This window comes from Ischnura elegans, chromosome X (genome assembly GCF_921293095.1).
Source record: "Ischnura elegans chromosome X, ioIscEleg1.1, whole genome shotgun sequence".
Classification (NCBI taxonomy): domain Eukaryota; kingdom Metazoa; phylum Arthropoda; class Insecta; order Odonata; family Coenagrionidae; genus Ischnura; species Ischnura elegans.
In genome coordinates this window covers 433,410-505,498 of record NC_060259.1, presented here as the reverse complement: position 1 = coordinate 505,498, position 72,089 = coordinate 433,410, and the positions used below count along the sequence as shown (strand labels likewise).

Below are 72,089 nucleotides of genomic sequence, written 5' to 3'. Positions count from 1 at the left end.
TAAATTTAGTTCAAAAGATGCGTACTCTCTGTACACCTGCGGGGAATTTAACCCTGCCAGCAAATTAAGTTGCATATCAACTCTTAATGTCGTAAAGGGCAAAATTAATGTTACTCATAGCGAATTTAACGTTATAGCATTTAGCTCCATGCAGATTTGCGTATTAAGTAAATGACATACTTAATCATTTAGTTTTGTAGTAAATAAGAAACATTCCACATGAATTTTGGGGGAAGGCGCCTCCAAGAATTTTCGGAGTAACAAATAATTAGATACCGCATCCTATATTCCTTCATTTCTTTAATATCAGGCAAGGAGTACCTTCACCTCTTGAAGACTGGAAAATCAGGGTAAATTGAAGTCTTTGAGAGGGTATGGTCTCCTTTTGTTGTGAACGGACACCGGTCGTCTACGACGTAATAATTTCCTCTAACCCTGCAGTGAATGCCGGTGCATTAAGAAATGTCTCAACTTTTTTCTCATTCTCTTTTGAGTCCATTGAACTTATTTACGCACAATGGCGAGGAACTACATACTCATGCGCCAGATTTTACCTTCTAGGTGGATTGAAATCCGTTTTCGTGACTGTGACAATGCCGAACAGTCGAAGACCATCGACACTCATTAGCTTGGGTGCCACCAGTAGCCACTGACCCAACGCCGCGGGGGCTCTCCCTTCGGTCTTTTTTTGCAGTTATAATAGGGACGGGAAACATAAAAACGCACAATGAGAAGGCGCCCGCTTCCTTTCAAATGTTTCCCTCACGTTCACAGTTTTCCCCACCCTCAAGAACTCCCACAAATGGTGCCTTGACCTTCGAGTATCCCCAGGCCTATTCGAGACTCAAATCACCGATGGCGGCGCTGCAGGCGCTGACAATATGGCCGACGCAGCGAGGTTAGGGTTCTGATAATAGCATAGGCGTAGTAGGAGCACAACTCTGTGGTATTAAGTATCGTCGAGGCATCCCGCTGTATCAATTGAAATATGTCGAGGAAGATTTTTTTTGGTTATGAAGAGGTATATAGATACCTAGGGGCAACAAAGAATGGCGGCCGTGCCACGCAGGGAGAGTATATTTTAAATTAGGGAATTGTTAATTTCCGTTGGTTGCCTAAGCCAGCAAGGCGGTGAATTGAAAGTATTGGCTTTGGAAAGTATTGGCTGTTGGTAACGCATAACATATATTACTTACAACGTTATCACAATACTAACAAAATAACACTGGACGGCATGATTATCGGCCCTGACACCATTCCTGCTGCTTCTACTGTAAAATGACCTCCTAAATCCGAATATGAACTCCGTTTTTTCCCATCACCCACCATTTTCGGGGAGCTCCCCCTCCATTTTTTACCACTTTTCAGTCATTTGGAGGAATTAAAACGATTACTTTAGCATTTAAATTTTTTCTAAGGGTTTTGAGGGGTGCAAATATGGCAAGGAGGTAGATTCGGGGGGAATAAGTCTCCGTAAATTGTGTGAAAACGCATTAAGAATTATCAATTTTGCCATTTTTTCGCAAATTTTCACGTATTTTTTAAATTTTCCAGCTGCCATTTCACGTCTTCCTCCACCGAATGATAAAAATATATATAAAACAAGAAACAGCAGCAATAATAAAAATATTTTGCTGCATAGCAACAATGGTTAAAATTTGTATCAATACCTCGGAAGGTTCACTTTACTACGCTGGCCCTCACAATGCCTCGCCCGCTTAGCCTTGGACGGCAATACTCTTAGCTTTCGCAGCCAAAAAGGAAAAGTAATACTTCCTTATTCCACGAAAAATATAAGACTAAGATTTTATATTCTCATTTCAGTTAAAAAGTATTCTTTCTCCATAAGAATGGAGTTGCACAAAGTATCAGCCTCTCTAATCAATTGTGTGTACTGAAGTTGTCGTAATCTTCCCTCGGTATCTCTAGCAATCGCAGAGTCAACATTTTTCGCTGTTTCGGACAAGGATGATCCTTTTTTTCCAAGTAGTTAAAATTGTGCGAAACAGTAGAAGTTCAGTGTGGAGGTTTTCGGGGTTACATATAGATTCATCTCTGCAGACAAATCTGATCGCAAATCAATCTACAGAATCTACGCGGTAGTAACCCCGAAAACCTCCACGCTGAATCCTCACCACACCGCGAAAGCCTACACAAGGATTACAGTAGAAGTTGTTTCACTCCGGCTTTTTCCAAGTGAATGTCAGTATATGGGCTTGAGTTGTGATCATTACCGAGATTAAATGTGTAAAAATCATCCTCATCGCTTCTACTATGTTTGCGGTGAATTGAGTTAAGCATCGCAACAATTACCTCTTCTTATAATTTTTAAAACTGCTTATAAATTTTACTTTGGCGGTCAAGTTGGCGGTCAGGACTAGAATTAAGCTCCAAGTGTTTGTTGCACCACTTGTTACAGTAATTTAAACAAATATTTGGTCAAACCACTGTAGCATATGGCACATAGTTTCGCGTAAATGAATGACAATCCCTTAGAATAGGGCATAAAAATCTTTTCCTGTCAGTCAGCACTGAAATTACTTTTTATGGAAGGTAAAGGCTTGTTTTTTTCTGTAATTAAATGCATTATTGATAGAACTGATGATGCCATGTGACCCAAAAAATGGAGACTGTTTATGGATTCGTCAAAGACAAGCTTTAAAGTGGACCTGTTGGCCAATGGGAATGAGTTACCTTCTGTCCTGTCTGCATACTCTGCTGATATGAAGGAGACGTACAGATATTTCTGTTGAATCCTTGAAAGAATTATCGTGATTATAATTGGTAAGTTTGCGCTGATCTGAAAGTTGTCGCTCTACTCATGGGACTGCAATCAGGCTTCACGAAATAGTGCTGCTTTCTTTGTGAATACAACAGCCGCGCCCGTGAAAATTCATTACATAGTACGGAATTGGCCTCGGCGAGAAAGCTTTACTCATGGTTATAAAAATGTTGCTTATGTTTCCCTGGTTTCGACAGAAAATATTCACTTGCCACCATTGCACATCAAATTAAGACAGATGAAATACTTTGTGAAGGCAATCGAAAAGACAGGAGCTGAATTTCAATTTCTAACTTAATTTCCTCGTCTTACAATTAGTGAGGCTAAAACCAAGGAAGGAATTCGTGGACCCCCAGATTAGGAAACTTTTCAAAGATTCGACGTACATGAAACACCTGAATTATAAATAAAATCGAGCTTGGCTTGGATTCTGAAACGTGTGTTAGCTGTGAGAATGAGCTCAGAAACGTGTGAACTGCTGTCAGCGTATTAGGCCACGGGGTTTAACGTGTCACTAAAAATGCATTTCCTTCATTCACACCTGGATATTTTCATAGAATATTTAGGAGCAGTTTCAGATTAACACAGGGAAAGGTTCTATAAAGACATCATCAAATTTGTGAGGAGATTTTCAGGGAAATTGAATGCGGGTATGTTGATATATTAGGCCTACTGCTGTTTTTGCATGAGAAACTTCTACTTCACTTCACACTGGTTATTTTTTTCTTTGTTGATGCGCGTGTGGTATTGAGGGCACCAGCATGGTAGCGTACCTTCTCAACTGTTGGCACACATTTTCATTATTTTTTCTATGCCGTGTACCTAAATATTTTTATTATTGCTGATATAATCTGTTGATATGTATATTTTTCCATCATTGTAGGATATTTGGGGTAGGGGAAAATAAAATAGGAGCTGAAAAATGAAGAAAATAAGTAAAAAATGGCGAAAAAAGGAAAGGTTCATCATTTTAATGGGTTTTTTAAATCATTAACGGAAATCAATCCCCCCAAATCTACAACCTTACCATTAATTATCATGTTTTAGAACTTTTCACCTCTAAAAAACCTAATAAGAAATATAAATTCTAATATAATCATTTTCATTCCTCCAAGACATATGAAAGTGATGAAAATTAGAGTGGGGGCTTTCCCCTGAAAATGGTAGGTGATGGATGAAAGCGGATGTCATGTTCGGATTCAGGAGGTCATTTTGCATAATAATTAGCAGGAATGGTATCAGGTCTCAAAAAATTGTTTTTGCCGTCGAGTATAATTACAGAAAACACAATATACCCAACAATGCCAAAGATTTCTCAACGTGGTTTCCCACCGTCGGGGTTTACCGTCAAGGGGAATGATGAATTGCAGTGATCAAATCAATTAAAAGACCTCAAACACATTTATATAAATGCATAAAATACATTACTAACGAAGTTATCGAAGCTTAACACTAACAATTTATCCAGAGAAAACTGACTACTTACCCTACCTACCCTACAATGCCTATGATTTCGCAACGTGTTTCTATATTACCAACGTTGTGTAGTTGAGTGACGAATTGTAGCAATTAAACCAAACTAAAAGCCTCAAGCACAATATCAATGGATAAAATATATTGCTTACGACGTAATGATAGCTTCATGTCAACAAAATAACTACAGAAATCAGAGAATACCGAACAATTCCAATGCTTGATCAACGTGGCTTACTGCGGTAAATGCCTAGCCACAAAAAGGTTCCCTCGAAGCTCTACTTTCGAATTCGGCCGATAGTTGGCGTCTCCCTTGTCTGGATTCTCGAATAGAAAATATTCCTTTTAGCTTGAGGAAAAACCCAATCGTTTACCCTCACCCCGTGAAGGAATAGACAAAACCCTACCTTTAGCACAAGCCACTCTTTTTTTCTCTTTCTGGAAGAATTTACCAACATTCCGTTATTTTAAAGGTGCCATTAACCAAATAAAGTTAAGATACCCGAATTTCTCATGAGTGATTTTATTCAAACACTTCCGATCACTTTCAAATAATGTATTCCGATTATCGAGTTTATAACTGTTTATCGAGTCCTGAACTATGAACCTCGTGGAAGTCTCTTCCTTGCGCAACTCCAAATGATACCCAGCCATCAAAAATCCTTAAGTTTTCCGTTTTAATTTAAAATGCATACAATGCAAGGCAAAAATTCACCCAAAAACTGTCCGCAATAAAAATAATTGAAACAATGAAATCCCATTCAGAAGTGAAATAGGGCACAAATTTTTCTAATTTTTTAGCGAAAAATGGTGAAAACATTGATACTCAAAATAATTATGAATCAATCATCTATTCAATAGATAAAATAATAACAAAAATGGCGATCTATAGTATTTTATTTTTCACAGTTGTGATTTTCATTGAAAAAATGGTGAAAACAGCATTTGTTTGCACAGATAGCGCATCTGATGAATGTCAAAAAGTTGCACCCTTGTTCTTCAACTATAATTTCACATCTATCCTTCATAATATTACTATCGAAACAATAGTCAACAGGTGTAATATGCACTTCTGGTCTTTCATTCGTGTATCCCGCTCGAAACCAGGAATAGCGAATGAAATTTTTAAACAAAGGAGCAGAGAATTGTGAGTGAGTCAGAGATTGAAGTTTCAAAATATTATTTCTTTGAAATAAATTTAAGTCTATTTGGTCCAGCAACACACGGTCGGAGAATTTTCTCACGAAATTCTTCCACATACGGAAAAAATACACATCCAACGGCTGTATGATGCCTGTAGTTTTGGGCGGTATTTGCTGCATTTCAAAGTGAAATGATCCTGTCTTCATGGAAAGAATTCCTTCCCTATCATTAAAGGCACTCCACGAGTCCACCAAGAGAATTGTATCCTTTTTTAAAGTTGGAAACAGCACTTTACCAAAATACTCTTCGAGCAAAATGGTTTTCGTCAACAAACCGGAATTAGAAGCTACGACGTGAAGATTTGGAGCTTCAAACACAGAAACATTTTTTGGAAAAATTCCACCTTTCTCCTGCAGGCAAATAAATAAAGGAGACAGAAGTTCACCATCCATCGAGATCGTCGGCTGTATGGTATAGGAATGGGTCGTCGCTCCTAGGGACTGCACCGTTGACTCCACCGTTTTCACTCCTCGGAAATGCAAGGTTCGTCCCGAGTGTAATACTTTTTTAAACCCACTCTGGTCAGTATTTAATAGAAAATAATTTGGCTTCTGGGCCAATAATAGCCGGATATCGTTTACAAAAGCATGTGCCTTTTCGGATGTCTTTTGCCAGTCAAAGTTCTGTTTCCGAGAAACAACTTTGGTAACTTTCCTAGACACTATATTATATGATTTTTTAAACTTCCACAACCATCCTGATGAAGCAGAAAAATTTTCTAAGGGATTAGTCATTTTGCCATTATCCTCATACGCCCACCTTCGTAAGTCACTGTCGTGCACTATCAGGAAATCTTCTTTTGCTCTTCTAAATCTTTCTATTAAGCATGAAGAAATTGCGTTTAATTTCTCCCTCCGAGAGCCAGCCTGATTAATTTGCTCCTCAAACCGGACAAGCTGTTTTCTTGAGGTCACGAACCTAAAACGGTGCCTCACAGTATCTATCTTTAGTGGCCCAGTTTTTCCGGACCGCCAATATTCCACTGCCATCTTCTTCTGCGACATACTAACATCACCCTCTTTCTTCCTTTTCAATGGAGATGGCTCGTGCGATGTCGAAGAAGAAGGAGAAACATCGTCTCCATTTCCATCTGGACTGTCGCATTCATCTTCGCTTACTACTTCCTCCTCTTCCGTCCTCCCTTCGAAGTCAAAAATTAGATCCTCCTCTACCACACAGGATGATCCTTCGCTTTCCACACAGGACTTCAAGGAATCTGAAAATGGGAAAATTGTATTACAACAGGGGAAAATAAAGAATGGATGGGATGCGATTAACTTCACCGTAGTAAGAAAAACAAGGAAAAATTAATGAAACTTACCAGCTAAAATTTCCGCCAACTCGATTTCGTAATCAGTTGGTTCTTCTGTGGAAATCCATGCAGTAAACTTGCTGTCCAATATTTTTACTACATTCCTAGGATTAATCACCATTTCAATGAAAATAAAAGGAACGGCTTTGCAGGTCACGCGTCTACAAAATCTCTCGCTTGTTCGTTCTCGTTCGGAGTTCACTTCGCAAATGGTGTAGAAAAAGCATTTTTGCTGATTTAAACAGAGGTACCGAAGACGGCGACGTCATTCGCCAGATGGAGAAGACCTTTTGGTTTTCCCATTCAGTCAACAATAGTTGAGGGTGGAAGGAATGGGTTTTATGACTCCTCTCAAACCTTTCTGAAAATCTTTACTAGAAGCAGGAGCCGGCAAGGGTATGTGTACAAATTTAAGCTATTCAAAAATTCCTCGAAAACATTGGCCATCGTTTAGTCCTCGGTTCACCCACCGCTTCTTTCGTCTGTGGGAAGATAGTAAGTAGACCGCTGACGCCCGGACCGCCCGCAGGCCTTCCCCCGAGCGCTTGCCGGCAGAGACGCCTCGCAGTGGTCGGAAAGGCCGGCCTGACTGGACAAAAGTCTGTCGGGCGCATATATTGCACGCATAAGTGGCAAATGTTTTTGAAATGCCTTCAATATCGATAACTTTACCTTATTAAATGGTTAAAATAATTTTCTCTTGACCTGAGGCAAAAATAGGGGGTTAGGGAATCCCCCCCGGTTTTCACTATATTGCCTGAAAATTAATTATTAGCTGAAATTATTATCACTCTGTGCGAATTAATGTTTAAGCTGTCAAATATTTTATCATCTTTCATTTGCAATAGCTTAAAATTTTCTGCGTCCTTGAATGAGAGATAACGGCAATGGCTATTAGCCCCATCATATTTAATGAGAGGTTCTTACCAGGTTTAATTTAGTGGGGCAGTTTCTAAATGACCTGTGACTTTAAAATTACTCTAGTATCTCCTTTTTGAATGACAAATTTTAATTTCAAAATTTACAATGGAAATAGCAATGTTACAACGTGTTTCACAATACTTAAATGTTTATACAATTTACAGAAAATAATCACTTTTAGAAATTTCAATTAGGCGAAATTTACTCGTGTTAATCCTACTTAGTCAGAAACAAAACCATCCGAGTCACTTAAGCCATAATTTTCATCTATTGATGGCAATAGAACATTCATAACTTCGGGTGGGTAAGGGGAATTCTTCACTTTTTTCAATTTGCTTTTGGAAGATATTAAAGGGTCTGATGATACCAGAAGAATGTTGAAGAGGTCTTCATTTACCGTAGCAGTAGAGATTTTCCTCATGTTGCTTTCCCTGTAGCACCTTATATCCTTATTTCGGGACTCCTTTGGCTCTTCGGACAAAACACCAATTGGTAAGGGAGCCGTACGAATGATATCACTTCCATTAATTAGCATTTTATGCACATATGCTGGCATATAATACCATCCGTATAGCTCCACGCACAACCTTGCCGTCTCCAAAGCATATTGCTTAAAAACTTCCACATCAACTGCGCGTTTTGACGCCACTGTTTTCAACACGATAGGTACCTAATCTTTGTATTCGTTCCTTGCTGATTCCAGTGACTTCTGAAGACAAATCTGGTTGGGCGAAAAATCTCCTCGCTGCATTGCCATCATTCGTGGAGCCAGTTCCCTTCTTCGTAATGTCCACAATCAACCCCGTTTCCACTCTAAATCTGTCCTGGACACACTTTTTTCATGCTGAAAGAATGGATTCATCTTCGGCGATTTTAATTTGCCATTTTTTAATGTCAACTCTATGCGAAATGTGAAGCATATACTCAAAAATCCTTAACCAGGCGTGAAGAGGTGAATGGCCAAACTCGAATACATCTGTGTTTACGGATCGTAATAATAATTGTTTTATATCATTCATTTGGCAAGGAGTAGCTTTGCAGACATTGCAAGTCTGGGAAGAAATACCAGTAATAGAACTGACGGCTTTACCGTCGACCATCGACAAAACCAAATGATGATCAACTGCAACATCAAACCAAATGGACGGCCTCAATTTATTTATCTCTTCGTCCATGTATGCCTTTTCCTCAACGATTAAATTACAAGTTTCCTTTTTAAAAGAGAACTTGATCGGTCGGCAATATCTTGGCGAAGATGGCCGTGGATTCTCCCATACGGTCAAGTCACTCGATGGTATATACAGACGCAATGGCACAATTGTGATACAAAATAAATCACTAGCCATGAATTCTTTGTGGGCTGAGTCGGTTAAGGAGTGGGTGAAGAAATAATTTGACCATTTGCTTTGGGGAAGGGGAACTTAAGGAGAGGAGAGTGAGTGAGTGACAAATAGTAGTTCATTCATAAGCATATTTGTATCACTTTGCACAGCTTCAAATTGCTGTAAAAATATCTAGCCTTTTGCCCTTATTTTCAAGGTGTAGAATTTCAGGTTTGGAATATTGTAGGGGATCAATTTTTTCTGAATTTATGATATCTTTTACTGGCATACTTGATTTCTCCTTTGTCAATCCTGCTTTACTTAGACGAAGGATCGTTTTCCTGCCCCCATTGCACTGAGGTCGGATTTTCAGTTGCACGGGTGTCAAGGTTACGGTTCCCAGTCACGCCTAGTAAGAACAAACCATTCTCACAATTTGGCTATTTCCGTTTTCCTATGGTGTTACGGGTAGTGTCCACAACACCCAATACCTCATTCCAGCTAGGAAAACAACTAATGTAATCAATCAAAAATAAATTAACAATTATTTATAATTTTATTACACAATGCAATTTTTTATAATAAAGTAAATATAAAAATAATTTTAGATAAACAAATTACACATGAAGTCGTTCCCAAGAATATTTTAGTGCTGATGATTTTTCCAATTTCGCGCGTATCTCACTAGCGCCACTATGCGGTAAGCTGAAAAGTACCGCTCGAAGATTCGTATGTCACTGTAGAAAATACATTATAATTCTAAAAGGCGCAACTAGGCGCAGCCAATTTTTGCTCAGCACGTTTTATAAGACTATTGCCTACAATAATCCGTTAAAATTATACCGGGGCCCTTTAGGGCTTTTTTTAAATTCTAACACAAAGTACGTTTATAACAATTTTGGTCAGATTGTTTTCAACAGATTGATTCTTCAGAATAACAATAAGTTTTGTCCAAACTATGAATTCAATATAAAGATAAGTCTATTTACTTCCACTTTTCATTAAAATATTCCATCATTATGGTTTTAGAACCACTGATACTGATGCCTAAAAGTCAGTGACCGGTACAGTAAAATCATGACAAGTCCCGAATCGAAGTTTCTAGCCATTACAGTGGATTGCATTTGAAAGAAATCCGCAAAAACAGCATACTATCTTAAACTACAACTCATTACCTATTCAATAAGCACATTTCCACGTTATTTATCCAAACTCAAATATTTGACTTTTGTCCAGCCAGATCGGCCGTTCCGACCACTGTGTGCCGGCCCGTAGTGAGGGGCCCCTCGCCTCAAAAAGGGTGGCCGGCGCGCAACTTTGGATGCAGATATCTCGGCTCACAGGGCTTAAGGGCACGGGAAATTTTGCAAATTCCCATTAATTATGGAACACTACCATCCCACCAAATTTGAACGAAATCGGCGGAGGACACTTCGTGAATGTTCCTTGAGTCTGAGAGAGTGAGTCCCACGGTAATCGATACCCCTTCGTCAAAAACTGACTAGTGAGACCCAAACATTGTTATCTGATATTTTTTTTTATCAACGAATGAATTGGAGCATCGACTACCCAGAAACACCTGCGGGGATATTGGGTTTCGCTACGGAACTGGAGACTTTGGGAAGAGTGGACGAGGAAAAAATGGAATCTCCCTCTTCTCACGAGGGAGTTTCTCACGAACTCGTCGTCTTATTTGGCCTAAGCGTGGGACATGAGAGAGAGAAGAGATGCGACCAGCGTATGCCGATCGCTTCATGATGTACGCGAGCGTTGTGGGGCCCCCGAAGCTCGCCCCCCCCCCCCCCACACGGGGTCCTGTGGATGGCAGATTTCTATAGTGTCGATCCTTCATTAACTGGACTTTCGGCCCTTGCATTCTGCTTGCTGCATCTGTGTGTCTTTAGACCACATCTTCAACATTGTTGAATGTGCCCTTGGCACTAAAAAAGCATTGGAGGATGAATCTCGATATAGGGGACATGACAATTCAAGCGTAAGTAAGGGACCAGTGCAAGTGCCTTTCCAGTGCAAGTGAAGGAGAAAAATGAAAGAAAGTCTGATAGTGAGTGTGTGCATTGCACTCTTAAGTCTAGGAAGAAAAAAAATTATTACATGAGGATGAAAATTCCCTAGAGTAATCTAATTCTAAAATACTTAAATCTTATCGGCTTTACATGGCGCGGGCTGGTGGCCAAATGTCGGTACTGCAGTCATCTTATATTATTTAGTGGAAGTAACACACATTTTATTTTTTTTGAGAGGATATCTTATTTTAGGTTTATTTATTTTTTTGTTGGCAGGTGCCTCATTTCTTTTTTATATTTTTTTTTGTGGACAAATGCCTCTTTTCTTTTCTATATATATTTTCTTGTGGGCAAATGCCTCTTTTCTGGTGTTTTATAGATTTTTTAAAAAGGTTTTCTTTTATATTATATATTTTTTTAAGTAAATCCAATATGTATTTGGGTTTTGATTTTTCCAATACAATTGTTTCTTTTTTTACATTTTATCTTCAACCGGTTGATTGAGCTGATTGCTCTCTCACATGGTGGTTGCTTTAAATTATAACCCTTTCACAGTTATGATATTTAAAATTAAATTAGAGCAAAAGATGATAGGAAAGAACTCGATTTGAGAGAGTTATAATTTCTCGTGTATGTCTGTAGCTTTTGAAGTGTTTTCTTTTAGCTGGGTAATTCCAGAGATCTTTTGTAAGCGTGTTTCGTGGAAGAGAATTGTTCTTTAGTCTTACAGCTTGCGACCGTATGAAGTCGTGAATAGTTGGAACTCTGTTTGGGTTTCTGGTTTCTTTAATTGGTACGAGTCGGGGATTGGTTTGTGATGTAGCGCAAGGTTTTATTTTGGTACTGTTCTAAGCGTTTTCTGTTCTGCAGGGAAGTATTGCCGAAAACTTTACACCCGTACAGCAGCCTTGGTCTAATGATACTCTTCTAGAGTGTTATCTTGTCTCGTCGCGAGATTTGCGAGCGAGAGTTTAATAATGAAGCCATGGCGGCTTTTGCTGCATTGGCTGATTTGAGGGCTTTCGGTACGTGTGTGTTCCAAGTGAGTTTTTGATCGAAATGTATCCCTAAGAATTTGTGTGATTTATCCATTGGTATTGGGAGGGATTTGAAGGTTAGGTTTTTGGAGGGCAGGGGGTCTCAATATTTTTACTAGAATCTCAAAGCCCAGAGAAAACGACAAAGGCGTTTACCAGCTATAAGACTCGAAAGTATTTTTCCTCGCCGTGTTTTTTTCGCCTAAATTGTGTCATTTCGCATGTATTTTGCCGCGGGAGGTAAATGAGTTTTATCTTACGCTAAATGTACACAATAGGGTAGTTTCCTTCATCAATGAAAACGAAAGGTATTGATTGCTATTCGTTACCCACCATTAGTGTATTCCTAATAAACAAATTATTTGGTTTTATAAATACCGGTTTAGACGAATGGCAATGGTCAATTTTTATCCTCATTTGAAAAAGTCACGATTGGTGCCCATGCGATGCCACTCCACCTGACGTCACAGGGACCTAGTTTCTATACGAGTAAATAGGAGTTTTACATCGTCTGAGATTACCAATGCATGCATGAGGGACAGAGCTCAGGGAGACATGTCTTAATAATCACCTATTAAAACAGCCTATGGGCGGAAAGTTTCCATCGTTTGATAGGGTATTAATAATCCTTATTTAAGCCCAGCGCTACCTGCTAGCAGGGTACTTTGCTACCTGCTAGTAGCCTGCATCGCAGCGGCACACATATCCTCGCCCCAAGGTCACCGCCCACTGCGGCAGCGGGAACCGGAATGACGTCACACGATCTTTTCCCAGCATTCATACTTAGCCGTCGCGTTTTCGCGCGCTTGAAATTTTTCACTTTTATTTAATTTATTACTTAGTTTAAGCAAATATAATAGCCCAAAGCTCTATGCGTGTGAGGAGTGCCATGCAGTCTACACCTTCACGCTATAGACGCAATTACTGTGTTGCTAATGTTTATTTCTTGGTATTATAGCCTAAGTTATGCCCGAAGACATAAAGTGTTCATTGAATGTCCTCTTTTGCCGCAATACCCAGACAACAAGGGAGTAAGGGTCCAGGTTTGTAACTATCGTTACGAAAATTAAGAGCGGGTTGCTAAGCCAAAATTGTTTTCCTGTTACGAAAAAAGCAATAACATGAGTCGCCAGACGCTTGCCAGAGGGATACTTTTCTTAGAGGGAACGGAGAGAGAAATTACGATTTCAGATTACAGTTCGTTATTTCTGACTCTTGAGTTTACCCCATGAAAGACAGAAATCATTATTATCATTATAGTATTCTACCGATTAAGGTAGGTTTCCATGGATTACTAAAGAGGTGATCTGGGAGCCTCCCTTTCCTTCCAGCACTGCCTCCCTTGCCTTTCCTTCCCACACAGCAAAGACAGAAATAGGCATGGAATTACTCCTGGAATTCATTGAAAGCCAAGAGCTCTACCCTGGAAATCTATTCCGCTTCCATTGACGGGAGTATCCATTTGGCACAGCGCGCAATCCTAAATGCATGTGCCGATATTTGTGCTTTCATCGCACTCGAAATTGAAGAAATTTACTCGTCGAGGCCTCACTTTAAATAAGCTATCAAATTTTACTTTACTTATTCAGGTTGAAATGTTAAAATCTTGATTAGCACAATGGGTCAAAAAGGTTTCCTACAAATTGGAGGTACTGCCATCGCTTTCGTCGAAAATTAGGCTTCTTCTCTAGTCGTGTAATATTTTAGTCTCGTTGTTAAGTATTATTTGTATTATTGTAAAGTTGCTTGCGTGAAAATATAACCTTAGGCTCCCAAAATATACGTAATTGACTTACCGACTCTCATGTAAGTGTTTGGCAACAAAATGATATCTGCAGCTTTTTAATGGATCCTCCATGGCGAGTTTTCGATAAGGTCAATTTCGTAGGATAGTATGGCGTAGTAAGAAGGGTATCAAGATAGGTGCTTGTGATGTGATTGTGGGGAGTACGCCTTTTTAATCAATCGTGCTTGGTTGCACTCTTTAAAATAATAAATTGGAAAGAGTATGGAAATTATTTTTTCCCCTCAATCGTACTAAGCATTCTCGAATCTGTAACGAATCTCGGCTAAGAGCGAATGATAATACGGTGACAGAGGTATGATATTCATGATTGTTGCGTTAGAATGTCATAAAATAATTAAGAAATTCAGATTTCATGTGAGAGCATTTGGGGCCAACTCCATTTCTTACGGCCTTTTTAAACGGTACATTAACCCGTACAAGTTAATGTCTAAATGTATGAACGCGAAAATGAACACGAAAATGTCCCGTGTAACATTTGAATTCCACTTGACGTGCGTGAATGTATGAACGGAAAATAGAACCTCTTCTAATTTGATTCATGCATGTTCCGTTCCAGTCCGTAAAAATCATTCACGCAAACAAACATTAACTTGTACGTGTTAATGTATCGTATAATTAGGCCAATAAGCACTTTTTATTTCCTTATGTATACCCTTGTTTATACCCAACCCTTAATGTACCTCTCACTAGTGAGTGTTAAAATTTAAAACTTTCTCAACCAATTTCTACACAGAATACTTTCTGCTTTCGATTGCGAAGATATTAAGGCCCGTTGTTCCTGTGGTTGTCTCCAGTAATTCTGTGAAATATTTTGGCGATTGTTAAACTTTTCTCTCCAGACTGGCTTGTAGCCATCTAGCTATACTGGTGAAGTCAGGTGTAAATACACGGAGCATTTTGCGAATGAACCAAGCATGTCATTCCCACCCTCCCATTCAATTGGCAATGAGGCCTAGTCTCCCTTTCATTCTGAAAAATGCGCGAATTCCGAGCAATAAATATGACGGCCATGAAGTGGTGTGACTTCTCTCTCTTCCGATGCGGTGATGGAGAGGACAGGGCCGAAATGGAGGGCGCTCGCTGGATACAACAGGTCCACCGGGATGCTGTGCGGCCTCCCTCCCTCCCCACTTATCTCTCTCACTCTCTCCGTCACCATGGATACGAGGCCACTCCCACCCACCCACCCGCTGGGGACCAACCCCCTCCCCACAGGGATATTGCGTGGGAGGGACAGCGCGCAACACCGCCTACCGCCCAACCCGACGACCTCCGTACGACGAGAAACCCATAAAGAGAACGCGCTCTCGCGCCAAAGAGCGTTCGCAACGATTTTCTTACGTGAATGCGAGGACATTAAACCTTAGGGACGCGGAAGCATGCAATACATATGTATATCGCCTGCAGACTGGGATCAACAAGCGCAGTTGAAATAATAAAAAATTGGAATGCACCATGGAGTGAACACTAGAGTGCCACACCGCTTCAACAACTATAAATATAAAACTACTCCAGGGTTGTACTATTAAAGCAATATCAAAGAGACGAGTGAAACCAGAGGCCACTACAGTTCCAGGATATCCCGATATCAAATATAAAAGAAAAGAAATATCTTAAGGAACGGGTTGGAATAGGAATTGTTCTTTCCCACGGTCATTTATGGACTCATTAAGTCAACAAAGGAGAATACAATGTTGCTGCCATCCAATAAATCCAAAACGTCATTTTACGTTAAGATTATTCAATGTTTAGTTACACGCTTATTATTGTAAACACTACGCACCTCATGACTAATGAGGCTACTTGTGGAGCAGAAGTATGTAGGTGTTGATGTCGATTTAGAGAGCAATGGAGTACACTTTTGAGATGTAAGCGGTTGCCATATTTTATGAGTGCCTCATTTTACACAAATAATCCACTCTCTTTAGTAAAATGATTATTTTGAACTTAGATGCGACCCGCGATCTTTCTCGGCGTCAGCACTTTTCAGCCATTCCGTCAGTGAGTAAACCTCTTCGCAATGAATTTCGCAGTTAGGGGTGAGTTTTTCACGCTGATCTGATTGTGAGACACGGTGCCGGCCAGCCTCAGATGCTAACACCCTCAAAACGCCAACGGACAGCGAAATAATCACTCGGGGTAAGCTTGTCGCGAAAGAGAGGGGCGATCACGAGAAGAGCAAACGATTCCCAAATGCAATCCTCCTCAAACCAACGATAAATACGTCTTCCGGGCAGCCTTCCACTCATCGCTCAGTATCAACACATCATCGGTATATTCTAACAATCAAGTTTCAGAATCTAATAAGGCAAATCAGCATTTTAGAACAAAAAGGAATTTTATTCAATTATATGCTTACCAAATAATAATTACTGACATACATTGACAAACTCAAACAACACGCCCAATTTGGGGACAAATCATGCTCTTTTTATATATTGCCAAAACGTTCGTTGCTATTTTTACTTCATAGAAATGAGTAATTTTTCAATTAATAATCGTAGCAGTAATTATTCGTGTTTAGAATTCAGGAAATTTGGGTACAATACGAATGAAAAATAATGAAAGGAGAGGCAAGTAACCTGAAGCATATTATTGGAGCCCATAGTTATACTTAATATTTGAAATACCCTACATTATTAACTACCTTTGAATCAATCATGCTGATATCTTTAAGTGATTAGTTGTTAAATATTTTGATAAAATGCTATCACTCATAATTTTTTCATTGAAATTTAATTTAAATAAATACCACACAATAGAGAAAGCTGATAATAAGAACCATTCGAGGGCTCTTTAAATTCTACTGCAGGCAAATTCGAGGAGAGTAATGCAAAGTTAGTCGCTCTTATGTAGAAACTGAGCTCTCTCTCTCTTTTCTGTAAATATTTCATTTAGGAATAAAAAGCTTACGGGCTTTTATGAATGTCAGAGAATGAACGTCCATTGTGAGGGAGTGACTACCAGAATTGCCGTGCATGTCCTATTTTCAGTGAGTTTAGTGCATTAAGATTTGCATTTGTTAATATTTTTGTGAACTCATGTGATGGATAAAATACACTATTTAAATCGATTTTTATTAAAGTAAATTCAAGAGGAAGGCTTGAGCTATGGAAATTAAATGGCTCTTTGAATTCTTAAAAAAATGCAAACCCATTGGCTCATCCGTATGAACAATGCTGCTCTCTTACTTCTTGTATTTAGACTCTCTCCTTTCGCAATCAAAGGGTTTTATTTTGATAAATGACAGGGCGTGGAGATGTACTGTGAGTTCTGGACTACCGCGGCGGCGGCAGCTGTGTTGGCTTCCACACGGACTGTGTCTTGTGTGCTGCTGCTCTTCAAGGCCCCTGGAGTGTTCGCTGCGTGCGTTGGAGAGGTCCTACAGTGAGCGTGCTGGACGCACCCGGAGGCGTCAACCGCCGATTGTTGGGCCTTTTCCTGAGAGGGTCTTCGGGGCCCCGACAAATAAAACGGGATCTGCCTTTCGAATTTTCGCCTCTTCAGCGCGCCAATCCTTTGCCGATTCTATTCTGTGGTTTTGTCTGCGATTGTACTGGGAAATGTGCTGAAGATAGATATAAGTAACTGAACCGAATAACGATGAGATTTCTCGCTTGCTCGAGGTTGCGCTATGGATAGCCTCAATAGAATACAGAATAATATTCATAAGAATAAAAATTGGAAGTTATTACGAGTTGCAAATGCTTCCTATTTACAGTGAAGATAACTCTGCGATTAAAAATGTTTATCAGAGTTGCATTTTTGATGGATCATTTAGTCAAGATTCAGGTCTTTCTTTCCATATGAATTTTACTATCGAGTCTCGTCGCCCCCCAAGTTATTTTCCACTTGATGTCAAAAATAGTCCAAAAACAATGCAATTTAAAATGTTTAATTATTAATTAAAAGTTGATAAAAATAAATAAACTATCCCGTATTATTCTAAGGGAAGATATATTCTTTTGGAAAATATGCGTTGAAATTTATGGAAAACCATATTAACGGCTCTCTAGCGAAAGTAAATATTCGATTTTGGCAGAAATTCAGAATTGAAATTTTTTATAATTTTTTCTCGTCTTCAACTGCTTCTAATGATTTATTGGGTGAACCAAATATTTAAATAGCCATAGCTCCTTGATCCTTGGACATTATTCTATCGGACTGTACTATTTTTGTTTACCAAAATAAAAGTGAATATTTAGGGTGTGTCAAGCTTTTTTCGATTTCCGCCCACTGTGCGTCGTTTTCAACATCCCCGCTAGATACTCGCCCCATCCATACCTTCTGTCTCCTCTTTTTTTGCCCTCGTCCGCTCTTCCCAAAATCTCAGTTCCGTAGCGAAAACCGATATCCCCGCAAGTAATGAATACCATAATTAATTCTTCCACAAAATATCAGATAATATGTCTGGGTATGGTTACACATCTCACTCCTCTGGTTTTTTTAATAGGGGGTATCTATTACCGTGGGAATCAGCGCCAAGTAGTTCTCCCAGGGCTGGAGGTAAGGAAGGAAGCGTTATGGGAGGGGGAAGGTTGCGCGCGCACAGCAAAAAATATTCTTTTTTTTCCCGTCGCGTAGATTGCGAAATCCGTCTGAATCCTCAGTAGTTCAGTGAATGCCAACGGTGAAAGCTGGTTTGACAAGTGAGAAGGTTTCATGCTCAATTTAAGTGTTAATATGAAAAGTGTTCACAAAAGTGGTGCGCCAGAAAAGAAATGAGAAGAAAAAAACTTTTATGTTAATTATATTTCATAAACGTAAGTGCTTGAGTGAACAAGAACAGTGGTTCCTGCATCGGTTTACTACACATTGAGAGTTTAAGTACAGATTCAGGTACGTTGAAAATTTCGTATTTTCATTTTACTAGTATAAAAAATACCGTCTTGTGACGCGTTTCGAGTGAATTTCCCGTGCGTTCTTTCTTCTCTTACTAATTGCGTTTATTATTTAATTCGTTTTGGACGTGTATTTTAAGTATTTGTGCGCTTAGTTTCTATTTTCAATAAGTATACGTGAGTCAAACAAGGGAAAGAAACGATCTACTACTGCAAAATCTGCCGTAATACACCTGTTACCAAGGGCGGATCTAAGTTTGGACAAAAGGGGGGGGGGACCGGGGGTCTGCCGAAGGGTTTTGTGGATATAGGATATTTGGGATTTTCAAGACTCAAAAACGACGGGTTTTTGCTTATTCTTTGATAAATAAAGACTACTATGCACACGTAGTAAGCAGATTTATCAGTAAAAATTTTATGTTGGTCATCTACATCTACATACTACCCCGCAAGCTGCCTCAATAGGCGTGTGGCTGGGCTGTCAGGACACCCGCCGTATCCATTTATAATGGAAATGTTCTGACGAAATTTCGCCTTGCATTAATTAAAGTCCTTTGTCGCGCGTGGGAGATAACGAATTCCGCACCTATCCCTTCGCCTAAATATCTCACTTATTTTATCGCTTTGGTCGTACATGGAACTGTAGTGGGATTCTATTGTGATGATATCCGTGTCGCTCTTACAATTGAAGATCGCCATTCTTAATATCTCAAGCAATCTAAGCCTAGCGCGCACTCTCCGAGTCTCTAGCGGCTCGCAACTCAATTCGTTTAACAACCGTGTAACGCTTTCTGTACGACAGCAGCAGTTTTTAAAGTGTTCCGAATCTTGACTGTTTGGAGGGAATGAGGCATTCAAGAGGACGGACTCCACGGAAACCTCCGCCGTCTATTTCAAATCTATCTGTGAAATAAAATGATCGGAAAAAGTTAGGAAATTGATCTCCTGAACTATTCTTCTGGATTTACGCGTTGCTTCCCGATTCTTTGACGCATGAATGTTCGCCGTGTTGATATTCCAAACCCTAACTCATCTGCCACTTGAAAGGAGTTCTCGGAAAGACTTATGAATTTAAGTTCGGTATCGAGTCAAATATCAGTCATATTTAAAGAATGTCAGTGGTGTTGAATTGACCTTAATTGATATTGTTTTATTTCTTACCTTATGTGTGTAGAATTGGTTGTATTACTACAGTAATTATTATCTATATTGTGAGTATATTTGCGAGTCTCTGAACACTTAGAAAGGAAAGCAGAAAAAATAATTAAATTATTGAATGGTTCCAATAATATTTGGCATTTACTGAGAAAATATATATTTAATAAATACAGCTTCTCTAATATAAAGATCAAAATAAATGAAAATTTCAAGAATGTATCCTAATGTTATTCCTGTTATTTTTTACTCCACCCAAGGTTTTAATTGGCTAGCTGATTTATATGGGCGAAACAAATTGTTACAAATTATTCTTAAAGAAAATAGTTTGAGATAGTTAATTCAGGCTTAAATTTTTGTGTTAAACGACGCAATTTTGATTGCGCCTTCACACGTACGTCAGACTGCGCAATTCCGTGTACCGTGTAAAACGGCCTTTACATTTACTTCTTCCGCAGGGCTTCCGGAGGGACCTCTTTGACTCTCGGAGACATTCTACCTCTTAGCATATTTCAGACACACCCCCCTCCCAACTGATGATTCATTGCGTCTCGCCTTAAAACAGGTGTGTCCTTCCTTATCGAGTCGAGAGGGTGGTGCACTTCACACGCGTCATTCAGACCGTCGACATATGCCGGACGGCGAGTCCATCGCCTGAACGATCGCCGAGTGCTATTGTTCCTGTTATTATTATTATCGTTCGATAACTCGTGTCGGTGGTGAAATAAGTGAATCTTATTTTTTTATGATTAGTTAATGTAAACCCTTATCGAAGGAGCAACCAGAATTAACGCCCAGGATGTCTTCTACGCGTCGCGTGTATTCTATCCACTGTAAACGTCGTGTATGTGTCGTCTTCATGATAGTAGTGTTAGTGTCGCCCTTATTCTCAGTTGATCTGCATCCACGCCTTTAGTGTAATTCTTTATGTCGTGGTTGCGTGTTCCTAAGCGTGTTAACGTGTTCGCTGATTACTCTTTGAAGTGTCCCTCACGATGAAACCTTGTGTGACCCCTTCTGCCCCTGCCCGAGGATTATCTCCATCGGACATCTCCAGCCACCGGAGGAAGGAATGACCCTGATTAAGGCTTCAAGTTAATTAAGGTAGGACCTCAATATTATTCAGGGTATTTTTGTCATTTTGCTGCTATGAAGGATAGTTTATACCTAATATCACTAGCATCGTGTTCTTACCAACTTCTGCGCCCTGTTGAAACTTGAATGTATTCTTTCGCTTCGCTCGCATTTTAATTGGTTTATTATAACTTCCGTAGTGTTGCAATGCTTCTCAAAAACTTTTAGTGGCGCAACTCGACTTGGAATCGCGATTAGTTACAAGAAATGGAATGTCTCTTGGAAGTTTGCATTATTTAGGAAAATATAAATATATATAATCAGACATGCAAGGCTTTAAAATTTATGTTAAATCTATTTCTCGGTTGATGCACAGTCAGTAGTAATCACAGCCCAATTCCATTTCATTAAATAAGAATGCTTTCCTTTAGATTAACCAGTTTTATCAGAGAATGAAATGAATTAATTTGAATGTGAGGAAAAATTTCCTCAATCTCACTGAATAATGTCAAGTGTGCCTGCACATTTGCCTTATTTCTACACTGAATTTTATTTTTTTCTATGCCTATTTATGTAAGTCATTCTCAAGATGGCTGGATGCGTAATGTTATTGTAATGCGTGCGGGTTCTTGCCCTTGGTGTCGGGAAGCGAATAATCACACACAAGTATTTTAAGTTTTTACCCAAAGTTTATTTCCATTCAAAAACCCAGTTTCCAAATGAATTGAAGTAAAAGGCATGAGGTATTAATGAATTTGTGCGTCCAGAATAACCAACAGTTAAGATTTTACCAATGTCTCGGGAAGGAGAAGAGCTGCTGGTGATGACACGGGTAGATAGCGAGGCGCTTCGAAACATTTTTCAATATCTCTGCCGGTCTCTGGGACCCACACTAAGGAAACGCAGAGATTCTGGACTAAGCGTGGAAAAACATAAATATCATTAAAGAATTTTCATTATATCACTATGGGCGTGTGTAATGTTGAATCTTCTTATTCTGCATCTGAGATATACTGCGTTTCCTTAGTGTGGGTCCCAGAGATCGGTAGAGATATTGAAAAATGTTTTTCGACACTCTGAAAAACATTCGAAAATAGTCTTCATCTAATTCAATCGGATTGTGGGAACCCCTTATTCGCCTCCTTTCTAATGCCAGATGCCTCCTTCTTCTTATATACTCCACAAACACCCTCATCATACTTCCCCAATATATGTTTATTGGTCCATCCATTGCCAAATCCTTCAGATTCCGACCTTCCGACGGCCGACATGGCAAATGACAGTTGAGAAGCGAAGGTAATCGGGCTGGATTTGCCATAAGGCATTTTTATTTTCATTATTGGTATTAAATATATGTGTTGGTGTGTGTACAAATATCTTCGTACTGTGTAGGCATCTGTCAATCTCAGTAGCACATTTTTGTTAATTGTGGATAAAATATTAAGGTTTGTCACCCCACATTTTATTTATTGTTGCCTCCCCGTTTATCCCTTCCCTTATGAAAAAATTGTTTAAACCTGTTTCAAATTTTTATACATTGCCATGGCAATGTATAAGATTGTATAAAATTTTGAAACAGGTTTATACAATTTTTTCATAGGGGTTGGAATCTCAGAGTACTCTGAGGTTGGAATACGCCAGGGGCAAAGCTTCTGTGGTCACTCATAAAATTAGTGAGCACCGCGCACTGCTTCCTGCTCATTTTCTCTGACCTTTGCCGGTATCTAAAATTGTATTCACTGCCATAATAGCAACATGGGCAGAGAATAGGTTTGCATTCGACGATAAATGAATGACTGTATACAATGGATGACATATAACTGTATATGACTAAGCTTTATGGTATAAACATTCCAACAATGTAGTTTATATTAATTATTTCACGTTAACTTACGAAATACAAGTTTGGGACTCCATTCCGTAATTCACGTTAAATTCGTCGGCTCAGAAACATTTATTATCGGATACCTAGCTCCTATTGGTTGACTCATTTCTGGAGATTTGCTTTCCGAATTTTCCAGAGCCACTGTAGCTCCGCATTCTTTCCGAGACTTCCGTAACTCCTGCCGGTACGTAATAGAGTTGGAGCTACAAATCAAAACAAATCCGGGCGGAGTTACAGATAGCTCTAGCTCCGAGTCAAAGTTACGTAATAGGCCCCTATGACAGGTAGCACAAAATTGTTACATCAGTAAACATTTGTCGGGGGATTATTGGTGATAGCAACTCGCGCAGTCATTTCAGTTTGAAAATACGCATGTCCTTACGCATGGAGGAATTGCCAACCCATGATCTGCATGGAGAAATGTCTAAGTTGAGCTCAGAGGAATGACCTGCAGAAGTGGATTTCGGAATCTCTCTGCGGTTTAGTTTGGTCGGGGGAAACATTTCGCTCGAACCTTTGAAGGCGGGATATGCTTCGGGGGTTGGAGTGGTCGTGTGTGCAGAGGGATGATGTTTTGAATGCTTCTCTCTTTATTTCTTTTCCCTCTGGTCCACTGTCTCTTCTCTCATCGGTCGGATTGCGGTGTGAGAAAGGGTCAGAGGTGCGAGAGTCCTTCGTCTCTTTGTTCGCGTGGGCTACATTGGGCTCAGACAAAACTACCCTCTTCCTTTCGAAAGGGAAAAGTTATGATAGCGGAAGGAAAAACATTCATGGAGAAGAAGAAAGATTTTTTCATGTGGAATTGTTTTGTGGTTGCGAAGGGATTTCGCTCTCAATAGTTCCCACGAACCAAACACACCTTTAAATGGATTGAGGTTTTTGGAGAGGGCGTAGGTGCATGAGAGGGGAGCCAAGTAAAAAAGCCTGTTAAATGATTCGGCCATCATTGTGACCCAGCGTATTTATAGTGTGTGTCTCGTAATCGTGTGTTTGCAATAAATCTTCATTTTTTGTAATCCTGTAATTCTGAGGGTACGATGCATTAAAGCTTTCATCGATAAAGTGGGTGATTTATATCTTTGATCTAGGATTGATTAATAATATCTTAGTTGTTACTCATCCAACTAAAGTTTTAGCAAATGTGGTGCAAAATGATTGTTTAAGTGCAACTATTTAAAATATTGAGTTTCCGAGGTCATATTTTTCGTCGTAGTCTTTGTAAATGAGATTCACTTGAGGTAAAAAAATATGGTAAATACATGCTTTCGCCAGTTAAAGGCAAGAAGGTCGGTCACCTGACGATGTAACCAAGTTACGGGACCCGGGTCGTGCCCATAATTAATTAATAGTGAACCTAACACAGTTTTATCGATTTATTTCCAATATGGAGAGGTTTAAAAAAGTAAAGCTTTAAGTTATCAGTTATACAATAAAATTATTTCAGGCGCCTTTAAATGCAGATCAAATTAAATAGCATGCAAGTCTAGTGAGTATTTTATTTTTATTTTGACTTAATTTCTATTTTACTGTTGTCGTTATCATGTACGTATTTGGTGAAGTAGTGTATTTTGTGATTTTTATAGTCATGTTACCTCAATTTGTTAAAACTGGCAAATAAAATAACGATAAGCATTGATTGTTTCACAATTTGATCACTTTTAGCAGAGGAATTAAACATTTTAACCATACTATAACCGGTTAGCTTGTGGTGTGTTTTAAATCTGCAGGATAAATAATTGTAATTATTTGTATGAGGCTAACTCTTTATTAGTGATATATACTTTTTAGTCTTGACAATTGAACCCGACTGAGTCTTTGAAACAGAAACATATCAACTCTTTCAACATATCTCCATTGAAAATTTGAGTTTCCATTCCATGAAAATTTCATTGCCCACCATTGTGTCCAAACTTTGCTATCACCTTATCTAATTCTCTCCTTTAAAATTTATTTCCTGGTAAACTTCAGCACCTTGATGACAGGTAGACTCCTCCTTTGCAATGAAACATCTGCAGAGTGAGATAAGTAATGAAAAATGGTCCATTGTTTCCAACGCGTAATCGCAGTTTATTTTTGACACATGAAAGTTCTAACTAATGCATTGATAACAAATACCTTTCTTAATGGCTCAAAATCATCCTCCGAGTGAAATATTCCGCTGGAATCGAACCGTGGGCGTTTGGATCTCCAAAAGATCAATGCGATTTTTTTTCCGTGGCAGCTTATACGTACTTCACTACTGTTTACGCGACAGAGTTACGCGTTCGTCCCTTGTCGATCAAATCATCTCGACTCAAAGTCGGTCCCATTCCGATACGAGCAATTTGCCGCGCGGAACTGGTGTCTGTGATTCCAACACTGGGGATGTTTTATATTCCAGCAACGGTCCCCGAATTTCACTGATTCCCTCCTGTTTATTTTTCTATCATTTGCCCTCAGGGTTTATTCCGGCCGCCGAACGGGCCGCTATTTTTTCATTCTTATTCAACGCGGAACGAATTCAAAGTGTTTTAGCTGTAGTAGGACTGAATCATCGCTGTGGAGAACACGAACTGGAATAACCATCGTGAAAGATTTGGATTCGACGTCGGTCAACAATCGGCCTTGACCTCTAATGATTTGTGGATTCTGCACGATTAGAAATGTGTGTATCACCTCATGTCTTTGAAATATGCAAATGCGGTGCTTATCAGTATCTTTACGGTCTGCTCGTCCATAATGTTTTTTTCCCAAGGAGCGATTTGTGCTGGTTATTATTAGTTCAATAAACCGGATAATATTTTCATGAAAAGTGGTACTCACTTCGTCATTAGGAATGTGGTTACTACCCTAAAACTATTTCCAGAAAGGCCACTGTGAAGTGAGTTCCTTTCCTCATCATTTTACTCTCCATTGTTTTCATGGAGGTAATACTACGTGATTCAGTAATTTCTATACTTATGCATTAGGAGTTTATTGGTTTACTCGCGTGGGGTAGGCTATTGCAGAGAATTTCAGCAATTCGTTTATCTTCTTCAAAAGGCGGGCGTTACTTCGATAAATCTTCCTAAAAATGGTGATAAATATAGAGCATACGACTGCTTTTGTATTTTTATTTCCTCCAGAATTGTGAGGTCAAAGCTTTTATCCAGCAAGGTTGTGGCGCTTTCCCCGATATAGAGGCTTAAACAAGCGGTGACCTTCCTGTCTAGGCAGCTATGATCTCAGCTGATCGATTCTTTCAGAATCAATGACACGTTAATCAGCCAAGTCTTTGTTAGCACAATCAGCACAATCTTTGCTGGGCGACACGAACTTGGACGATAGGGGTTGGACGGAAAATAAAACAAGTCCTCCCGAAATGAATTGCGATCTCGAAGAATTTTATTTATTTCATGTCTCTCCGACTTAATCGATGACTAATATATAAATAATGAATAAATAAATAAATATATAAATAATGAATAAATTTCACCGACTAGGGTCGTGGAGTAAGCAAGGGAGCACATTGAATTATTCTATCCGTGCGTCGCAATTACTCGTCAGAATACATCTCGGCGAATGTGAAAGATCTTGTGTTCGACGGCCACCCATGAAGAAAATCGGAATCGTGAAAGCTATCTCTTATTCCAGTGTGTGATTGTGTCTCTCCTCTCATTTCTTATATTGATGCGTCTACTCTAATTCATTTAATTAATGTTTCATCATCATTATCGTCACTCAGCAATTCAACGATTGCTTTGACCTAGCTCTTCAGGCATTTCTTCCATCAGCTTGACTTTCAGTAATTATCCATAAAATAATTATGCTATGAATCATTCGTCGCATGCTCTATGTTTCTTTCTCGAGGCCTTCTTCTGTCGTTCTTCCCTTTTACCGGATTTTATTTTTTATTTATTTATAACGGACATAATTTTCATAAAAGCAGTATTCGGATCTGTAATTTGAGCCAGTAATCCTTTACATCGTAGCAGCTGAGGCAGAATACTTCTAGCGAGAAATTTCCCTCATAGTTCTTACCTATGCCTAAACTTCAGCTTTGGCTGAATTACAGAATCCTAACGAATGTACTAAAAATGGGGCACACTTCAATGCATTTCACTGCAAAGTAAAAATTCTCTTGGGCTTCTATTATTGCTCGATCATGTATCAAATATGCCATTTATATATGTAATTGTCCCACTTATCTGTTTTAATACCGCACCAAATATGGCTATGGAAGTGTTGGCAATTGATATTTAAGATACTGATTAACCTGAAGCGTTCTTTTTTGCTGGAATGAATAGCACTATGGAAGGATGTCAATTCTTTTTTCTTCCGTTGCTGTGACCGTGGAGCACGTTGGCCATCAAATGTGGTGGATGTCAAAATATCTGAAATATTTCCATCCCTGCTCCGCGAGTAGATCGGTATTATTTCCATCCCTCTCGAGGTATTTAGATTCCCTCCCCTTAGTTTATCTATACCGTCATTTCCTCTACGCCATATATGTTCCCTTAATTGCCAGTTAAGTCTACACTTCACTTCAAGTCTAAACCTATTGACACGCGGCTGAAAACGGTCCAGGTTCCTGGAAGGTGTTTTGGTGTTTTAACTTGAAGACAGCAGTAGCCATATTGATCAAACACGTTTGTTGAGTGCATGTAAATTAAGCAAATCGGTTATACTTGAATGCGAGTCTGCTGAAGTAATCTGAAGGCAATTTTGAGTTTTCTAGGGCATATTAATCATAAGTATATTCATCATGGGAATACAGACATAGAAGTAAGGTACACACATGCACATAAGAAGGTATACAACCCGTCAGATACTACATGTGGGGCATGATTGTTTTATGTAAGAGCGAGCTAGGGTGTTGAAAGCAGCAGTGACGTCGAGAGTGGAATTCTCAAAATGCGGAGCAGCCGAATAATGATGAAGGTGGAATGGATCGATAAGTTAATAGTAATGATAAAGTGCGTGGAAGGGCGGGTGGACGGGAAGGAAGGCAAGGGACGATGAATAGCACGGAACAGATTATAAAGGGAGGCACGAAATACGTCACTACTTAAGGTCTAAATAGCAAATTTTAGAACGGAATGGAGAGCTGCGTCGAGCCAATCTCACGAGTGTTGACTTAGGATTATCTTAAGAGACTCAAGCCTGTGTTTATTTGGCTTCGCCCGGGATACTCTCGCATGGTGGATGGGCTGAAATCCCACGACCCGTTGCTCCACCGTCCAACGGTAACAGGAACCTATTCGGTAAAAACATGTTGGTCATACAATTTAGGGTTCGATTTAACTCACTGTGCGTTCACTCTGAGCGAATCAGGCTCACATCGCCATGAGGTGTGCCCGTGCCAAATTTTCTATCAATCGTAGGGGTGAGCCCAGAGGAATAAATAGGAATGTGGAGTGTATCGTTGACTGGGTCACTTTCTTCGTGGATATTGCCCGACTTATCACAGATCGTGCTATAGCAGTTCCCCGCGGCGGGAAAGACTCAGGAAAGGGATTTTGTTTGGCGTGACAAAAGTCGATGTTCACGTTGGTGTAATTTACATGAGAGAATTGGCGGGGTCATTCATTTATATATGCATGAGCAAGTTCTCTCCGGCGAATGGAATTGATTCATCGAAATTTGACCTTGTATATCAAAATCAACTTTTGGGGCAAAATGCTTAAAAGTACCATTATAATAGATGGCCAAAATTTTCGGCGGAGAAGGTTATGATTCACACCTTTGACCGGTAGTATTAAATGTCGCCCATGAAAAATCATGTCACATTTGAACGTATCACCATATCCCGGTTTTTAAATATGTATTTTAAATTTAAGAGGTATATTTAGTTCTTAAATCTTACGAGTCCTTCTGATTGTTTTTATTATTTCTCATCAGCTAATAGACCTGAAGTTATTTTGATACTCTTGGTGTCCATAATACAGACACCATATCTTAATACGAAGGCCACCAAGAGCAGGTATGCCCTCCTTCCATCTGAAAGAAAAGACAGTAGTCATATGTGTGGAGTTGATGTTCATATTTAATACTTAAATCACTCCTCGAAGCAGCCTGAAGTAAAGGCTTTGAGAAGGCGGATGAAAATCACTGTGTGGCTAATGCATCCTTCTGGCAAACTCTAAACAATTAATTAGGAAATACCGATACCGCATTCAGAATCTGACTAGATCTAACGTTCTTTATATAACTACATATTAAATTCGGTGAATTATCGTAGTTCACCATTTTTTAACTTTGGTTATTACTGAAATAGTTTATTTTGCAGTCTTTTCAATTTCAGCGGCAATTTTAACCAAGGGAAATGAGGTTATGAGAATGATATCATAAAAGTGCATAACATTCAATCGCAAAAAGGTTATCTATTTCTTCATTATTTTTTTTACTTGTCTTAAAAAAATAACGAGTGAGACTCACCCCGCATTCGTTTGTCAGTTTTAGAAATGTGCTTCGTGAGGAAGTTGTTAATCCGGCAAAAACATCAATCCCACTTCATTTCGCTGTCCGAAATTTTGAAACCTCAAGAGGTTTATTGATTTGAAGGTAGTGTTTCATGGTTGAAATTTGTATCAATGTTTTCCAGAGGAGAGTTTTTCTTCTTTGATAAATAAACTTTTCTTCAAGCTCTTTGGAGGAATAATAATGAATTCTCTTGCATGAATGTTGAAGTGGTCTTTTTGTGTGTTTTAATGCTGATCGGCCTTTATCGGTTTTAGAATTCACTTTGATAGAGCATGATAATGGGAAATTCAACCTGGAGCATTGATATCCCGAGTGTTAACACGCAAAAAACACGAGTACTCGTCGATTTTGATCCTTAATTATAAGTTCGGTGATTAGGAATTTGCTGCACTAGAATCCATTGATTATTCAGAGCTTTAGAGCAGTGAAGGTAAAAATTCGTTTTCTTTGCTTTCTTTCCGTGTAAAGCACAGGGGGACTCAAAGACAATAATCATATTTAATAACAGAGATAGAACGCGTGCAAAGAAGACCTGCCAGTTATGTGAAAGGTCGTGACGATAGTCTTGTTCGTGTAACTGACCTCTTAGATAAACTCGGATGGGAATCTCTGTCGGACCGTAAATCGAAAAATAGACTAAACCTTTTAGCTAAATTCAAAAGCAGTATCTTTTCTGATGAAGTTGACTATATCTTACGGACGCCAACATACTATGGAAGATCTCATCATATAAATAAAATAAGAGAGATAGATTGTAGAACAGACAGATTCAGAATGTCAATTTTTCCCCGATCGATAAGAGATTATAACGGCAGCAATAGAACTCATAAATGGATTGCATGACTTGTGGTGTAGCCAACTAAGCTATGTAAAACTTAATGCATGTTTCTTAATTTCATTATTATTTCTAACAGCATATAGTAGTATAATTTGTTAGTATTCGTGACGTTTTGTGGACCGTGTGGTGTGCATGTTGGAGTCCAATTGCATGCTGCATGCTGGTGATTGATCACCCCCTGCCAAACACCCTGGAAGTGGCTCGTAGGGTATTATGTACATGCAGATGCATGAATATACAGTTTTTGCTATTCCATATGATCATAATTTTTCATGAGACCTTACATTTCCGTGACACTTGCGGTGTGCATGTGGCGAGGATGTGTGTGGTGGGACATATAATAATTTATAAACCGACAAGCCCTCCAAAATATGAGAATTGCATTTTTAAATTGTAGGCTATTGGGCCCCAGAGGTTTCCAAGGGTTGAAGAATGGAAAACTAGGAATTTCCCAGACGTCCAGAGGCGTGGGCTTCCCCGATCACGATCCCTTTCACTCAGTTCCCACCCCATCGCCCAACCGCACTACGACCGTCAGAGACCTTCACCCGAACGAAGGAAGGGTCAACACCAGAGGCGCTTCTCTGCTTACAAAAAAGACCCTCCCCTATAGCCATGCACACCCCTTACCCCCCAAATGGGTACACTTTCCATTTATTTGCATTCTCGGAAAATGGTAGACGACGTCCCATGGGGGCAGTAAACAAAAACGCCCTCTCGTATTCTTCATTCTGCATTTCTTAGAAGATTAAGAGGGATAAGCAGACATAATTTTTAACGCCATCAGCGGTTTATCCCAAACTGTAACAACAGTATTGATGTGGAGGGGGGAGTCGCAAAAATATTTCCCAATACATGAAGGAATTCGCATTCCCACGTTCTGAGAATAAGAGTAAAGAGCGTTCATCAAAATCCGTTGCAATGAAAGTTCCCAACGCTCATTAAAAATAAAAAGCACTAAAGTACTCCATTCAATTCAATATAATAATATGTGTACAACAATTTCCATGGATATAGGAACAGCTCAAAATGTCCTATAAGCGAAGTGGTGTGATTAAAGTAATGGTATGTACCCTACCTTCATAACATGGTATGTTTTCACATTGATATTCCCCTTGTGATATTCGAACTTTCAACTTAATAATACATAACCGAAGATATCATAATCGTACTTATGTTCATACACAACTATATCATTCTTCTTATGCACTTACGTTGTCGTTTTTTATTTTCATCCCTCGGTTGAACATGTTTTCTTCCTAAATAATGCGTTATCACAGCTGTAAGTCGGGCTCAGTCTTCGGGAAAAAATATTTTCCAATAGGGTGGTTTCCTATTATTTTTTTATTGCCTAAATCGAAAGATTATTACTCCTGGGGTACGTATTTCACGCTTTTAGATTTTTAAATGACGATATCTATTTTTCGCGATTAAATGAAAAGTGAAAATTTTCAAGCGCGCGAAAACGCGACGCGTAAGTAAGACTGATGGGAAAAAGTCCGTGTGACGCATTTCTGGTTCCCCCTCCCGCCTTGTGAGGTGACCATGGGCGAGGCTCTGAGCGCAGATACGACGCAGAATGCTAGCGGGCATCTGAGTACCATGCTAGCTGGTAGCGCTTGGCTTAAAAAAGGATTATTAATACCTTATCAAACGAAGAAAACTTTCCAACCTTAGCCAGTTTTAATAAGTGATTATTAGGACTTGTTACCCTGAGCTCTGTGCCTCATGCATGCATTGGTAACCTCAGACGATGTATAACTCTATCCTCTCGTGTAGAAACTAGGTCCTTGTGGCGTCACGTGGAGTGGCATCGTATGGGCGCCAATCTGGCCTTTTTCAAATGAGGATAAAATTTGACCCTTGCCAGTCGTCTAAACCGGTATTTGTAAAACCAAATAATTTGTATATTACGAATACACTAATGGTGGGTAACGAATCGCAATCAATGCCTTTCGTTTTCTTCGAAGAAGGAAACTACCCTATTCATGTCACTTCCCTGCCGTGCGGGTGATTTAGGGAGGGCGACCTAGTATTTGACGGCTCGTGGTATCCCTATGTAATGTAAAATGGTATGGGCTACGGGTGTTACATAATGTTTGATATCTTACCTCGTATTGTAAATGAGTTTCGATGTGAAATTCACAAAGAGTACTTTGAACATGACAAATTTAAATATTCACTTCGATTTTTTTAGGGTCAGTTATTTCCCGGTTGGTTCGTATATTTTTCAGTTAAATTTTAAAGTGTTTATTTCTTTTTTGACTGTAGAAAATTTCTTTTAATCAATAGCGAAAATAAAGAATTAAAAAAAAATTCACTTTTCCGGAATGCAGTTGGTTTCCGCAGTCTGTGGGTCGGGCCATCCCAGGACTTGGTTACAAATAGAAATAGTAAATAGATGACGTTTTTACTCTTTCATCCCTTGGTTGAACATGTTTTTCTACAATCAAGGTGTTATCCAGCTGAAGACCCGGCACAGTCTTCGGAAAAAATATTTTCCCATTCATGTCACTTACCTTCCGTCGGGGTGGTTTGGGGTGGGTGACCTAGTATTTGTCGACTCGTGGTATCCCTATGTAGTGTAAATCGGTATGGGCTATGGGTGTACGTAATCTTTGATGTGTTACCTCGTAATGTAGATTAGTTTCGTTGTGAAATTCTAATAGAGTATTTTGATAATGACACATTTAAAACTCTACTTTGATTTTATTGTCTTTAAATTCTTTTTCTTCCGTGTCGCGCATGAGTTAAATCTAATTTAAAAAATTGCGGTCCTTTTCTTCATTATTAATAAGTTTGTGGAAAATTTTAAATGGAATTCTATACTCATTTTTAGATGTTTTTTTCTAATTGTGGTCTAATATGCGCTTACTTTGGTCACGTAATGATGATAGCGCCTTAGTTTTTGAATTACCGTGGTTTTTGTTATGTTTATTTCTGGGTTTGGGAATGATACGTTACCATAATTTTGCTCTATCGTCTTTTATTTAAAAATTCTAGTTGTGGATATGTAGCATAGGTTAAACCGTAAATGACCCAGTGACATATACGCTGCAGTCCCTTATCACGATTCTCCTATATCTCAATTGCGCCTAAGTATTTCATCATAGAAGGTTCATCAACGGATACATTTAAGTCCTTTATTAATGTCCTATTTAGTGATACAACGTTTATTATTAATTTAAGGATGGATTCAGTTGGTTCTGTGCTGTAAAGGCTCCCAGATCACTTCTTTAGTACTCCATGCAAACCTACATTAATAGGTAGAATACTCTAATAATAATAGTGTCGAGAATTGCTTTTACTTGCGCTCTCCACGGGACTGATATCAGGATAGCGCCCTAGTATTGAACATGTTTTTTATACATATTTATCCTTTTTGCAGGTTTAAATGTTCTGTTACATAAATTTTGTTTATTTATCTATAATTTTAAGCTCATTTGTTAACCATGTTTGGTTTTTTTGTCTTATTAAATGACCGAGTGAAACATTGCCTGCATTTATATGTTAGAGGGTTTTTCCTGCCTATTTGTAATAAAAATGAATAACTTTCTTACTTAAAAGGAGAAATTAACCGATTTTAAGGTGAAATACTAAGTTTCATTAACAAAGCCGTTTGTATACCAGTATAATAAAGCATTATGTATTAGCATAATTTTGTCGTTATTCCCTGGGGCGTGGGATGACCTTACATGGGTCAGGATAATGCACCTACTCCTTTCCACTTATCAATTCTTATATTTCGCTCCATCCTGCTTCTTCTGCTCAACTTTCTGATTCTCGTTCCACTTCACGTAAAGAGGAGGGGTATCCAACACAATGGCAGGAAAGTTCGGATGGTTTTTCTTTCTTTCTGAGCGATTGGCACGTCTATATTTTAATCCACACGTGTGATCGGGAAATAATTGGCAAAGCTGAGGTGTTCATATGCATTAAGGTGCACTGTTTATTTTTCTCGACTTTTTTTTCACTTTTCCAAATATTTCGCTCCGCTTATCTCCTTTATGTGTACTTACACTGGGGAATTATCAGTTTATATCCAGTTTTAAGAGTCTTTTCTTACCAACACTTGCTTTAAACCCGACATTTTATCTCTCACTCTCTTCAATTGTACAGACTAAAATCGTTGGTACAGCAATGGCTTTTTTCTGGTTTCGCTAGGATGTTAGGACCATAGAGGAGGAACCTCTATGGTTAGGACCCGCCCGCCATTGCGACGGTGCGGGATCCCATCTCTTCCTTCCCTATCCTTTCCCTGGAGGTGTCATCGGGTTCCTACCGCGGCGCCGACTCCTTCCTTTCTCCTTCCTTGTCCTCCTCCCCCTTCTGCGGTGTAGAGGTGAAAAGCTAGCTCTTGCCCCAGGAGTGCATCCTTGTGAGCCCGCCTTGGAGTCTCGTTCCATTTGTGTACAGACTACCTCTTTCTCATTCTGAGTAGTGGCGCTTTTCTACTTCCTATGCCGATGATCAACTGTTCTGTTTTCCCGAATACGTGGTCAATTCTAGCAAAATGAATATCTGTATTCCCGAATGATTGGTAGCCACCTATGGTAATTTGGTATATCAGTCGTGTATCTAGCTATATCAGGCAGTTCAAGTGCACTATGGCTTTCCGCAAGTGAGATGTAAAATTAAATTTGAGATGTGAAGAAAGTTTTTGACGATGCCAAAATAAAATATTTTGCTAATCCAACCAAATCGATCAGAGATTCCGTCACTAAGCAGTTATGTACTGCCTGTAATTTATGAAATATCATCAATTATTTGAATATCCTGCTTAAAAATCAGTGAGAGCCAGGGCAAGAAATCTTATGAATGGGCACATAACATTACGTGGCATAGCATAAATCTATCTTGAAAATTGAATTTAGGCGCGGTTTCAGACGAAAAATCAGTTATTTCAATTGAATTTTTGTGTATATCTGTGCAACATGCTCAAAAATTCAAAAAGAGCAAAATTATTTTTTATACCTACATGTTAATATGTAGCCGCCTAGCTATGACTTTGATGAAACCCTGAAGGATTATCAAAGAAAGTCAAATAAACATTTAGCTATCTCCTTTTAAGTAATTTCAGGTATTCAAAATCGTCATCTATGTAATAATATAGCTGTAGCGGTCAATAACTTTCATCGGGGATGAATTTATTTTCACCGGCTAGCATTCCCAGCGTCTGCTAAGAGACTTGCAGTTTTTTTTATTTTTGAAGTTTTTTTATTTTTGAAGTTTTCATTATTAAAAAAAATATTTTATACTAAGTCATACTGAAAGCATATGTATCTTAAAAGTTCCAATTTATGCCCAGTATCAATACTAATAAATAGTAGATCTGTGGTACACCAATTTAGGCAGCGCTATGAGGGTAAAAGTAGTGATTCTCGTGAAAATTAGAAAATTGAAGAATTATTTCTTTGGTCCGATAGTTGCCGAAATTATTTATAACTTTCCATAAATGATGTATTTTTAATAGCATATTGTCGTGTCCTCTCGTGGGCGGCTCTACCAGGGGCGACTCAGACTCGGGATCTTGACTGACGCTGAGGGCTTCCGGACTGCGAAGGTAGTGGACCTCTCGGAGGGACAGTTAAAGGAGAGAAATGAAAGGTATGGAGTTTGCCGAACAAGAGTGATCTCCTGCCTCGAATACTCCCGGTCAATCGTAGAGCTTCAGGGAACCTCAAGAGGACCATAAAGAGCAATTCTTTGTGGTCCTCTTTTGAGGTTCCCGTTGGTCCTTTTTACCACCATCTCCACTTTTCTCAACGAATTAGGTCAGTTCAATTCTCTCATCAAAATATTTAGCTTAAATCACGGTATCACCATAAAAAGCATGCCTAAAAATCGATTTGTCTTTCTCACCTCACTTTATTTTTGCCAAAAATTGCAAAATGTGAAGTTTGTGTTCATATCCCTCGATAATGCTGAAGCCCCTAAATTGTAGACCCTTGAAGTGAATTGGAGACCCCTGCTCTGAACCATTCCTGAGAATATACTTGTTCGTTTTTCTTTATGTGAATAGCCGGGGGTTCCTTTTCACAACCACGGAAATTGCGTCAATGCGGGGAACATTGCGGATCAATGCTTTCCCATGTGATAATTGCTTGAAGTACTTCACCGGACCCTTTGCCGAATGGATTGTCAATAATATGTGTTGGCAGTCGCGATAAGAAATTTTCTACTAAAATTAAGGTATGAGGAGTCACGAGCAAGCCCCGAAGTCTTGAGAAGGCTGAAGGCAGGAGCTCCAAAGCGGCAGTAATAAGAGTGAGGGAAACTATAGGAAATCCGAAATGGGGTGGGGGAAAATATATCAATTCAACTATTATTTCTAACAGCATATAGTAGTATAGTTTGATAGTATACGGTACGATAGCCCCGTATACTATCAAACTACGTATACTACTATTTAATACAGCTGTTACCCACGGTGCATGTTCGTCTGATTTTGGGGAAGGACAATATTTTCTGATTTGTCAGCACTTGAAATTCACCAGACCCATCCTCAATTTCTTAAGATAGTGTTGTTTTCATGGCAGTTTACTCGGCATTGTATGCGAAATCTCTTTCGATCTTGTCTCCTAGCTGATATTTTACGTTCCTAAAGCTCAAATTTTTCCTTTGATGAGGAAGCCCTTTCGATTTAATGGCCATGAGGTTATTAGCAGTAGTTTCGGAAATGATTTACACTATGCAACTTTTAGATATTGAAGTTACATATCCGTAAAAATGTCTGGTGATAAGAATCGAATCATGACTTCTACAATTTTCTACTACAATTTTCTCGTCAATACTTTTTTTTGTAGAGCGTTGATAAGTAATGGTATGCATGGTTCCCGATGTAATTGTTGTTATTATGTCTTGCTAAACCATATTTCCTTGAATCACGATCATGTATATTTTTGACGGATAATTAGCCAAATAAAATCTTGTGATGAACGCAATAGCAATTAAACGTAATTATTATCGTAGCATTCAGTATCCTCTAATTCTTCTCTAGTCCATTTATTCTTTTTTATTTACTTTCATAATTGAATTTGGTTTAACAAATTCTGCTGTGAATATCAAATTTTATATACTTTGTGTTTCACATGAACTCATTAGTTATTTTTCAGCCTACAGCCGATAATTAGTTGCAACTGTGGCAAAGTGACTTTTTGTGCGTCATATTTTTAATTTGCCGCACCGTGGTTGAATCGTATATTTCATCCAAAATATACATTTTTTCCGGTTTTATATTCAACAAATAATCTTCGCTCATCGGTGGGAAGGGCTTTTTCCGGCTGTCAGTAGGGAAAATATTGAGTTTCCTTTGACGAATTTCCCCTACTAGTAAGGAGCCTTGTATTTCTGCTACACAGGAATATGGCAGATGGGCTTAAGTGCCACGCCCCTTCGGCTTCACTTTTCTACCGTGGGATGGGTAGCTAACGCCCTCCCCAGAAGATCTATGGTATAAGCAAACGGCTTCAACAATAGGCATGGGCAAAAAATACCGGTATTCGGTAGTACCGAGTACTATTTTTTTTTCTACTTCGGTAGTACCGGCCAGTATTTTTTTAGCGGTACCTCCAGGGTACCGGTACTAGAAATAGCGGTACTTCGACGGCGCTGCCAACTTTTGTGTTATCAATCAACTACCTACCCAGCTACTTAAACAATTGAATGTTGATAATATATCAAGCTTGTATTTAAGCGTACTAAAAATAATACCATCTATTTATTTTAATTTTAACTGATAATGTAAGCAGTAATACAGTTGGTCAACGTAAGAAGAGACTGAAGAATAGCGATGTTCTAATGATATAGGCATTTCTGTCAAGCTTAAGCTTGTTTACACTGGTTATCAACTTTTTTAATATATTAGCAATGTTCATCCGTTTCTCGTTTTTGTACATACAACCAGTCAAGTGAACCACCAAAAGAAGGCCAAATTAATTTTGCCTCTTAATTATTAACACTTCTTCCTTAGTTTATTTCTTGTTTTCTTATAATTTAACGGTACTTCTGCAAAAACTGAGTTCGACACTAATATTATAATTATTGATATAGACGATATTTATTTACTCAAATAAGGCAAGAAAAGTCAAAGTTATGGAAGTCCACACAAGTATTTCTTCCTTGACATAAATGGAACAGCGACCTGCACGTCAAATTTTATTCGATCGCAGTATTTTAGCCATAACTAACACCGATTCTTGTAGTGTAAAGTCATAAAATTAAATGTCTTAACATTAGAGGAGCTTTTTCTAGGTAATCTCAGGCTCCAAACGTAAGCTCTGTGAATGAGAAGACTTTTCAACATAAGTTCTCGGCAGAAGACGTTTCTAATGTTGGTCTCGAGTCCGAAAAAAACCGGTGGCTCTAGGAAAATAAGTCATTTGATAGAGTTCCCGAGAGAACGTCACACTTCATGTACGCAAGGAAAACACCAAATTTAATGGTAAGCACCAAAATCATCACCATTAAAAACTTCATCGCTATCACCCTTCTCTCTATTAGAGATCTAGCCTACACGTATTTTTCCGACAAATTTTCGTAAAAAATCCAATTAATGATTTTTTCGGTGCATTCTTCCTGTATGTTACGCTAATTTGCCGAAGTACCGGACAATTAGGGTAAATCAAACGTTAAATCTCAACTTATTTACATATTTTATCAATTATGAAAGTAACGGTATACCGGTATTTTTTCGCCGGTACTATCGGGACAGTACTATCACAGAGTATTCTGTGGTACTATTATTGTTTTTTATAACTCATCACAAAAATACCGGTACTTTTTCTTGCCTATTCAACAAGGGTAAAGGCCAGCGGTGGGGACCGGAGGGGATGAGGGTGCTTTCCTCCTCACGGGTGGTAGTGTGGTGGTATAGGGCGGGCAGCGCGGGGGGCGGGAACGAGTTGGGCCGTTGAGGGGACGGGGAAGCACGTGAGGGTTGGGGGGGGGCTAAGGGCGTGGAGGGGTGGGTTTTTCGCCGCGTGGTTACGCAGGTGCAGATATAGGGAGGTAGGCGGAGCACTCGGAGGGAAGGGCGGTGGAGGGGGGTGGATAAGCGCGGGAGGGGAGTGGATAAGCGCGGGAGGGGAGGGCGGACGATAGGTTCTCGGAGGAGGAGGCTTTGACTGCGGAGGAAAGATGAGAATCTATCTCAAGGACCATGATCTATCTCATGGGGGACGGCTTCGCTGTCCCACTAGCGCCTCAGTCTGTGCCGGCGGCCGCGAGTAAGAACAAGCATGCGACGTCCGCGGAGGCTTCACGAACGTCACGTGCCGTGGTATTGTTGATGTTTTTGTTCTCGCGGCGTGGTTCTTTTTTTTTCGTTCGGTCCCCGTGTCGGGCACGGAAGTGTTGCCGGCTACTGTGCCGATTGGGAGGAGAGCACCACTGCGATGTGTTTCGAGTGCTGTTGTGTGATTCAGTGACAAGTACCCCCCACTAGCCTGAGCGGACGGAGTATCGGAGTGGTGTTCTCGTGCTGTCATTAACCCCTTGGTTGGGGGCAGAAATTTTCTTATATTTCACCTGGTGAGGAGCTAATCCACCGATTTTTGGAGATGCCGTTTTCGAAAAAAAATTTATAGTAAAGCTATCGCACAAAAATGGCAATATACTTAAAATATATTGGTATAGAGCCTCTGACAAAGCAAAAAACATGCAATGATGCAGAAAGAATGAATATTCACGACTTCTCCGCATAACATTGCGACGCGACGGCACGCGCGACTATAGTCGCGCTCCCCGCACGGGGAGCGCAGTCCGCTTGCGACTATAGTCGCTCTCCCCAGTTAAGGGGTTAACTGTGATTTTCCTCCTAGACCCACTGATGGAAGATTGCAGTCTAAACGACGGGGAAGAGATAGGAAACTAGTGGTTTGCGAACTTCCTATCAGACATTTTTCTTCGTGGAAGTGAGATAAGAAAAAATAGATCTTTTGTCCCATTTCGATATCGTTGGGGTAAACACGGGCAGTTTTTGCTGTCAGCTTTGTTTGATGTCGGCGACGGATTAATAAGGTACTTGATGTCGGCCTTATCCTGTTGTGTCTGCCCCTCGCCTCTCTGAACCTAGGCGTGGCCGCTTTGTGATTCAGCCGTATTCCTGTGACACCTCTTTGTGTTTGGTGAAATTCAAGCTCTCTAAGACGTCAAGAACGGGATAAACCATATCTATGTGACCGCTGCGTATGAATCCTCCGTAAGATTGAAGACTCCTGCTCACGGAGGCTTCCCTCCCGCCAGACAGTTCCCGATCGCCCGTTGCGCCTAGGGGCGCGAATACTCCAGGGTTTAACTTCTAAATTCAGGTAAATTCATCATGTAGCCATTTCATCACCATCACAAGTTTAGCTAAAGTATTTCTAATTTTAAGATTGAGCACATTGAATTCTTTAAAAATTTAACCATGTATCTTTTTTGCGTATTGATATTACCTTTGTCTTTTTCATAAATTTATCTTGGAATTAAATAATGCCGACAAGACTCGTACTCTGCAGTGTGCGCCTACAGTCTGACAAATTTTCTACGGAACGAGTAATTTTATGACGTACCTACTTTTTATCTAAATTTCCGCATTTTCATATTTTTAAATGTGGTAAGTGACGAAATCATTAGATGGCGTATTTTGACATTTGGTACTTAGGTCCTCTTTCATAAACCGTAACACAATGTTTTTTAAAAATCAATATTACCAAAGATTTTATAACAGCATGACTTGTCTTATTTTGTACCTATTTTATGCAAAGTAAATCAGATTGCACCAGTGTGATAGAAAGGTCGGTTATTATCGGAAGCCTTACAATAGATTTCTTCTCTAGCACAATGCTAGATAATCGTAGGTGGATATTTTCTGAACGCTTCCGGTCTAAATTCTTTCTGCTCGACTGTGTTTTTTTTCAATTCTCACTCTCCGTCACTCGCCAGAAACCCCTTCGGGTACACCCGGTTGTAATTATCTTTCAAGTGATCATGCCTCGGAGACCATCTTGAGGGGAGAGACAAAACGAAGCCGCAATCGAAGCCGCTTTCGCGAGAGGGCGTTTTTGTTTGTTTATTTGCCCCGCGAGAATTGCGTTATAAAGTGATCTTTTGTCAACCATTGACTCATGCTCAACAGTTTTGAGAGGGGCAGTCCTCGTTAAGAGGGGAGAAGAGTTTTACTGAGGATTGTTAACGGAGTAGAGGGGGAATCGGGAGAGTGTCACGTCGCCCAAAGGAATAATATTTGTACCCATTTTTCCTTCTGGTTAGCAGGTAGCAAAGGGAACATGGAGAAATCCTTCCCACTAATCCGATGGAAATGTTTTGTCTCGCTTCCAAATTGAATACCATTCATTTTTAGCTTCTAATGCATTTAGTGAATAATATTGAACGTCTATATTCACTCGTTTTATTAATATATTCATGCGTTTTTTTAATTAATCCATTGCCAACCTTGACTTGACTTGTTTTTTATTTTACCCGGTCCTGGTGAAGCCACTATACGGCCTCTCTTCCCCCGACCCAGGGCTCTTGTACAGAGTTTTACAGAGTAATTTCATTCAAAAAATGTTTTCATGCAAAAAGTTTAGCACGCATGCCGCATATTTTCCTTTATGAGACAATTGCAGTCAAAAGCGAAGGGCTGAGGAAATTTTAATTCGAAAGAATTTGTCTGTATGGCTGGTTGAAATTAGGCACTCAGATGTATAATGATCGCGATGAATCTAGATCAAATATATTAACAATGATCTAATTTTACTCTTAAAGAATTTGAAAAAGATTTAATGGTCTATTTAATGGTATTTGTTTGTAACTTTTCATATTCTTCTTTCCAGGTAAGGAAACACCTTTCTTCAGTCTATCATGGAGGACCACTTTTATTATGGTAACGTATGAATTACCCGGTATATCGCTAAGAAGTAACCGTTATAAAAGAAAGAATAACTGCTCTCATAAATTCCTCATTCGAATGTTTGTTCGCTGCTAACAATGTTCAGGATAGGTACTTATTTTTTGTCTGCATATCCTCAGAGCTTTCGAAGGTGGAGCGTTTATATTTTTCTCTGCAATGACGCTATAGCAGCAATAGAAATGATGAGGGTGATTTGGATGGCTAGCAATAAAATGTCTAATAGCACTCGAGAGGATGGTGTGTTCAATTGGACGCTAGATTGTAATCAGGAGCAATAATGCGTGGAGGATGAATTAGTATTTTTTCTTGCCTGAGTAAATGTGGGTGGCTTTGAGTATCTAAAGATTCGAGGGAGTGATATTAATGGATAATATAGCTTTGAACGGGTGCTTTGCATTTCAAACCAATTTTTTGCATGTAAATATAAATATACCGATTCTATCTAACACGAATCGTATACCACGACTCGATGTATATCTTGACATTTTTCCGGAAGGCAATGTATGAGCAATTTTTTATATCTCTTAAATGATCTCTTTCGCCATGTAAATACTTTGTACGCCTAAAAAAATTATATCCTGTACTTCGCTACATTTTCATTGGGCACATCTTTCCAACTTGATAAATAATTTCTTCTGAGACTTTTCCTCGACACATTTGCAATCCATCTTACTGCATTCCTCTTATTCCTTGCGTCAAGGAATACATGTGGCTGATTCCAAGTAATTTTCAACACTGCATTGTCGTGATCTTGATCATTTTGTTAATCTGTCATAAAAATAATTTTGTACGTTCCCCTGCGCATAAGTTGAAGAAAGTGTTCCCGTAACTTTTCCTTCTAAGGTCCCGTCAGTCATACTTAATGGCAACCCCATAGAATCACTAATTTGCTTACTATTAGGTGTCGTTGGTGAATTCCAAATATTACCATTTATTTCTCAATAATCCCTGAAGTATTTGCATATGTGTGACCATTTTTTCTTAAATTAATGAAAAACTAATCGCGTCACACTTATGGTTAGTATGAGCCCTTTCTTTCAATCCATAGCTTGTTAAGACCGTCTATAGAATCAATATTCAGCTTAGGGGTAGTGCTGTTAGACGTAAAATATTCTTAACATTCATGACTGTACTATTTTTGTATCTTTGTATATCTGAGCTGTTTATTGGTAACTTTTCATATTCATGAAAATTGTTTCGTGTTTTCGTAAAAATACATTCGTTCACAGAATTAACTATTTAATTTTCTGCAGTAAGGGACTTTAGGAAGCACCCTGTTATCTTCGGTAAGAAAAGGTCATAAAGCAGTTTGATATCATCACTCTCGCATCTACTTGGTCGCTTCCTCAGATAGGGATGATGATACATTCAATGCAGACGTACAACAGGGACGATGTTCACGTCTTTGATGACGCTTACAACCAGCGCTCAGAACGTTTGAATTAAGGCTTTACGCAATTAATGTATCACTCACCTTAGTCACTCGCCTAGACTCGGCATCCGCTACACCACAGAACCCCTCCCCTCTCCCATCGACATTTCATCATCTCCGCGATCATGAAATTGGAGCGGCACAGATATCCGTTGACCGCGTTCACTGTTCCGAACTTTCAAGTTCAATTCTTCCCACTTCCCCGGTCATCTCTCTATTTTATCCCTCCCGCCCCTCCTCTCTGTCTTTTGGTTAATTTCCACGCCGTTTTTTGCCCCACACGTGACGGGGGCTCGTTCTTGCCCTCTTGGCTGGCTCCGCTTTAGCGACTCGCGGGTCATCGCGGCTAGGGCCACTCTGGTTGACCGGACAGCGGGATTGCGTTCTCTTTCCAAAGGGAAACGTCGCACAATGGGCTAGAATCGAAAAAAGCTGGCCAAATCCTCAAAATCGATTTTTTTGAGCTAGGAAGGTGAAAATTCGCATACATATTCCCAAATAAAGTGTGCATAACTCTCCAGATTATTTCTCTCCTGTGCTTCACGTTAACAATATATGTGAGGTCAAAGTTGAACAAATTTATCGAAAAACGACCACCCTCGATTTTTTCGGAAAATTGCCAACTTTATCGTCCTTCACTGGTTTCATGAATAGTTTTATCGACAAAACTGTCATACCGTCTTCATTGACACTGCTTTTTATTTAATTGGAAGGGTTTTTAAAGAGTTTGTTTCATCAATGACCATAGACATATCTTGGACGGTGTGGTGTGCATGTGGGAGTCCAAATGCATGCTGCATGCTGGTGATTGATCACCCCCTGCCAAACACCCTAGAGATGGCTCGCAGGGTAATTTATAGATGTAGATGAGACATATAACAAAATGATGGAGCCTGTTTTTAGCCCTTTTTACATAAACGTAGAGAAAAAGTATACATTACCCCGGACTTCCGCCAAGTGACTGATACTTTGAAGTTTCTATATTGTGCATCTAAAGTTAAACGTTGCACCAACTTGCAACCCCGAATTTTAAATCGTTTTTTCGACTCCGGATCTGGCCGGCGGCGGCGGAGAGTACGGCGACGCGGCAAGCGTGTGGACGCAATATGGTCTTATTCACTTTTATATGTGAAAAACAGATATAATGGCAATGGGAAATAATCACCAGAAACTAAAATTAATAAATATTGCTACGAATGACTCTTATTATGCAATCGCTGGGCACTGCAATAAGTGCACTGAAAGGTTTCTTTCTTTGAATGCATTCCATATACTACTGCGGAGAATGCACTTAAATCGTGCGCTTTAAGTAGGGAAACGGACACTATTATCAACAAACAAACTGTATAACAATAACAAATAATGTATTCATTAAAGGCGATGGAAAATGGACCAAGACAGTACTTGATTTTGCCGAAAATTCAAGCACTGTCTTGGTGCTTGAGGAGTGCATTATTTTTATCCAGTAGGTTTATTTAGTTTATATCCGTGATTTAAAGCAATATATAATGTATACGCAGCACTCTTATGCAGCGCAATGTACGAGTTGCTTTAGTTTAGCCAGTTTCGTTCTATTCTAATATCTAGTTTGAATGCTATAATGTCATAAATGGGTGCGGTTTTCTCTCGATTCCTTTTTTATTTTTATGTAAAGATCAGAGATGGATGGTTTAAAGCTAAACAAGACGGGCGTATAGTGTGCATCTTCGCCAGCAGGACACAGGCCAAGTACACCGGACAGCAATATGCGGTCAGGCCAGAAACTAGGAGAGTTCTGAGGACACGAACAAGCTGGCATGCAAATAAAACTATTAATTAGTAATAGAAGACGAAAAGTAAACGTGGTAACTGATTCGTGCATTTGTTATATAATGCCAATAAATTCATGCAGATGGCTAGTATTGGAACTTAAAGTAACATATCAACTATACGTGTAGAGTCTATTCAGAGTCAAGCTTTCCTGGAGCTACATTATCGCAGGTGTTATGGTCCCTATTTGTACGCGGAAAAGATCAAAATCTTAAATCACATGATATCGTTTGCTTGCCGGACGTTTCAAGGGTATGAACTTGGGGAGAAGAAATTTGGAGAGAGACCTGGTGTCAGCATTGCGAATTTGAGTATAGGGAGTGAAAATTTTAAGGAGAGGAAGTAGCGAGGGATTTGGTATCAAGATAAGAGTCCAAAGCACGTTTTGAGGTGCCAGTGTTATATTTAGTTCCATCTTAACAATGTTTTGGTTCGGCCATCAAAATAATACAAGTATTTTTAATAAAGATAGCAAACTTTGAAGTCATTCCATCACTCATCTCGTGCAAGGTGAATATTAAAAATTATTCCGAGCCATAATCAGCCATTAACTTTATCGGAATGGGTGCTCGATAGTGGAATTTTGCTATTCATTTTTATCGAAGCATAGCTCAATCCATTTCATCGCATTCAATTTTGCGTAGCATTATTTTCCGAAATAAGTTGGAGGCAGTTTTCTCTGGTGAAATTTTAATAGTGTTCTATCAATACGACTTCTTTACCAGCTGTTTTCTTTGGAAAACATAGGACAGGGCCCTCGGTTCTGATTACAAATTCTAGGGAAGATCGTTCGTATTTCCGCTTGAGTAATGGTGCAGAGTCGCTTGATAACAGTCATTTTTTGATGTTCATACAGTTCGGTGCGTTTCCTTAAGGGCTTCTGTGGGATGGCAATCACTTTCCGTTCGAAGGACATGCTTCTCTCCCGCGTGGCAGGACGCCATCCATTCTCCACTCCATTGTCTGGTTCCCACTTGTGCCCGCCCCATCCCCTTCCAACCCCATCCATCGCATTTCACAGCAACTCCCTTCCTATCGTACTCTCACCTTCTCCAGGTGCACATTACTTCGGCTGAAAGAGTAACGCTCGATGAGTAATCGCAGCAATCATTCCCCCCTGTCTTTTTGTGAAAATTCTATGCTTCTGTCATAATTTTACATCATGGAATATCAATGATTCAATCCGTAGGTTGGTATGGACAGACGAGGTTAGAAATCACCTCAGAATAAGCCACACAAGTAAGTGAAGGTCGCACATTCAATATGATAGAAAAAGCTGTAGTAATTGTCCATCATTTTTCATTAATATATTTAAATATTCATTAAATAAAATAATGAGTAAATTAATAAGTGCAGAAAATTACTACGGCTGTGACTACGTAGGTTTCCGCGGTGTCGAGGTTCCAATGTCTGTATTCTTCCGGTGCCACTGTGTCGGCTGTGGTTTAACCTCGACCGTAAGAATGGAGACATTACTACGGCTGTTTGTATCTTATCATAATGAATTTCCGTAAAGTAAACTCGTCGAAATCTAATCTGATTCACACATTCAAGGTTTGAGGCTAGTCTCTTTCCTGTGCCGGCTCATTCAGCTAGAATGTTTGTGTCGGGATGAGCAAAGGCTTCACTATGGATTTGAAATCGGGACCCCGCGTACGGCCGCATAATTCTCTACTCCCTAGTTTATCATTCTCCCGTATGAGCGCATATTTCAAGGCTATTACTAATGCCCTCGAAGTGTCAGCGAAAAAATCCACAAGCTGCATGATTCCATCCAATAGCTATTTTATTCATTATTGAAACAATGGATATTAAATGCGTACAAAAATAAAGAACAAAACTTCACAGCTATTTCGTGACATTTTTGGGGGGGGTTGTATATTGTATTGAATCATGTAGGGTTACGAAAACATTTTATTTTATTCTATTTATTTCTCAAAATAAATCTTGAAAAGAGCGATGCCACTTTATCACGATTTTATCTTTTTCTCAGTAAATAGGGATACATTTAAATGTTTTTTGGTCAATATTAATGAGTTATGAAAAGGTAAATCGAGATGGACTACATCATCGCTTACTGGCGAGAGAGTGCGTACCCTGTCGATCCTCCATTTCTAGTTCCCACAGCTTCCTTTACGACCCCACCGGATTCCCTCCCCTTCTCTACCCCCCCTCTCAGCCTTCATCGTCATCGCCATCAACATTGAAGCCGCCACCTCCGTCTCCGGTCAATTATTTTTTTGGTCCCCCGGTAGTTCATCTCTCTCCATCCCATTCCCCTTGCCAAGCTCTACTCTGCCCCCGGATGCCACTTCCCAGGAGGCCATCGGAATATCTCGATTGCGGGGGAAGTTTTGAGAGCCAGGTTAATGGGACATTGCTAAAAGTGGGGGAATGTCACCGACCTAGAGGCCGTTTGCCTTAGGATATTTTTGCTGGCGATACCTTTAGAATAAGTTTAATATAGGGTAGTTTTGGTCATGTAATACGTTAAGGGGAAGAAATATTTTCAGAATATTTATGAAATTATAGTTGGTTCGAATTTTAAATTTAACTGCACTCAAAATCCATACGAATGTGGAAAACAGCGATTTAAGTAAATTTTAGAAGAAATATTCGATAGTTTTCTCCTTATTTTGATTTTTACTATGAATTATTTAATAATTATATTGTAATACTCGCTATGCTCGCTGGGGGGGCTCTGCCCCCCCTAGGCCCCCCCGAAAAAGGCCTACGGCCTGTTATGCTCACTGTGGGAGGTCCTACACTTTTTGTTTGCTACTTGTTACTTAAGGATCGTTTACTTTAAAGCTGGCTAGCTTAGGTATAAGCGATATTTCCACTTTCACGTATAACGAGCGCATGGCACGTAGGCTACAACATGAATGTAAATATTTATAAAGAGAAAAGTTTTTCTGAGGGGCTAAAAAAGTAAAATAAATTTCTACGAGTTTCTTTAACTTATTCAATTCAAATACAAAAAACGTTGAGACCACGTTCCACTGCAACACCCAATGCATACGTAATATCATAGCATAACGACTTTACGAATTACAATGAAAAACACGATTATTAATTATTTTCCACAAAACTCAACCAAATTCTTATATCATATACGAATAAGATGTAACAGCTGTTTCCCGCTTCGAAAGCGAATTACGTAGGGACTGAATATCAATATCTAGAAACAAATGCGCCTTAGCATGAATTGGGGCTAGTATGACGAATTTTATCGAAATATTATTGATCCTGATCGCGAATGATTTCATTTCAGAAATACCTCTATTTAAAGTTTTAATGAATCGGGATACACAAATATCTCAGCTTTAATATCCAACGCAATGCGCAATAAATCTGGTGAGTAACGGATCACAGCCTTTGGTGTACAAGACATTGTGAATGTCAAGATTTCGATAATTTTCACAGTTGAATAACTTAGTCACTCAAGGAAACGTGATTTTCGCAAGACAAATAATTGAATAAGAAATACCTTTATTTGCACTTATCTTCCATATTGTATTATTCACTGCCTATTCACTCCTGCAGCTCACGGATAACATTGTACATTAAAAAGGAAATTAATGGAAAAAAGAACGTGAACAAAAATAAAAAGTTATCACCATCACAAAACACGATAATAAAATCATTTTTACCAACCTATATTATGTAAGACTTGTTTAAAAGTCTTTCTACTACAATCGTGTATCGCCAACAAGATACGAACTATAGTCAACAGCACGAATCATATTTCTAATATAGCATTTAGAGCACTTGTTAACTTTGAAATTAATAACCACCACACTCTCGATGTATTATACCAAAAACAACAACTAATTTCTTACCTTACATTTCTCCGCTTTTGATTTGAATGCGCTTTGATTTAAACAGATGTTTGTTCTTGCGGAAAGAAGACGCAAAGAAATAGACACTTCAATTATTACTTTCTTAATTTCCTACCTTATATTTATCAGTTTTTCGTATCATTTCCTTTATCTTCTTTCCCAATTTAGCTCCTCTTGTTTGCATAAACAAATATGTTGCTATGATTGTTCGTTTGTATGACTGCCGCGCCGCCATTGGAATTTGGTGGCCATTTTTTGAACTAATCCCTATACTCACTTTTAATTGAATAGACGGATAAATAATTGTAAATTTAGTGTTTTCATAATTTTTCCTGGGGTTTCAGACAATTTTAGAGGGGTTCTTCATTAGACTTTTTGCCGTATCTCATCTCGTTCACCCCAAACATTTGTATACGTGAATGAATGAATGAATGAATGAATGAGTGGTCGTAACTGGGCTTCATAGTATATAGATACTATAATTTTCATCTCCTTCAGAACTCGCTTCTCCCTTTCACCTATTCCAAACTCATCCAATTTTCCCTCACATATTTCTCACTCACTCCATGATTCAATCCGAAGGTTGGTTTGGATAGGTAAGGGTAGAACTTATCATCAGGCGTGCGACTATCACACATTAAGGCTAGGAGGGACAGTTCCTTCCCTGGTTCACCTCGCACTTCCAGTATTTTTTTGGGGGTGGTCCGGAGGCTTCACCCTGGATTTGAACGCAGGACCCCTCTGTCAGCCTCCAAGCACTCTACTCACTAGGCCACCATGCTCCCCTTGAAATTTAGAAAAGTCTTCGAGGCCAGTTAAGAATTTAGTGACCTAACACCTCACATCACTCGCCTATTGAAGCGCTTTGCAGGTAAGTGCATGAATGTAATTGAAGCAATGGTAAAAATTTGGGGGCCAGCAAACTCGCGATATTATTATTCATGCGCTGAGTTCACCTTTTGCAATGACGGCTTCCTCTATCTCCCAATTTGTTCTCACGACGACGCATGGTCCATGAGGTTGCCGTCCTCCGCCCGCCCTCGACTTGTTCACCTTTTGACCTTCTGTTCATGCGCCGCAATCTTCCTCCCCATGCCGGCGAATTTCCCCTCCCGCTCATTCATTGATTGCGATTCATTCTTTTGCCGCTGCATTCCACGTCGCGTCCCGTTGCGCACGTGGACGTCCATATTATGCTCCCGGCATCATATGCTACGGCCACGTTTGTCACAACTTCCGGCCGTCCCAAACGATCATCGGACGCTCCGAGGATTTTTATTATCGTTTGAAATTCCTTCGCTTAATTTCGCCAAAGGAACTCCAGTTCATTAATTTGATCGCTTTAATTTAGTTATTTATTTATTTCCATATGAGGCGAGTTGATGATTCCAGGTCCCACGCTTAGCGATTTCATGTTTATGCTTTTCTCTGCTGAGTAATCTTAATTAGAGGAAATCGCTGACCTAAATTGAGGTACGTGGATTTTCAATCCGTGCTAACAATGAGACTATTCATAATAACTACAAGTCAATGTTCTAAGCCTTAATATTCGTGGTCATGAAAACAGAAATTGCTGTTTACAAGATAGCAGGTAGCACTTCTTTAATATAATGCAAAAGATCCTTCCTCTGCTTTTAAAAAGTGACCAAAAGGAAGACAAATTTTATACACATCAGAAGACGTCATATCGCGGTGTTCTGTTTCTCTATTCAAGCAATAATATATTATATTGCCTGTTCTCTACCCTCAATTTTAATTTTTCTGAAAATTGGTTTGATGACTTCCTCTATCTCCTATCGTACCTTATATAAATTCCGACATTTTATTCAAAGCTCATAAGTATCGTTCCCTTTACTTCCATTATTGGCCTTTTTTATTTTATAAACATTCATTTTTATTCATTATTTCTTAAAATGCCACTATTTTGCGCGAAATATCTTGGCTCTTCCCATTACTTTCCGAGAACAAATTTATCGCGTAGAATTTTTCATAGAATTATTTAATAAAAACATAATTCAATAATCATGTTTCTTTAAAAAAAATATGGCAAGAGTATGGTACATTTTTGACGTGTGCTATACTGTTTGGTGGCGACCGACAGCTGATATCATTTGCGCCTTCGGAGTGGAGAAGATTGAAGGGTGGAGAAAAGCACGGGGTCAGGGTAAGGTTTCTGTAAAGGAAAGGCTAAAAGTTGGTCCGACACCAACGGCACCACAATTTAAGGTGACATCTGACCGACTGAGTGGTGTGCAAGAGTAACGCTCCACACCACACTCGAACAGGGATTATTTATTATTCTCAGAAAATCACCACCGGCTGGATTCAAATCTTTGCCCACGGGGTGGTAAGTCACACCAACCCGATTCCTCTTTCTAACTCTTTCTGGCCATGGCTATTTTGTAAAGCACTTGGCTTTTAACTAAACGATCTTCTTGAGTATCGTCAAGGTTTTTATCCGTGGACTCGGGCACTTGCGGTCGCAGGACGTTCCTCTCGGCCCGAAAACTCGATTCTAGCAGTGAAAGTTATTTGTCCGTGTCCTCGCTTAAATTACCGCACTGGTTAAAAAACTTTTTAAAGAAAAGAAAATAGATTTTAAGACAAAATATAAATTAACAAAAAACAACGGTACTCCTCCAAAATTGTATGGCTTAGTTAAAGACCATAAACCTAACATACCCCTAAGACCGGTGGTAAGTTTCATAAATAGTCCTACTTATGAATGTGCCAAATTCCTTGCATGCATTCTTACGAATCTATCCTCAGATAAATATAACTTAAAAGATTCATTTCATTTTTATAATAAAATAAAACAACTAGCCATTCCCTTAAATCATAAACTGTGCTCTCTAGATGTTAAATCTCTTTTTACAAACATCCCACTAGACCTATTAAACAATATTATTATAGAAAATTGGCTTTTAATATCTGATCATACAGTATTAAACAAGGAAGAATTCTTTGAATTGTATGATATTACTGTCAATCAAGGATATTTACAATATAAGGACCGTCAATATCAAATAAAAAATGGAGTTCCCATGGGTACCCCAGTAGCGACCATTTTAGCTGATTTGACGATGAACCATCTCTTAGACAATGTAATCACTAGTTTGCCTTTCAAAATTCCTTTCATTTACAAGTTTGTTGATGACTTATATTTAGCACTTCCCAATGACATCAAGGAAGACACCATTTTAAATTATTTTAATAGTTTCCACCCTAAATTGCAATTTACAATGGAATATGAAAAAAAATAATACCCAACCATTTCTTGATGTACTAACAATTAGAAATCACGATGGATCCATTCAAGTAGACTGGTGGAAGAAACCACACAAATCGGACAGATTTCTAAATTTCCAATCACATCACCCTCTTATACTTAAAGTAAATGTAGCACTTGCGCTAAAATTTAGAGCTCTGAATTTGAGCGATAATATATTTCACGGAAAAAACCTTAAAATAATTGAGGATATTCTAAAGAAAAACCATTTTCCAAAGAAACTTGTTCATTCTATACTTCACAAAAACAACACTAGTTTTTCTCGTACTCAAAATTCACTAAACAAAAATGATTCAGCGAATACAACATCCCCATACCGTGGAATCATCTATATTGGTAAATTATCTGAACAAATTACGAAGGTATTCAAAAAAATAAATTATGAAATTGCACACAAAAATCATAACACTCTAAACAAGCTCCTATACACAAAAATAAAATCTGAAACCCCTAAAAATCTAAACAGTAATATAATATATAAAATTTCTTGCCTCGATTGTGACACTTGTTATATAGGACAAACATCACAATATTTAAAAAATAGAATTTCACAACATAAATCAACAGTAAAAGGTGGTATAACTCTGTGTGCTCTTGCTAGCCATAGCATAAGCAATGGCCATAGTTTTGATTATGAGAACGCCGAAATTTTAGATCATGAAGTTATATTGAAAAAAAGACTTTTCAAGGAAATGGTTTATATTTCAAAAACGAAAAATTGTTGCAATAAAAAAACAGACATCGATAACCTCAGCAAAATTTATTTTTATTTAATACATCAAAATTAATGGTAACCTAGGTTGTGGCAATACCTTAGGAACAAAACATAAATAAATATGTTCAAAGTTAAGAGGTATGTCAAAAATTTTTGTATATTACATTCTGTTCTTATATATATGTTTATATATACATATTTCTTTAAATTATATTGTGTTATATATAAAAAACCCAATTGTTCCTTCTTTATGTATAAATATTGTGTATCGTCTTATTCTCTGTATTTTATATTGTTTCACGCTTTTTCTAACATAGCCCTGAAGATGATTTAAGAAAATAAATCGAAACGTTGGCTGCTAACTTTTGTTTAAATGACCTATACTCCAGGAAATACCATATTATATATTAAATAAGGTCAAGAAAAGAAAAAAAAATAATTAAATTACCGCTCCATTTCCTGGCTTGCCATCATTCACGAGGAGTTGCCGTGCTGCGCTTCAACTAAAACCATCTTCTCAACCAACCCGCTCCTTCCTGTCCCGTTTCCCTCGCTGCATGTCCACCTGCCTTATCTGCTTCCCGCTCCCTTTCGCCCTTCGCTCTTTAGCTTCATTATCCCTGCTTGGTTGCATTGCAAATAAGGAGTTCTAATCAGGTCTCAAGTATAATGCTCGCATTTCTGCCGTACTTTAGCATTGCTGCTGGCCGAGTGAAATTTCATTGGTGGCCGCAGTAACTCGGGTGTATCAATTTCATTTTGAAAAATGGGCTCTTTCTGGTTATACCAGGACTGATCATTCCGATTATAATTGAGGGATGTTTTTTTTCCTCGGGGTTTGAACAGCCTTGGAACTGCTCTCCTTAAGCTGGCCTTTCTTTACATGTCTTACTCAGAAAGTGGAGTATTTTATTCCCATATTTTATATTATCCAATATATATCCTTGTCCATCAGTAAATTTCATCATTTTCCAATGAGGTTAGAGTCACTTCTGGCGTTTCTCAAGGTAGTGTCATTGGCCCACTCCTATTCCTTCTTTATATAAACGACATTGGCGAAGTAGTGCAGAGTAAGTTACGATTATTTGCAGACGACGCTGTAGTTTACAGAGAAATCCGTTCCAGCAAAGATATAGATGAACTAACGAATGACCTTGCTGCTATCCGAGCTTGGTGCGATGCTTGGTAGTTAGAATTAAATTTGAAAAAATGCGTCGTAATGCATTTCTGGAAGAAGAACAACACCCTACGACGTAGCTATATGATTCGGGGTACCCAAATAGAGACTGTTGAATCCGTGAAATAACTAGGAGTTAGACTCAATAATGATCTATCGTGGAATAAACATATTCGAGAAATAACCGGTCAAGCTAATCATAAAATGGGTTTTGTTAAAATAATATTAGGAAAGTGCGACGACAAGGTGAGAGAAATTAGCTACTTTTCCCTCGTTAGACCACATTTGGAATACGCTGCCAGTGTTTGGGTCTCTCATGAAAAAGGCTTAATAACAGAGTTAGAACGCGTGCAAAGAAGAGCTGCCAGGTATGTGAAAGGTCGTTACGATAGTCTTGTTAGTGTAACTGACCTCTTACATAAACTTGGATGGGAATCTCTGTCGGACCGTAGATTGATGAATAGACTAAACCTTTTAGATAAATTCAAGAGCAGTGTCTTTTCTGACGAAGTTAACCATATCTTGCGGACGCCAACGTACTACGGAAGATCAGATAATATAAATAAAATAAGAGAGATAGATTGCAGAACAGACAGATTCCGAATGTCATTTTTTCCACGATCAATAAGAGATTATAACGGCAGCAATAGAACGCGTAAATAGATTGCATGACTTGTAGTGTAGCCTACTAACCCATGTTAAACCTACTGCATGTTTCTGAATTTCTTTTTCTTTTTTTTTTCTATTCTATATTCTATTTCTAACGGCATATAGTAGTATAGTTTGTTATTATACAGGACGTTTCTTGGACGGTGTGGTGTGCATGTGGGAGTCCAAATGCATGCTGCATGTTGGTGATTGATCACCCCCTGCCAAACACCCTAGAGGTGGCTCTAAGGGTAATTTGTAGATGTAGATGTAAAACCACCAGCTTGCTCTTACACCTTTTATAAAGCTTAGGTAGAGCGTGGATAGTTTTACTGATATGTATTTACACGTAAGTTACACGAGATATACAATTACACCTGCGTGTGTAGGCACGCATAAATTATAGCCATGAAGCCCTCTAATGTGTTGTATTTTGGGCTATTTATGTCGAAAAGATGTCATTTTTCTCCTAAAAATTGCTTTAATTAAGAAATTTAAGTACATTATTACATATGCATAATTTAGTTGAAACCTATCAGGAGCTTATCACGGCTCGGTAATCGTATGATCATGTTACATATGCACTTATTGTGAAAGAGAATGACTATCATCTGATCTAATATATTTTTCTTGAGAGTAGTAAATCAATGCCGATATTGCGATTATGCCTCATCGTTATTTCCTCTTAGGAATTTTGATGTGTTGGCATACATCCCTCATTTGTCTTTTTCCTTAATATCATTCGCGCAGCATACACCCATAGGTATATGGCTTCATTTTCCTGGAAATTGAATATGAAATATTGCATCGCTTCGCCTAGAATTTTGTCTTAGAAAGCAATAGCATCCATTTTATGTTATAAATATTGGATATGAAGCTCCACGGAGTTCATTAGTGCCGTCTCGTGTGCATGCACAATTAATTGTACTTGCCCTTGAAGTCCTCAGATATGATGTGTTTGGTAAAAAGATATAATTTCTCTCCAAAAAATTACTTTCATTACTAAATCTACGTACATAAAGCAGTAGCAGTTGAAACCATTGCGGAAATTTACAGTTTTCATCTGAGCAGATCATTCATGCTCATTGTATACGAAACTTTTTATCGCTTAGAATTATTTTCAGATTCAGTGTGTACGAAATATTGTATCACTCACGATTTTTCTTAGAAAGCAATAGCATTCTTAAGAATGGCACAGAGCTTGAATAGGCAAACAGGATTTCTCACTGCCTTTAATTTTTGAATTGAGCGCCTCTGTTCCTCGTGTCGTCTTCATCCGTCCCGCATACTTCATCATTCTGACTAATGTGCTCCGGCGAGAGAGCTATTCCAGCCTGTGTTCGTGGCTGATGCACGTATGCTCTCGCGAGCGCGCGCGGGTACATTTCAGCTGTCCATCGCCGCTTCGCAGCCGCGACTCCGCCTCTCATCTTGCATCCCAATAACGGCGACACTCATCCTCAAATTCACGACGCGCGACTCGCTTTAAGGTCTTGAATAATGCTTCTTCTTCCGAATGCGGGGGAGCGGTCACGTCCTTTGTGTGTCTACACTCCCCTTGGGTGCGGCCGGGGAAACGAGCATCTGTCCGCACCCAATCTGAAAGTGGAGACATACCAAACAAAAATAGTCAATGGGAATTCTCATGCTAACACTAGAGCAAACAAAAGTCTTAAAGGCCATTCTCGTGATGTGGCGTTTAGGATAGTTAGCATTCTCGAGGATAAGGTTTTCTGTGCCAGCGAGGATAAGTTCACTGTCGTAGGAAGTGTTCTTATGTCATTTTTCCATCTAATGTAAGAACAGCATGTCTGTATGTAGCTCTGAGAATAATTTTCTCACTTCTAGTAAAAATGAAAATACGCTCTCAAAATTTCTTTGAGAAGAGAATTCCAGCCTCGGTGGTGGCGGAGTAATATCCTCACCTTCCAGACAAGAGGTCGCAGATTCGATTCCCGCCTGGATAGTTTTGTTCTTATCCAGGGTATGGTTTTTCATACACATGTAATTGTTAAATTTGTTGAAACCCTCTCTGTATAAAGTCAGTATGTGCTATTATTGGTGGTGTGGGAATAAATAAAAAGAAGTTGATATCGTTGGCACTTAAAGTTTTCCCATTCTACGATATTTATAAAATAAATTTTCCTCATCTTATGCCTCATTCGATGTGTTTTTTTTTTCAAAATCGCTTAAGTTACTTATATCTTACTTTTCTTCTCGGTGTTATTTACATTTAATTTCACATTTACTTTTCGGTGTTAGTTATTGGATTTTCGAACATTTACTTTGGCCTTACTCGTGCCTGAGATGATTTTTCATTATGGTGGTAAGAAAGTGCTCTTGATGCAACCCGCGGTACATTAAAAAAACACATCGAATGAGAATAAGGTGAGGCCAAAGGAAAATTAATTTTATAAATATCGTAGAAGGAAAAATGTTACAATTATAGGTGAGTCATATGCATGATTTCTTAGCCTGAAGGTTTCACCCTGGCATTCACAATAACACTGCCTATTTATAAAAAAAAATTCGCTTGTTATGGTTCACTAAAAATGCAAAATGCTGAACTGGATTTTTATCACGTAAAATCACTTCAGCAACGTGAATAAATGGCTGAAATACGAATTTTGTTCGGTCGGTATCGCCATTGTCTACTCTTAATTATTCTGTTCTGGTGACCCTCGCCTAATGTAGCAGTTTATTCCTAAAATGTTTCCCTTTACGTTAGGTGCCAATATTAAACTTTAATATGGAGCCCTACTTCTCTTGTAATTGAAGGAAGTCACACGAAAAAAAAAACAAATACTTTTCTTTTCATCGTTGCTCCACGACTTCCTTTGCTCACGAAAGTCATTCTATGTTTGGGTAACCTTCATGTCCTTCTCGCCTCTTGCCCTAATTATAAATACGAGAACGTCGAGTAAATGCTACTTTTTATTAGTGAGCCGTGCGAAACTGATTATAAAAATATCCCTGCTGCACACCAATGTCGAGAAAGAACCCACGAATCCGTTTTCATGCCCACGTAATCGCATTTCAGTTTTCGGCCATGGGCTTTAGTTCCCATTATTTCGCCAGGGGGTGCTCGGGGCGTGGCATCAGATTCGGGTTGCCAAGGAGCGACAGTAAAGGAGGGCATACCATAACAATGGGGTGCTTTCCTATCATTTTTTTATTGCCTAAATCGAAAATTATTACTCCTGGAGTATTTATTTCACGCTTTTAGATTTTTTAATGATGATATCTATTTTTCACGATTAAATGAAGAGTGAAAATTTTCAAGCGCACGAAAACGCGACTGGCAAGTATGAATGCCGGGAAAAAACTCCGTGTAACATCGTTCTGGTTCCCACTGCCGCAAGTGAGGTGACCTTGGGGCGAGGCTCTGAGCGCTGATACGACGCAGGCTGCTAGCGGGTCGCGCTTGGCTTAAATAAGGGTTATTAATACCTTACGAAGAAAACTTTCCGACCTTAGCCAGTTTTTAGAGGTTATTCCCTGAGCCCTGTGCCTCATGCATGCATTGGTAATCTCAGACGATGTAAAACTCCTATCTACTCGTATAGAAACTAGGTCCCTGTGACGTCACGTGAAGTGGCATCGTAGGGCGCCAATCTGGCCTTTTTCAAATGAGGATAAAATTGACCCTAGCGATTCGTCTAAACCGGTATTTCTAAAACTAAATAATTTTTATAATAAGAATACACTAATTGTGGGTAACGAATCGCAATCAATGCCTTTCGTTTTCTTTGTTAAAGGAAGCTACCCTATTACAATGGGCAGGGAAAGCTATTAAAATCTACTTCAGTCCCATACGATTGTATCACCTGCCAGACATCCTTTGCCGCTACCTTTTCCCTCCTTTGGTCTGTCCCTCACCTTCACCTCATCCACCCCCACCACGTTTCCACTAAAACCTCGTATCATTAATACCTCGTTCCCATCACCAGCATTTTACGATGGTAAACCAATTCTAAGTTTGGAAACTCTGGTGGAAACCGATTCTCTGATTCGATTGTTTTGGTATCTCCTAAACTGGCAGAGGTTCGTGAGTATTAGCCACTTTTGTATTCGGTACGTAGGGATGGCCGAATTCTGGTAAGATGGAGTTAATCTCATTTCATGTGTACATATTTCTCAGTTCTTTTATGCACTTGACGATTGATGTGGTAACTAGTTTCCATCACCACCCCGGTATACCGACGACATACCGTTTCTATTGTACTCGGAGAAGCTCATTCATGGCATGATTTTGAGCAAGTTTATTCGACTAATAAACACGTAAATTGAATCTATTTGTCCAGGGTGAGGTTGGATAGGTCTGGAGTGAGATACTAATGGTCCCTAGTAAGCTCCTCGTGAAAGAATTTCTCATGTTGAACCTAATATATTTAGCACTACAAACGCATCTACTGTTTACGTCTTTATAGGAATAGCGGGTACAGTTGTGTCATGATATGCGGTTACGGTAAAATGAATCGCGTTTACTGAAAGATGAGGGGACGGATCATAAAGACTATTTCGAAGTCTCAGGAAGGTAGCTATGCATTAATATTGATATTTGTTAAAATAGCTGAGTAATTTCCATAATATGTTATTGATTTAAGATAAAGAAGGATTTGGTTCTTTCCCGGCGAATGCTGTTGATGAAATCTTCTCGGGAAATCAGCCGGGTGATGATGGCCATTGCTGCCAACGTTTCGATGGCCTTCTCTGCCATCGTCTTCAGGGCGAATGATGGACGACGACGACGATTTAAGATAGATTCATACAGTCTAAATGATCCCTTTTTATGGATGACACCATCTTGAATTGAGTCCGAATTTTTTAGCCGTCGATATGGTTGATACGGTTCAGTATACTCCCCTTAGCTAAAATATTCACCAATTTGCAATTTCTGCAGCGGATTTGAGTGTTTTCTTTTCTCAGATTATCTCTAGTAGCAACATGGTGAATATAATGAAACTTTTTGTACTCATTATATTCTTATTTTACGGAGGATTTTTTCCCTTTTTTTCTCCGCTCGTTACGGCCTTGTGCGCGTATGTAGGATTGGGATTGTCTTTGGGACGCATGGAATGACGGAATTATGGTAAGATGGAAATACTCCTAATAAGATGGAATTATACTCCTTTCATATGCGTAAAAAGATGAGTCCCTTTACACAAATTACCATTGAGGTAGAAGATCCTATACATGCAGTTTATATTTTGCATACATACCTACTGTTTATATTTAAAGCCAATTCATGACATGATTTTGAATGAGTTTCCCCGTGGCGTGAGATATTAGTGGTCCAGGTTTACGGCTTTGTGCGCGTAAATAGCATAGTGAATAGGATTTTTCCCCGTAATGAGAACTGTAGATGCGGAAGCTTTAATCTTAACTTCGTCTCAGTCAGATGCGAAACACGAGCCTCTGCCCAGATCAAACCCTTAATTTTCTACTTGATACGGGAACGGAAATTATGCTGCTGGGCGCCTTGAATTGTGTGGAGGTCCACAGTGTTATATTATTTCTTTCATTTCTTCTTCATTTTCGCATCCATGAGTTGGGCTCAATCTTTATATCCAATGTAGCCGTCCTTGTTACCTAGGAGACTGTTAACAATTAATATTTTATCATCATGGTGTACATTTTATTTTTCAGCTGTAATTTAGAGTCACTTGTGTCCAATAATCTTTTGTAATGGTGTTCCCTCGTAAAATTCGAAATCACTCAAAGGGAAACTTACAAACATATTACATAGCGTATTGATCATCAATATACAAAAGTGGTAAATTGGTGTTTGGTTCATAAACACCGGGATAGCATAACATAAAAAAAACGGATTATCTAAAGTTGTGATTTTCTGAGAAATTTAAATCTCGGGTGTCCTAATATCCTTGAACGGCTCTTTGATGAATTGAATTATTTCTATGGTAACAAGATACTTTTTTCCTTCTTGTTTTGCCACAAAATCCTTTTTAAAACTTCACACCCTTTGATTATGCATTCCATATTCTCGGGGCTGCTCAGAGCATCCTAATATTTACCGTCACCTTCATAAATTAATGCAAATCAGTAATATTTGTGGGAACATTTTGTCCTTGGTTGTACATTTTATTCTTTTTCCCACTTCAGCTATCTGATACCTAAGATAGGGAGCATTGAATATTTGCTTTAAATCCCGAAATTCATTCCAATTCTGCTTCCCACATTGACTCACACCCCTAAAATAAAACCATCTCCAACGTTGGAATCCTTTGCCTTATAACGAAAAATATGTCCCTAGGAGCTTTTCTAAATCTCAATTCATGTATAAAAATACCGCAACGAGCAATATTCATGCTCAGGCTAATTTTTTCTGAGCTTCCCCGTTTTTCCATCCGGCGGCGACAAAAACTGACATTAAGCGAGGACATTTTCGCGGGGAAAATAAACGTGCCAACTCGGAAATATGAGATGATGAGACGATTCGTTCATTTCTTTAGTCGGAGCATTCTTGGTGACCCTTGGAAGTTGATTTATCTGCCTCTGAGTTAGTCACTTGATGCCTTTTCAAAAAGTGTTCAGACGACCTTTGTATCTATTTATATCGTGTAGAAATCAATCCTGGTACAATAGCGTAGGTTTCCGCGGCGATGATCATGGTGCGTATGGGTTTCCGGGCGCTCCAGCCGCGTTCGTCGGTATTGGGTGACGACGGTTTCGAGAGCCATCCTGCTCCCGTCTTCAGGTCGAAGTGGAGAAGCTTAATTTTCCGCCGAGTTATATAGCGTGGCCCCTGGGCGCTGATTACGTATTTAAAACCGCATAAAACCGTTTCAGGGTTGACTTGGTGGACATTCGATATATCCAAGGTAAAAACTACAAATGGCAATTTCCACACTTAAATACAGAACTCAACTACTGATCATGGTATCTCACATCGTCACTTCGTCTTTCCAGCTGCTGACCATTACGAGCTATGCTTAAAAAACTTATTCATTCACCCCTACCGACCCTATCTTCCCCTTCACGCCCTTCTCTTTCGCAGCTCAACCGATGCTCTTTGACTCCTAAAGTCCCGACTGTCCACATAAAATAGCTAGCAATAGCTATTGGTGTTTTATATTTTACTTGAAGGATTTTTGTTCGTGTTTCGTAATTAGATGTTTCCTTTGTCAAGTCAGAGAATTGCTTGGAGAAAAAGAAAGGTTTTTTCTTTGACTGATATCTTTACTCAGTTGGATTTACTGCTATTAGGCGAATTGGGGTTTACATATATTTTTCTTGGAAAGTTAGCTTCCAATACATATTAATTTTATGTGAAGTGCTTTTCTGGCGTATCGATGACTTTCTAGTACTTGCATATTTTCCAGCCAGGGTGGCATGAGTTGGCGTACACCTCCCTTTCCCTTATTTGTTAATGATCGGTCTGGAAAATTGCTCTTTTCACATCCCGACAAACACCAAGACCCTATCTTCATCACTCATTTCGTCAATTAGGTTATTTGCGAACAAAGATTTAGTATTTTTATAGAATATTTATACTCGTGGTAATAATGCTAATGTGTATTGATTACTTCATCTTTATACTGTCTTATCTGGCATCGTTTTTTAATACAGCAGAACAAATCATTTTTGTGCCATTTTTGTTTTTCATTCATTTGAATCTTATGCCAGGATTAAGACAGAACGTAGAATGCTATGGGAAGTATGAATGCAATATTTTCACCAATTCTATTTATCTAGGTGACGAATTCATGGTCATTCGATGGCACAATCTATCGGAAACCATGATAGCATTAATGAAATAAAGAAATAAAAACTTTGTAAGGTTCGCTGTTATTTAATTATGGGCAAGACCCGGGTTTCGTAACTTGGTTACATCGTGAGGTGACTGGTATTGCATGCAACTTATATTTATACACAAAGTACACAAATATGTCAGTGAGGACATTTATCAGAAAGGAAAAGGGCTGGTTGAGAGGGCGGGGGTGAGGGTAAAGCACGGTATGGGGGGGAGGGGGAATTGGGGAAGGGGCAGCCTTGATTTGGGACAAGGGTTTTTCCTGTGAGGATAGGTATCTGAGCGGCGAGGGGAGAGCGGGGTTAAAGTGGGTGAGGAGACGAGAGCTAAGGAAGGTAGCGGTGTTGGGGAAGAAAAAGAGAATTAGCGGGGTACATTGGGTTTTTCAAAACCATAATAGTCTATGATACGTCGTTGAGTCCGGCTGCGGATGGTGCTGGTATGGGTTAATGACTTCCTGGAAGGACATGGGTCACTGGGGGAATTTTGGTAGAAGCACTGCGTAGTATTCGTTCTTGAAAATTTTTAACGGCACACAGGTGGATAGGCACTTGAAAATTTAAAGGTTGTCACTGTAGGAGTTCACTGATGGGGATGGAAAAGGAACAGGAGTGGGAGGGGAGCACTTGTTCGTCGGCAAGGGGGGTGTTGTCCTTTAAATGTTGCATTGTCTCCAACGTTTCCAGGGCATCGAGTCTCCTCCTGTTTTCTTCTGAGTGGAGGATGTCCGGCTTGAAATCACTTTTGTGTTTGCCATCTAGTAAATGATTGGCGAAGTTGGATTGCTCTTTTTTCTTCTTGAAACAGTTGTGATGCTCACTTACTCTGATCTTAACACTTTTCTCCGATCTGCTGATGTATTTCATACCACATTCGTCCCACTATAGGCAGTAAATTCCACTTTTTTTCTCTGGTGGGAAACGATCTTTGCAGTTGGGTAACAATGTTTTGAGAGTTGAGGGGGTGTTATATGCAATTCTGTATTTTTCTTTCGGGAAGCAGGAGGTAACAGAATGAGAAATATTTCCTATGAAGGGAATCCTGCACCAATTTTTTGGAGTGTTGATAAGGGAGAGCGAGGACACCATTGATAAGGCCTGTTTCTTCCGCACATTATTGAGGATGTTATCTATTATTGCACCTTCAACACCACGCCGCAGTCTGCATTTCCCGCCCTCCCCTGATTTATCTGCCGCCTCCCGATTCAGGTCCCTTCGGAGCAGCGGGGTCGTGCGCTTGTCTCGCCCCGCTGCCGTGCGGGTGGCAGCACGCATCGCGAATGGACTGTTGATGCTTCCTACACCTCCTCGTAACTCCCTCTAAGCCATCTCGCGGCCTCGCTTTGGTCTGGATGATGATGGGTAATTCGCCCAGCATTCTGAGTAATGCGAAGTAAACCCGCGTAACGGAAAGGTATTTTTCATTGAATTATTGCTGGAATGGACTGAAATGTCAAAATCTTTGAGAAATAAACAGGGTGCCTAAGGTGACAGTGTAGTTGAAGTGGCTGAATCCAAGTTTAACTGCAGGAAATTTCGACGTTATTATCAAAACTAGAAATAACAAATCTATATCTACAAGATGCCTCAATAGGCGTCCAGTGGGAGGTTCTGGGACACTGAAAGTCAACTAGTCAGAGAATTGCATATTTGTATCATATTAATGTCTGAATTCTACCATCTACTGAAATCTACACAGAGAACGGAATAAAGTTCCTGGACTAGTTAGAGAAGCGCAAGCCATCATATGAATTGCCGCAGTCACTGAACTAGCGTTTCCACCACGATGCGTCAGACAACCCGGGTTACATCGGTTGTCACCATAGAGCATCTGGAGAGGGCGTTAGGTGAAAAAAGTGAAGCCAGCAGAAACCTGTTTACCCGATGCGCTTTTGTTCGTCCGCCATATTCCTTTACCCCGCTCGCTCGTTTTCTCATAAAGGTACGTGTTAAGAAAATCACCTAATTTTCAGTAATCCGATGCTGCTGAAGCATTCTGAACGTATGCTGATATTCTAGAATTCATCTTAATACTGATATATTATTTTCTCCGTTAAAAAGTGAGTATTTAACCTTGAAAACGACATTTTTATTCAACCTTCGCAGATGGTTTGCTGCGCGGCTTACGGGTGCAGTAATTGCCCCGATAAAAGGATACCAGGAATTACATTCCACCGGTAAGTTGCAAAATAGTCAATTATTATTAATATCTGTAGCATTTGCTTGAAGTGCATGGTGAACCTTGTTAATTGTCTATGTATGTGCCACGTGCAGCAGGTGGACTCCAGTGCGGCAGTTTACAGGTTAATTGCTACTTAATACTTATCAGTGCTAAAATTATATTATTCTATGTTGGATTTTGTCATGAGCGATAATGCTTATCATAATGAAGTAAGAAATTTAAAAAAATATCAGTTCGTTTTTGGAACTCTTTTCATCTCTGCCTACCTTCGCTGGTGAACATTTTGGTGTATTGACATAATGGTAAAAAAGGTACCAATTCGCTGTGCAAGTTGTGAGATGTGAGTGAATACTGTGCATAATTGAACACTTAGTGTTCAGATATTAGGTCTATTTAGAGCGGAGATACGCATGGCACTCTAAGGCACCAAAATTCGACGTCTGTTAAAAACATAACATATGTTCAGGTGGTTCTCAACCAAGCATTGGCAAATTTATTTTGGTTTCCACAAATTGTGGAAATAAGATCTAAAATGCAAAATTAATAAGTTATTATACTGGCCTTACAATTGCGTCTCATGTTTTGATAGGAATGCCAGGCAATATTACAATTATCGACCGAAAAGTTATTATGATCATTAGCGATGACCAGTAGCATCACTTACTCAGCAGCAAAAGAGCATGAAATTCTTCCTCTGTTGATAGGTTTATATACACCTTAATTGATCTCATTGAGAAATAAAATGCTCAGTCTTAAAAACATCGTTGTGAAAGCATCATTTGACAGTATTATTGAATCTTGACCACTTAACATGCCCTGAATGTGTTTTGTCTTGTTCCATAGCCCATTCATGTCCCCATATCTGTTAGAAAGTGGAGGCCACATGTTGTAATTAGTTTTTGCTGCTAGTTACTGCAATGTTTGGTTAATATCATTTTTCATTTAGCTCTTGTTCATCTTTTTTTGCTCGTAGGTGTTGTTTATATTTGTTTTTGTGGTAACAACTTTGACTAGAGGCTGACCAAATGATATTAACATGAAGTCTAAAATGAACTGTATTATGGATTTGAAACGACTTCTTTTTAATTGATGGTATTCTTTTCCTATCGGTAAGTTTATTTCTGTTTAGATAATATTATCAGCCATGCTCGGATTCCTTTTTAAGAGGTAATTTCTTTTCAGAGTGTTTCCTGCACACATTCAGCTGGTTAAACATGTGTTGCTGCATTGGATGTTTAACCACAGGGATATGTGCTGCATGTTCCATGACTAAGCTGAATCATAATTACCTGGCTTTCATCTCCTTGAAGGGTGTCTGTAACTGGAGGCTGACCTAATGATATCTACATGAAGTCTAAAATGAACTGTATTCTGGATTCGAAACGACTTCTTTTTAATTGATGGCATTCTTTTCCTATCGGTAAGGTAATTTTTATTTACATAATATTCACAGCCATGCTCGGATTCCTTTTTAAGAGGTAATTTCTTTTCAGAGTGTTTTCTTCATTCATTCAGCTGGTTAAACATGTGTTGCTGCATTGGATGTTGAACCACCCTATTGAAAATTTCTTATAAGTCTTACAGAAATTCTTATAGGATTCTATAAGTCTTACATATTTCTTATAGGATTCTATAAGTCTTATAGAAATTCTTATAGGATTCTATAAGTCTTACATATTTCTTATAGGATTCTATAAGTCTTATAGAAATTCTTATAGGATTCTATAAGTCTTACAGATTTCTTTTAAGATTCTATAAGTCTTATAGAAATTCTTATAGGATTCTATAAGTCTTACAGATTTCTTATAGGATTCTATAAGTCTTATAGAAATTCTTATAGGATTCTATAAGTCTTACAAAAATTCTTATAAGAAATCTGCATTTCTTATAGAATTCTACAATAATGCTGCGCGGGTCGCATACCTTTTAGGTTTTCATCCAGCAGGCGTGTCACCATAACTTATGTCGGCAATTGATAATTATTTAAGGAATTCTACATAAGATAATTTTGGAAATTATGTATAACTCTTTTTTAAGTAATGTTCTGCTAATTTCCTGTTTTTTTTCACCATGGTATTTGACATAAATGGTTCCTAGAAGCGGAGGCTTCTTTAATGCTAATTGTTAGGTATAGCTGAGGGCACATGAAAAATTGTAGACTTATAAGATCTCTCTGTTTCGAGTCTATAGATTACTTGACCGATGGAAGTTCGATATGAGCCATGAACACGGTCTTCGAATATGAGGCCATGAATAACCACGATGTATACTACGATTGCATACGTTGCAGGATACTGTTCACATGGTTCCCTAGCAACCTAACAACCAAAACTTGTTTGGTTGTTAGGTTGCTAGGGATTGCTTTTATATGTTAATCATTCACTATGTCTTTGTGATAGCAGTTTAATAAAATAAGTCGTGTGCTTCTAACCAAAATAAGGCATTGACCTCATTCGGTAAGTGTTACAAAACTGGGATTCCTAAAATTATGTTACCTTAAACAGACAGTTTCGTTGAATTTTAAACTTTTCATCATTAATTTAGATAGACATGTATATTTTTCAGATTGTGGCATATCTAACATAAGGGGAAGTTTTAATGAAAACAGTGTTTTAATGGACAAAGAGAGTGATTTAGTCGTCTCTGAAGAGAATGAGAATGAATTTGTATGAGTATGCCAACATCTTCACAGTTATTATTTTATGGAAAATACATCAACTATTATTATCAATCAGTGTTTCTGTGATTCCTATTAATTTCCCTAAATCTTGCACTTATTGTTAGCCATATTCTACGTATCCTTTTCTCCAAAATGGCATCAAATTCCATTTTGCTTTGCTTATTTCTTTCCTTATCTATCCAAATCTGCATGTAGAGGTCTCATTCTCTCTGGTATCTTAAATAAACATTGCTCATATGAATTTTATTTATCAAATTTTACTCTTCCTTCCCATATAATTTCTTGAAGTACCTATCCCCAGTGGAACTTGAATTTTATTTCATTTGCTTCTTCAATTTTCCAGGTTAAATCATATTCCATATTGCAATTCCTGTATCTTTCATTGCGTAATGATTGCCAAAGTTGTATTCAATTATCAGTATATCATTCTAGGCTATCGTTGGTTTCATTGATTTTAGTTTCTTTTAGCATGTGGGGACATTAACCCTATACAGAACCCATGCCCTGAAAGACCTCTATGGTATCTCGCCTTTTCTGGCCAGCCAGGTGAACTTTACAGAGCTTCAATGTCCTTTTTGATGGACACTGATGATAGACATCTACATTTGGTTCATGGAAAATCATTAGGTTTTGCTGTATAAGATATAGGCGTCTACATTTGGATTGAATTAGGTATAATGCTAACTTTATACTCTCAGTAGGGATGTAAATCTTATGTAGCTTTTTATAGAAGTTTGCGCAAGTGTTTTAAGCATGTTGATATGATATTTATAATAAATATTTCCATCAGAAAATTTGTTATAAATAACATTTTGTAACTGATAGTTAGAAGAAATTTTCTTATAAGAAAAATTCTTATAAGAAATTTTCTTATGAGAAATATGCCCAATTTCTGATAAGAAATTTTCTTATAGAAAAATTCTTATAAGAAATTTTCTTATAAGAAATATGTCCAATTTCTGATAAGAAATTTTCTTATAAGAAATTTCCAATAGGGCACAGGGATATGTGCTGCATGTTCCATGACTAAGCTGAATCATAATTACCTGGCTTTCATCTCCTTGAAGGGTGTCTGTAACTGGAGGCTGACCTAATGATATCTACATGAAGTCTAAAATGAACTGTATTCTGGATTCGAAACGACTTCTTTTTAATTGATGGCATTCTTTTCCTATCGGTAAGGTAATTTTTATTTACATAATATTCACAGCCATTTTTCGTGTTGTGTTCAAGAGTTACTTACTTTTCAGGAATGTTTTTGGAGTCCATTCTACTTGGTGTAATGCTATGTTGGATTTTTTACCTGAGGAATGTTTATGGCACGCTCCACACCGATGTGAAACATGAGATATAAACTCTATTCTGGATTTGAGATCACTTCTTAAGAAATGGGGGTGTCACTTCCTATTGGTAAGTTTTCCATTTGATTTGATAATATTCACAGAAATTCCGAGTTCCAGTTTAAAAGTTACATACTTTTCAGAAATGTGATCGTCTTCAACGTGCTTGGAGTGATGCTGTGTTAAATTAAGTTCCTTAAAAATTTCTATGTTTACGAGAATATGTATGACATATTCCGCTTGGATGTTGAGTATGAAATATGAAATGATGGGGGTCACTAAGTGGGGGAATGACATTATGCTGTACTTGAACTGTAGTCTGGATTTGAAATCACGTCTAAAAAATTGATGGCATCTCTTTCTGGTGGTAAGTGTTTCATTTTGTTTAGATAATATTCACAGCCATTGTTAGAGTACTGTTCAAGAGTTACTTACTTTTCAGGAATGTTTTTGAGTCCATTCTACTTGGTGTAATGCTATGTTGGATTTTTTACCTGAGGAATGGTTATGGCACGTTCCACGCTGATGTGGAACATTAGATATAAACTGTATTCTGGATTTGAGATCACTTCTTAAGAAATGGGAGTGTCACTTCCTATTGGTAAGTTTTCCATTTGTTTTGATAATATTCTCAGCCATTTTTCAGCTGATATTCTTCTTCAAAATTTACTGCCTTTTCATAAATGGCTGGAAGTCATCCTGCTGCTTGTAATGCTGTGTTGGATATTGTACGTGAGGAACATTTATCATGTGTTCCATAACGGTCTTGTGTCAGATATATGAATGATTTGTCATCGTATTGAAAAATATGTAAAGGATAATAGCCAGATATCACCTGAAGATCAATAAAAACAAGACTAAGAAGCTAGTATGCAGTGGAGCAGAGGAGACTAAGACGAACATTAACCCATAAAAGCATAAGCTAGAATGGGTGAAAGAGTTTCCTTACCTGGGAAACCCAATTATCAAGGATGGACAATGCAGGATGTAAATAGTCAGTAGATTAGCTCATTGAAAGAAGGCTTTCTGCAAAAAGGAAGGTCAGATGGGAGGGAAGAAGGGCAGAGGAAGGTCCCGAATTAATGAGGGAAATGTGACAGGTTATAAGGGATGTGAAAGAGAAGAAATCCATTGCTGTGAAAAGGTTAGCGGACAGGAGAGAGGAATGGAGAGCTGTGTTAAACCAATCTTAGCATTGGTGGCTAATGATGATGATGAATGAGTGATTAAGATTGACTTGAGGTCTTTGCTGAATTGCAATATTTGTTCGAAATATCCTATTCATGGTGAAAATGTTTTTTTCCAATAGGTTAGGTTTTTTACCAGCATAAATTCACTGCCTATATTAAATGACTCTAAATTTTCTTTGTTTTCCAGAAATGTTACTGTTTTATGCTACCTTGAAAGTTAAGATTGTTTGATGAGTGATGGAAGTGCATCTACAAAACATTCCATGAAAGTACTTTGTATGTATGTTAGGTTTCCTTTTCCTAATGGTGAGAAGCATTAATATGGAGGACATGATTGGAAATGCCTATTTTGTATGAAATTCAAACACCAATCCTGCTGTTTGGTAAGTGGTTAATTTTAAGACGTGAGTTAGCTTGAATAGTCAGAAAGCATACTATAGTGGTCATTAAACAATGGAATATTTTATTATTATTGTAGTTATTTAATGAAATTATAAATGCAGATATTTTGGTAAATGATGAAATGTATTTGTCAAGGAGTGATAGTGTTGTGGAATGGTGATTTCATATTGTTCTGTTTTATAGTTTCCCAGTGGACCTTTAAGTTTTTAACGGAATTCTTGAATTACTGCATTTCAGCTCCTTAGCAGAGGAGGGGGGGGGGGAAGTCCAGCAGAAAGACAGTGCTAGTAGGAAGATCACCCTCTCGACATAAGAATTATTTTGCAGAAAGTTGTATGCAAATTGTAATTGATCATTCATTGTTCTACTGATGAAATAGAAACTTAAGTGATAGCATTTTTCATAAACATCCAGAGGTTTACCTTATTGGTGATACTAAGAATTTGATATATCACACAGACTCTGTCCATAGAAATTGTCAAATATATCCTATTTAGGTGTAATACAGCTTAATTGTTTTTACATATTTTTCATTGCAGGTTCAGCTAATCCAGTAGCCAATGTAATTGAGGGTGTATGAACATACAGAAATTGGAAATAATCCTGGGTGTGTGGCAGCCTCATCGTGTATTCATAGTTCTCTTGTTAATCTGAATACATTATAATGGAATGTTACATCATGTCTGCCTAAGATTTATTGTTAATTTGGTTACTTTGTATGAATTGTATAAGTAATCAGTTTGAATAACATTGTTAAGTCATTCTGGAAATCTGAAAATGTAACATTTAATGGGTGTGTACATTATATAAGTTGGAAAATGGCAATAGTTTTCTTTTTTTAATACCTCCTTCAAAGATATCATTTAATACAGCTGTCATCCACGGTGCATGTTCGTCTGATTTTGGGGAAGGAAAATAATTTCTGATTTGTCAGCACTTGAAATTCACCAGACCCATCCTCAATTTCTTCAAATACTACTGTTTTGATAGCAGTTTACTCGGAATTGTAAGCAAAATCTCTTTCGATATTGTCTCTTAGCCGATATTTTACTTACCTAATGCGCAAATTTGTCCTTTGATGAGGAAGCCCTTTCCATTTAATGGCCATGAGGTTTTTGACATGAGTTTCGGAAATGATTTACACCGTGAAACACTTGGATATTGAAGTTACATATCCGAAAAAAAGTCCGGTGATAAGAATGGAAGGTTGACCTCTGTGTGTACAAAGTTTTTCCATCAATACTTTAGTACAGCATTGATAAGTAATTGTAGGCATGATTTCCGTTGTGATTATTGTTTGATGAAAATCAGATAGAGCCAAGCCCTCAATGCAGAAATTTTTAACCGACTATCTTTTCGATGCACTTGTTGAGAAAGATCATCGATTGACTCTCGTATCCTTCCCAGGCCAACAGCATCATGAACGCGTCTACTTCCCACGTCAAAGTTCCTAAGTCTTACTAAATCATTTCTTTCCTTGAATCACGATTTATGTACCTATATTTTTGACGGATTATAAGCCAAATAAAATCTTGTAGTGCACGCAATAGCAATTAAACGTCGTTATTATCGTAGCATTCAGTGTCCTCCCATTCCTCT

At 38.7% G+C, this 72,089-nt stretch overlaps 1 long non-coding RNA gene across 1 annotated transcript; it reads left to right on the top strand.

Moving 5' to 3' along the window:
- Nucleotides 1-20,493: 20,493 nt before the first annotated feature.
- On the top strand, nt 20,494-71,315 carry LOC124171624. Its single transcript, XR_006867889.1, has 7 exons — nt 20,494-20,981; nt 64,803-64,873; nt 68,809-68,968; nt 69,042-69,265; nt 69,341-69,499; nt 70,276-70,471; nt 71,030-71,315. It is a non-coding gene; the product is annotated as an uncharacterized LOC124171624 (long non-coding RNA).
- Nucleotides 71,316-72,089: the final 774 nt, after the last annotated feature.